Source organism: Electrona antarctica, assembly GCF_951216825.1.
Source record: "Electrona antarctica genome assembly, chromosome: 7".
In the NCBI taxonomy this organism is placed as follows: Eukaryota; Metazoa; Chordata; class Actinopteri; order Myctophiformes; family Myctophidae; genus Electrona; species Electrona antarctica.
In genome coordinates, this window is record NC_136812.1 from 27,352,795 (window position 1) to 27,424,883 (window position 72,089).

General features: G+C 41.8%; 3 protein-coding genes across 4 annotated transcripts in view; 1 reads left to right on the plus strand and 2 right to left on the minus strand.

Moving 5' to 3' along the window:
• Positions 1-2,316: 2,316 nt before the first annotated feature.
• On the minus strand, positions 2,317-45,149 carry dnajc6 (DnaJ (Hsp40) homolog, subfamily C, member 6; the record flags this gene model as incomplete). Its single annotated transcript, XM_079504941.1, has 18 exons — positions 2,317-4,686; positions 5,393-5,569; positions 6,768-6,916; positions 8,193-8,546; positions 8,794-8,940; positions 9,275-9,367; positions 10,533-10,673; positions 11,962-12,327; positions 13,417-13,610; positions 14,512-14,591; positions 17,316-17,433; positions 17,834-18,028; positions 20,354-20,487; positions 23,030-23,152; positions 25,506-25,654; positions 26,598-26,647; positions 38,208-38,343; positions 44,942-45,149. The coding sequence occupies 18 exons, from the start codon at positions 45,147-45,149 to the stop codon at positions 4,585-4,587; spliced, it is 2,916 nt and encodes a 971-aa protein (XP_079361067.1). The 3' UTR covers positions 2,317-4,584.
• Positions 45,150-55,793: 10,644 nt separating this feature from the next.
• On the minus strand, positions 55,794-63,931 carry ak4 (adenylate kinase 4). The gene is made up of 6 exons (XM_079505958.1): positions 63,692-63,931; positions 63,346-63,500; positions 60,776-60,895; positions 58,830-59,002; positions 58,388-58,506; positions 55,794-57,439 (listed from the first exon to the last, which is right to left on the minus strand). The coding sequence occupies exons 2-6, from the start codon at positions 63,485-63,487 to the stop codon at positions 57,313-57,315; spliced, it is 681 nt and encodes a 226-aa protein (XP_079362084.1). The 5' UTR covers positions 63,488-63,500; positions 63,692-63,931; the 3' UTR covers positions 55,794-57,312.
• A 7,696-nt stretch (positions 63,932-71,627) lies between these two features.
• Positions 71,628-72,089, plus strand: part of jak1 (Janus kinase 1) — a 42,428-nt gene continuing 41,966 nt past the window's right edge. For both annotated transcript variants that reach the window (XM_079504938.1, XM_079504939.1), the window contains exon 1: positions 71,628-71,925. The gene's annotated coding sequence lies outside the window, so the exon portion shown is untranslated. The remainder of the gene's footprint in view (positions 71,926-72,089) is intronic.

Sequence of the window (72,089 nt, forward strand, 5' to 3'; positions counted from 1 at the left end):
CAAGAGGAGAGCTTTAAGCTGGGACTCCGTCTCAGATCAAAGCCCTATGCTTATTCTTGTCCTGAAGTGTAGACCCCTTAAGTATGACCTCTTAAGTACCAGTGCTCTAGAGCAGTCAGAATGTCTTTAGTGTTCAAAGTCCACAGCTCAGTTAAACCCATTGCAGAAGGATGTCTGGGATAGAAAATACCAACGTAGGGAAAACAAAGGATGAATATGCTGATGAGTGTGATGATGATGATGATAATAGGACTGAAACTGGATTGGTCTCAATGAAAGAATATCCATCAACCCAAGGCTTAAACAGTTTCCAAAAAGCATTCTGATGAACTGATATGAGATCCCAGGCAGCAGTGTACAAAGGTCATGCAACAGGACTCCAGCATCCTACAAATGAATGATCACATGATCCCCAAAGGTCTAATTGTCAACAATTTAAAGCTTCTAAAACATTTAATGCCTACATAATTTTTTTCCTCCCACAAAGGTACTTTAGCCTGGTCCTGTGGTTGAGAACATGATAATTAATAAAATAAATAAAATAATAATACAAATTGGAACAAGGAATTTTGCAGGATAAAGATAATGGTATACAGTAGTGCAATGATCACTATCATAATTAATTAAATGATATGCAGACATGGGACTAAGACATGCAACCAAGCAGCGACGTCTAGCTGGTTTCTTAATATAACTGTTTTTTAAAAGGACTGAAACATAGCCAAATAGCTCCAACGTGTGTTATAGTTAATTTAATACAATAGAACATCAACAATATTAATGAGAAACAGGGCCAATGATAACTTGCATGAACTGCTCAATTAAACACAAGTAAATGTAAACAAGTAGATGCTGCCAGTCAAGTACTCAAACAACGTCAACCAAACATTGCATGCCACCATATCCTGCTGCTGCTAGGCCTTTGTTGACTGATAATAGCAGCTGTCGCAATGCATCAGGTCTGGGTGTAATTTATCCATTTAAATAAAATAAGCAGTAATACACATTCATACACTCACAGGCCTGTTTCCAGACAGTTTTAGTAGACCAAATTCTGTTTTCGACAATAAAATCAGTTCGTACATGATAGATAGTGCATACTGGAACAGATGATAGGCAGTACAAACTTACATTACTAAAGGATTTCTGAATCTTTTCAAGGGGTTTCACTTAAAGGGTAAGAGCACTTTTTTAGAGATTTGGGTTGTGTAGTTACCTTGCCATGATGTAACTCCAAATGTGGACAAGAAATTGCCAAGAAATTGCTCCAATGATTAGAAATTGATAATTCAAAATATGCTCCTCATTTACTTACATTGTACGCTGAAACAGCTCTCAAAGTCACTCTTTTAGTACGTAAACAAACACAAACAAAGTTGATTCGGGCAATATAGATCATCACCAAAACTCATGTGGTTTTATTTTTTTATAAAAATGTTAACTTCCTGTTGATTTTACTATTTGAAGATCTGGATCCGGATCCACGGATCCGGGGGTTTCTTCCTAATAAAAATGGATAAATCAACAGGAAGTTAACATTTTTATGAAAATGTGTTTGTTTGTTTGTTTACGTACTAAAAGAGTGACTTTGAGAGCCGTTTCAGCGTACAATGTAAGTCAATGAGGAGCATATTTAGAATTATCAATTTCTAATCACTGGAGAAATTTAAAAAAATGTCTTGTCCACATGGAGTTACATCATGGCAAGGTAACTACACAACCCAAACCTCAAAAAAAAAAGTGGTCTTACCCTTTAACAAGGGACACTGTGGTAAAACTCTGATCTGTGACAGCTAGTATTGGTGTTCTTGCTGCTAGCAAAACAACACTGTCAAATATAGAAAGCCTCAGAGCGGTCTGTTTGGGTAATATGACATGATCAGTTGATGTAATGAGTTGATGATGAGCAACACGCCATTTACAGATCTGAATTAGTATGTTAATAACAGATGATATTATCTGTGTACTTAACCCCCAAAATTGCATCCTTGAAAATGCATTTTATTATTGAATTATTTTTTCAAATAGGGCTTAAGTGGTTAAGAGCTTTACTTCAAGCATAGGTCAAAGTAGTCATTTTGTGCTTTCGCTTTCAAATGCCTTAATTAAAGAAATTATCAAAATAATCTAGTCCATGATACAGGTATGGGTGAGTATTCATGAGGCTTCCAGGTGTTTCATGTATTGCATACTGTACTGTATGTGCCATTAAAATAATAAGGATACAGTACAATCCCCAGTTAAGAATGTAACATGGAAGAACACAAAATTACTTGCAACCTTCGTCGTGTCACTTTGTGAATACTGACTACCTTATATCCTTACTGTCTGAGCCTTCGTCTAATGGAGATCTATGCCAAGTACTCTTGCTTGCCTGCCTATTGCTCAAATATTCTGTAGTGCCACCACACATAGTAACATAGTAGCACTTGACACTTTGGTGGCATCATCAAGATTAGACATTACTGACTGTACATCATTATTCACTAATTTCTACTGTTATGGAAAATAGGGTTGGATTTCAATCAATCCCAAATGCAAAATCATCCTGCCTTTAATTACCTAGTCTACAATAGCATCCAGTCTCTCATGTCATTATAGATTAGATACCGTAGTCACCGTTTATGGATAATTACTATACATTGCAGAATGCTAGCGTAACCCCATCCCATAGAGAATCACTGTCACCATTATGCAAAATGTCACCCTGAACTACTGTCACACCATAGTCCACCCTGAGGTATGCCTCAACCTTGAGATTTAATAAATAAATAAAAAAAGACAGTTTAGGAACTAAATTAGACAATCCAGTGGATGAGTTCTGTACCCAGGACCAGTCTGATGTACCTCTAATACACTGCAGTCACCACAGTTTGCCCTGCTCTGGCATGTCCTCAATTTGGAACAGTCTAGTTAATGCATGGGTGTCAAACCCATTTTATAGGTCATATGGGCCGGATTGATCAAAAATACGATTTTGATTGCTTTTTGCGAACACGAAATGCTGCCATAGAATTCGGTCACAGCACACAATACATAATGGGTATAATATTCTTAGCCTGCTGACGGAACATTTGCGTGTCGTTCTTTGTCAAATGTGTACAGGAGTTTTCTACCTGCAGTGTCTAAGCATCCAGCGGCCTCACATCACGCATATTGAGTTCTGTCCACATTGTGCTGTTAATATGCAGATGTCAGTGTGGCAGGGTACTAGGCCATGCCAACTAAAATATAAATACACTGGCATTGTCAGTTTTCAGGCTTTTGCTACATAATGTTGTGGTACCGGCTCCAGAAACTCCTCGGTGACGATCACAAATAAATGTTCCCAATTGAGCAATTGAACATTCCCAATGTTGGCGCTTATTGTGAAAGCAATAGATGACTTCACGTTGTCTTATCAGTTAAATATAAAAATGTCCTGCAAGGTTCCCGAATCACTTCTTTGGTGCAGTGGTGCACAGAGGTGAGGTGGCATAAGGCTCTCGCAGTAGATGTTTACCTGCTGCTGCCTCCATTGTTACTGATGTTCACACATCATTTTTGCTGGCATGGCAGTGGCAAGGAAGGTTAGAATGGCTGCCAGTCTGCCACACACAGATGGATACTAAATGGATGTGAATATTTGTATTATTGTCCCCCAAATTATCCTGCGGTCCAGCAGTTTACGGACCAGCAGCAGACCAGCAGTTTGCAGATCCCTGGTTAAATGTGTTCCCGTAAAAGCCCCATAAACGCAAATGTCTCATTCACGGACTGACTGAGTCACTAAGTGACAGATGAGGTTACACCATAGGCCTCATGGCCTAAAAACGAACTAGCCAATCGCAGAGTAATCGTCCCTTCAAGGCTATGGGATGTACAGTAGTCCCTCCGGACAATGGGATGTAGTCTAGCCTAATTACATTTGACACTGGGGCTACATGCTGTTGAATACATATCTCTGACCCCATCTTGGATGATTTATTAAACTGGCACGACCAAATCCTAGTTTCCCTACGAGGATAACACGAGCACCTGAACATCACTGACTGATGAAGTTACACTGGCCATGTATCTGTCCGTTTCAAATTAAAAGCCCTGAAGCAGTTCCATCCATACTAGGTTTTGACATAGTCTTGTTTGTATTTTTCTTAATCCTCTTCCATGTGTTAGGCTCTCTAGTGATCTATGACAGAATCAAATGTTTCTCTGTTCTGTGTTTTACATCTAAATGAGGATATCTCTGCTTGCTTTTACACTAGGCCTATCAGTTTTGTTTTTTTGTATTGGTTTAGGGCTAAGAACACTCAACGTGGAAGGACAGCGTTGCACCAGGTACATACAGTACTAGAAAGGTAACGTATAGCTACTGGTAATCAGTTATGTCACTGTAGGTCAGGATACTGTAATCCTTGAGTCTTCAGTAAGAGTGGAGAGAAGAGAGACGCATGGTTACAGCTGTGAATGCAGCTGATGGGGTGCAGGTGGGATAGATGGAGATGCGTTCAAACAGAAGTGGCTGGGAGTCTGGGTTAGGAGGAGATGGCGGAATTCTTGGGAATGTTTGCTCCTCTTTCACTTTTTTTTGTTTTTGTTTTTTGCCTAGTAGAGTGCCTTTTGTCCTTGGCTGTCAAATTCTGACCAGGCATCATTCAGTTCCATGAAAATCATCTTGGCATATTGTTCATAGGGTTTCCCTGTTGCCTGGAAGGAATACGGAAATATACATCAGTTAGTATACTCTAGACACAGGGCCCCCCCCCATTTAATGTTTGTGTTAGCACAAAATAGCCGATTTGCTCAGACACATATGACGTAAATTCTCCATTCATGGTCAATGGCATTTAATGTTTGTGTTAGGACAAAAATCTACACTATAGCTGAATATAGGAGAAAACAACCATTCAGACCGCTGGACAAAAGCTGCCGAGTGGCACATCGTAATTCAATGTAGCAATGGCCGTGGCTAGGCTGCATATAAAAGGTCCAGTGTGTAACCTGTTAAGTACTGTAGTATTTGGCTACCTTTAAACCACAACTAGACCAGACAGGTTTTCTCATGTTAAACATCATTTGGAGAAGGTATCCATCGCTATTGTAAAATCTAGACCAAAACATAAAGGCTGCCACGACCTACATATTATTATTATTATTTCAGGTTATTTCAAGAGATTATTCAACTTTTTCCAACTGTCTTTCAATGTGTGTGTGTGTGTGTGTGTGTGTGTGTGTGTGTGTGTGTGTGTGTGTGTGTGTGTGTGTGTGTGTCAGAGTACAGTAGGTACAGGCATCCATATCGTTTTGTTTTGTGCGCGTCAATGTGTGTGCATGCGGTGTACCCACATACAGTACATAATACATTCTAACTAAAAGTATATGAATGTGTGTCTCAGTGTGCAACTTTTCTCACCTTATCTGGGTGGACCACCAGTACAGCTTTGCGATAGACCTTCTTGACTTGTTCTGGAGTGACCAGGTCGGCCATGCCCACGGGCTTCCAACGTGTCTCTCCCTCCCACAGTACCGTATGCATGGTGGACAGCAGGGCACGGATGTTACGCTCCTTCCCATCGATCCATTCAAGTATCTGGGATACACAAACCGAACAGGTTCAGGTTCAGGTTTATTTGGCATATGTACTATAAATACAGAGTATAAATACAATGAAATTATTTAGCTTCAAGCACTCTCAGTCTTGGTCTTGGTTTACACCAGTGTAAACAGGACAAAAACAACAAACAGCTATAGTGCAAAAGAAAGAACACAAAAAAACTAAAAAAAAGTGCAGAGTAAAGTGCAATACAGTTCAAGGTCAGCTGTTCAGCAGCCTGACTGCCTGGGGAAAGAAACTGTTACTGAGACGGGTGGTACGAGATTTGATGCTCTGGTAGCATTTTTTTGGAAGGGAGTAGTTGGAACAGGGTATTTGCGGGATGGCTGGTGTCTTTAATGATGTTATGGAACAGGGGGGATCACAGGGGGTCTGGTACTACATTTAGCAACATTAACTGAAGTCCTTAAGCCACTGGTTCTTAATGTGGGGTCCAGGCACTCCCAGGGGTCTTTGAGAGAGTTCCAGGAGTTCCCCAGCTAAATGATTGATATTTCAGTCAGATAGCTCACGAATAGAAAGAACCAATATTTTATTATAGAATGTGAATTGTGGATATAATATTTTATCTTGGCGTTCAGGCTCAGCACCCCAGCCCACTGGTGGTGCTGGGGTGGTGGTGGGAGCACACAGTGCATAACAACAAACTAGGATACATACGCAGCAGGAATGTAGAATGAACACAGACTTAGGTGACCATAACCCACCCAATTGGTCAGCTGATTGCCACGTCAGTGTATAAAGTATGGCTCTTGCATGCACTTATACACCCACCCACAAAGTAATGCACATGTGTGTAACCTCTCGAGTGTATACTGCCTGAACTAGCTAGCAAGCTACGCATTATTTATGAATGCAAATGGACAATGAATGACAAGTCTGTAACGCCAAGAGTGTATAAACGGAAGAGTGAAATTATCCCTGACTTGGGGTCCTTGAAATGAGAATCATTTTTGAGTATTAAATTATCTCTCAATTAATTTAGTTGTAACCGGTTCCATTTACAGTATCCATGTTGTTTCCATCCATTTTTCTGTATAAAGTAAGTAAAATGAACACTTTTCCAGTGTATTGTTTAAAAAAACAGACAGACAGTGACCAATTTCGCTTCTAAAGCATCTAAATGCTTTGGATGGCTTTCACTGGTACTGAGGCACTTCTTTCAACCACCTACTTTGAGTCTCTCGGGATCCATCTCTTTGGCCATCTCCTCTTTCCTCAACTCTCCAATAGTCCTGGGTCCTTTTTTCTCCTTGGATCCAGCAAAGCCCTGAGCAGACACTAGGTCATCAAAGTTGGCTTCAGATGCCCTAGGCTTGGGACCTGGGGAGAGAGAGAGAGAGAGAGAGAGAGAGAGAGAGAGAGAGAGAGAGAGAGAGAGAGAGAGAGAGAGAGAGAGTGAGAGAGAGATACATACTGTACATACATACAGTATTTGTCACACAATATTAATGCTCCCAAAAGTGTATTTGCTGTTTTGTTTTCATGTAGCCTAATGAAGACTTACTGTGGACATGGACACTACAATAATTATTGTCTCCACCAGGCCGAAGGCATGGGGAGAGAGTATGTTTTGCACTCCGTCCGTGTGTGTGTGTGTGTGTCCGTCCGTCCGTCCGTCCGTCTGTGAACAGCTAATCTCCGGCACCGTTAACCCGGTCGATGCCAAACTTTGCACACACTCCCTGGATGCCAACAATGAACCTCTGCCCCACATTTTCCAGAACGGCCTGTTATAGCGCCACCATGAGGCAGCTTTTCACATTTTTTACCTAAAACTGCACCGATCTGCGTGAAACGTTGCATGCACACTCCCTAGAGGCCAAGGACAAACCTTTGACCTGCATTTTCCGCATCTGCCTTTTATAGCGCCACCAGGAGGCCGACTCCCACCAGGAGGCCGACTTTTGTAAAACACATTTTTTGATATTACTCCTCCAGATTCTGTCCAAAAATCTCACAAATCGTTACACAGTATCTCTATGGTCATGTGCTCAAGTCGGATCTGTCCGATATTTCATATTCCATCCTAATTGGCTTTCACAGTTTGCAAGATTGCCCCGTTTTGAACAAAAGCCTCAAATCATGAACGCAGCATGCAATTTAAGTGAAATCTTTCACACATTTTCTTACTAGGCTGAGGAATATATCCCACCCTTTTCACATTGGCCTGTTATAGCGCCACCAACAGGTTGATTTTTGCAAAACACATTTTTGGAACAAAATGCCTCAAATCATCCAATTGCCATCAAAGGCAAACATGTTTAGATTACTCTAAACATTTTGCCAAACATCTCACACAGTCCTATCCTCCTGGTGGAGACCTGTGCCCAGAAGGGCACTTTTTCTAGTTTAATTATGTTTCTTTATTGTTATTTTTTTGTTTCCAGAGAAGCTCCATATCCTCTGTCACCTCCCTCCCTGTCTCTCCCTTTCCCTCTATCCTTCTCTGCTATCTTTCACCCCACTCTCCCTCCAAATTAATGTCTCTCTCTCTCTCTCTCTCTCTCTCTCTCTCTCTCTCTCTCTCTCTCTCTCTCTCTCTCTCTCTCTCTCTCGCTCTCTCTCGCTCTCTCTCTCTCTCTCTCACTTTACTCACCTGTGCTGGCCTGTGGTTTCATGCCACCGGGGGAACCGCCTCCCATTGCAGAGAAGCTGACATTGTAGTTAGGTCTGTGCTGGGGCGAGGTGTGGGGCATTGAGTGGCTGGGACTGGGCTTGGGCTGTGGGGTAGGGCTCTGTGACTGGGCCTGCCATCCACCGGCACCACCAGTACCGGCACCAGCAGCAGCGCTCCCAGGTTGCCAAGAAGGGAAGCCAGTTCCTGTGTGGGACGTCTGCCAACCACCTGCGTGCTGTGGAGAGGGAGGAGGCCGCATCGGTGAGCCCATAGGAGGGAAGGCAGGGGTACTACCAGTAGGGGTGGTGGGCTTGCTGGAGAATCCAGAACCTCCTACGGGAGGAAAACATGAAGGAAGAGGGTTTTTTACAAAGGCAGTGAGAGAATAAGAAAGATAAATCAAATGTTTTGACAATCCTAGACTACCAATTACCGATAAATTGACCAATATTTTGTTAAAATAAACAAATATATATAATTTGGGGGAAAACATTTGAAAATGTCCTCCCATAAATGACATTGAAACTTAAAATTGGTTAAAATCTGGCACACATTGGCTGCATATTTCCATATGACTGACCGGTAAGGCTGCCCCCCAGGTTGCCTAAGTCCGCGAAAGGATCCAGAGTGTTGGGCTTGGTCTGGTGGGTGGGGGTGCTGTTGACCGAACTGGTGGGACTGGTGGTCGCTGACCGACTAATACCACAACCTCCTCCTGAAACAGGTGCTATAATATACAGAGAAATGTCAAGTGGAGTCGCTCACTGCCCAAATGAAAGCCTCACACTGTGTTACAAAATACGTTTTAATTAGGGTGTTTTAGTCTGACACCTAGTAGAATGAGATAAACATGAAGTCTATACAATTACAAACCACTAGAGGGCATTGTTTGACTTGTAAACAATGCACGAGTGCATTGTTTACAAGTGTGTGTGTGTGTGTGTGTGTGTGTGTGTGTGTGTGTGTGTGTGTGTGTGTGTGTGTGTGTGTGTGTGTGTGTGTGTGTGTGTGTGTGTGTGTGTGTGTGTGTGTGTGTGTGTGTGTGTGTGTGTGTGTTATACCAGCGCATGTGGTAACAGGTCTGTTCCAGTCCCAACCCCCCATGGCATTCTGCTGCTGGATGTTGACTGTGGGGGGACCGGGAGAGCTCCGACCTGTCAGAGCACAGAAAGGTTAGACCTCACAGCTGGGATGGGAGTCAGGTCATGCAACTCTTGATATAGGGGCCCTATATTTTGACAATAACATGGAGTTATGTCGTGTTCATGTGTTGTCAGCCTACAACTGACTTAGTAGCTTAGTCCTTGGTTTAGTCAAACATCACACCTGTGTGAAGTGAGGGGCGCTCTTATCATTGTACATCATCATGACGTAAAATAGCCTATATGCTCAGACACTATGACGTAAAATTCTCCATTCATTGTCAATGGGAATTTAATGTTTGTTTAAGACAATGTTTGTGGACGGTAACCAAAAGCTGGATGTAAGAGGGGCTGAATACAACACAAGTGTCACCCAAATCTGTGTTCAAGAAGGTATTATAAATTATATATAGCTACACTGTAATTGTACATTTCAATACAATTGCAATATGCTACTGATAATTAGCCCTTCACTAAGTCCCTCCCCAACCCATCCTTGTCCAATAGGCACGTTAGCAGCAAAGAAAGCTTGACCTGCATAGCAACCGTTGTTAAACTATTTGGATTGGCATTGGACAATCGCTTTTTGGGGTGGGATTTAGTGAAGGGCTCCCATGTAGCTCCCATGTATCATAATGCACCATGCATTGCCCACCATACAGAAACATTGCTAGAACATCAGTCATTCCGAAGCATGCAAGTGTCTGAGTGAGCAAAAGAATATTTTAAATGAATGCACCAATAAAAGCGTGCGCACACCATATCTGTGTGTGCATGCATGTGTGTTTGCACGTATAAATGAATGTGTGTTAGCCCAGGCGGTGGCGTAACCGTCTGGGCACCCGACTGGTGATCCAGTCGCAGTGTGCCGCGGGTTCGACTCCCGAGCCCGACACGGCCTTTACTGCATGTCTTCCCCCATCTCTCTCCCGTTTCCTGTCAGCCTACTGTCTGTCCCTTCAAAAACCAATAAAAGGCGTAAGCCGCAAAAAAAATATCTTAAAAAAAAAAATGAATGTGTTCGTGTGTGCATTGTATTGCGACTTTAAATGGTTTTTAACACGTACTCTATGTGACAATGCCTAAATACTGAAAAAACTAAACACCCAGAGGAGCCAGTCAGTGTAGTGAGAGCGGGTACAGGTGTGCAGAGCAGCTTTGCGGCAGCATGCCTTACCCATGCCTGTAGGCTGCAGAGTGGGAGATGGAGAGCGAGCATGCAGGAAGGGGTCTGGCTGCCCCACATTACCTGGTCCAAGGAATGAAGACCTCAGATCCTGAGGTTTAGGCATTGGACCTGCCCCGAAGGGATCCAATGCTGAGGGAAACAAATGTTCATTGTTACTTGATAAATTACCATTTGAAAGTTATTTCAAATGTGTGTGTTTTTTGCTATTAAGGTAAAGGCCTTTTTTAAGATTGTTTTCCTTTTTTTTTTAAGATTGTCACACAACCAGAGACAACCAAGGACATTGTAGTTATGTATGATCAACACAGTGGAATTTGGCTTATTAGATTACAGTACAGTAAACTACTGTACTTGTGTGAAAAGTTGATAGTTGGTGTGGTGCTTATGGGGTCACTAGTAGTTATGGATCATCTTCCAGGAAGCATTAAAGTGCTCGATAGATTAATTGGCATCTATCTGACTATTAGACTTGAGATAACTTGTGTGCAAATGCTAACTCTATGGCCCTCATTTATCAATTGAGTGCAAAATCTGCCCCAAATTCGAGCATCGGTTTTGTAGTACACTCACGTCACCACAGCATTTATAAAGTGGTCGCAAACAGCTGATCCTTCCTTAATTTCATTCCTAGCAGTGATAAATGTGAATGCTGAAATCAATCTGGCACGCCCTATGAAATCAAGCCTCGTCCTCGTTTTTGCAACATGAACAACTGCGATACGACCAAACAGCGTGTGGAAACCATGGTTACATGATGGCAAAAGCCAATAAAAAAGTTTCCCCTGCTTGCCTTGCTGCCCGCCTCACCCCCCCCCCCCCCCCCCCCCCCCCCTCTCATACACACACACACACACACACACACACACACGCACGCACGCACGCACGCACGCACGCACGCACGCACGCACGCACGCACGCACGCACGCACGCACGCACGCACGCGCAACTTGCAAGCCCAACTGGTGTGTTGGATCTTAAATAAATAAAGAACGAACACCTGCATGAATTAAATAAACTATAGGCCTACCCTGTCTGTTTCTCCTCTCGCCTCGCTTGCCTTGCTGCCCGCCTCACGCACGCACGCACATAACCCAACTGCTGTAGATTAGGCTACAGTAGGCTACCCATGTTGGGAGCTCTTGACTCTCCGCAGCTACAGTTCACTCTGGACAGGCAGAAACAGGTGCGGACAAAGCCTTCGACAGCTCCCGACCTGACATGATTTTTGTCCTGGCGCACGTTCAAGTTCAAGGTTTTGCGGAAATGTTAAATGCCGAAAATTGCGGTAATTCCGGCGTGCACCCATATTTTGGCGTACGCCGCGTTGATAAATGACGGCCTATGTTCTTGGACAGGTCGTTTAAAGAATACTGCACTTGGCCAGTGTAGTACTGGAACTTTAACACAGGAACCTCACCTGGCGGGGCAGGGGAGGGGCAGGGTGAGGCAGTGTTAGGGACAACTTTGTGTGGTGTTGACTGGGCAGAGGAGGCTCCACTGGATTGCTGAGGGGGAGCCCCAAACAAGTCGCCCAGGAGGTCTGTGGTCATGGGTGCAGTAGAGGGGGGCTGGGGGGGGTTCATCCCATCCCCACCGAGGCCCAGGAGGTCCACTTCCTCTGCAGGCGGGGGTGCAGCGGACACATGGGCAGGGGGCTGGTCTGGTCTCGGGGGGGCTGTGCTGGTGTTGCTCTGCTGACTGGAGAGAGAGAGCATCTCATCGTCGGAGGGCTCACTCTCCTCACCATGGCCTCTCCCTTCCAGTCCGCCAGCCTTACTGGGCTCTGTAGGGCACAGACACAGAATGAGAACGAGAGGGACGGCAGATGGAAGCAGAAAGGCAGAAGAGAACAGGAGGAAGAGAGCGGACAGAGCCTCAAAAGATGAGTGCAGGAGAGAGAGAGAGAGAGAGAGAGAGAGAGAGAGAGAGAGAGAGAGAGAGAGAGAGAGAGAGAAATTAGTTGGGGAGGCATAGAGAAATATAAGATAGATGGATAAGGAGAAATAGGAGGGATGCAGAAAAGCGGCTATATTTAGCTACAAACAACATCAACAACATTTGTCTCCTGATGCTCTGTTCCGTACTGTAACTGCATTCTACAGAAGCGCTAACCACTAGACTACAGGTACATGACAGCTGGCGTAGGGTTTAGCATCTGTGCTAATAGCTAAAGGGCAAAAATGAGGAACCTGATTAAACGGATTGCAACAATTCAACCAGTAAAAAATTTAGACATCCTAGTAAATACTACACAAAAAGGGAGCTACTCAGTAATTCAGGTAATTGGCAAATATTAACCTGCTGATATATTTCACAGGGCCAAGGCTGACTCAGTTACAATTCAATTAGTTTAAAATGCTAAGGGTAACCATAATCTTGAGTTCTTTTAAAGGCATTACATTTGCTCTTGAGCAACCATTTCATCTTTAATTTCTTGAAGGCATGGCACTATACACTTGCACAACAAACGTCTTTTCAGTATTTCAGTGTTTAATATGACTGACTGAATTGAAAATGATTCAAACCCAGCCCTGGTGCTGCCAACTACAGTTCTCTAGTCTCCTCTACTGTCTTACCCTCAAGGTCCAACCCCTCCATCTCATCTTGCAGAGAAAGAAATGAAAGTCCATTAGGTGTTGTTTGTGTACATTTCAGTGTGTGAGTTTGACTGTCTTCTTGTGTGTACACAGTAAAATCCTCTGTGTTCATTCAAACTACTTAAGCTCTATACGTTGTGTGGCGATTAGCTAAAATAGCCAATCTACAAGCTCACAACGCATCGCATTGCCATGCGTTGTGAGCTTGTAGATTGGCTATTTTGAGCTTGTAGGTCAGTGCATGTACAGTAGGTGCGTGCATGTGTCTTCAGTACCAGCAACGGCCAGTGCGTCCTGGTGCTCCTGGTGGCAGGAGAAGAGGACAGTGGGGTTGAGGTCTTTGCAGGGGAACTGCTCCCACGGCGGGGTCAAGTCTTTCTGCTTGTCCACCGCTTCCACCTCTATGTCCAGAAGTACATGGAACAGCTGGGGATACTTCTCTGGAGAGTCACACGCATCCAGCTCTGGCCTGGAGACAGAGTTGACCCATTAGGTTAGGAACTGAGGCCGATTCGACAAATGCCTTCTAAATCAGTAGTTCTCACACTCTCAAGATTTATCAACAATGTTCAAAAATAGCAGATGTACAAGATGAGTGAGTGAGTGAGTGAGTGAGTGAGTGAGTGAGTGAGTGAGTGAGTGAGTGAGTGAGTGAGTGAGTGAGTGACGTATAATATTGTTACAATCGGGCATAAACATTCTTCATATTTATGTGAACATTCTGCATATTTACTTAAAGAAGAGTGCCACAATTTTTGTATTTTTCCATTTTTTCATGTGTCTATGAGGTGACAGTACTTCATTAGACACCCTAGAGTCGTTTTTATGTGCAATTGTGTATTAACTTTGTATTTAGGGTTTCTTCCTGGAGGCTGAACCCTTGACAGTCAAACGGGCCAATGAAATAAACAGTAATATAGTGACATCACACTATCAGCCCCTCCCCTAACCCCTCCCCCTTTACCATACAACTACAGCTGTGGGTGCAGCTTCAGTTCAGGTGGATCACCACCCATCACCACCCACCAGGCAAACCAGGCATACTTAATGAACGTGTGGGCGTGTCCACATAAAAGCATGATTTTAACAAATACTGTACACTTTTTGGAAAAGAGTTCTTCGTCCTTATATTATAATAATACCTGATGATCAAGTGTAAATTAAAGTGGTGTGAAAGTGTCTCCTGATGTGAAAGAGAAATGTGGAAACGTCTGACGAATGTATCAATATAATAATAACCCACGTGCGAAACAGTGCATTGTTAAATAATGAGTTTCAATAGGACAATTTAATCAGCTGCAATGAAACAAGGTGACATGACAGATCACATTTTGGGAATCAAGCTCGTATATAAAAATAGAGGTGCTTACTTGTTAAATTTTAAGACGGTGGTCCCTGGAGCAATGAAGCCTGTGTGGAACTGGATCTGGAGCATCTGGGTGTTGGACACCTGGCATGACAAGGACAACACCAGGTTAACTTGGGGGTCGGCAAAAAACAAGACACGGTCACGCTGTGAGTGCAAAGGACTCAGTGGACTGATGTGTCACCACTGCAATGCTAATGTGACCCGCCTGTGCCATTCACCCTAGATTCTAGGTAAAAAGTTGGGTTTATGTTCTAGGGCCTATAACACTAAACCCAACTTTTTACACACCATCACTGAACCCGGGTTTTACCTGATACAAATCATGGGGGGGGGGGGGGGGGGGGGGGGGGGGGGGTGTATGAATTATTTTCATATTCCTTAAGAAAAAGGAGCTGGGAACTTCTTCTTTGGTCCACCCATTCCTGGGACATGAGAGAATGGTCCAGTGATAAAAGACCATTGTGGGAGTATGGGATTTTTCTCTATCACTAAACATGGGTGATGTAGGCAGGGAAATAAACCTACCTTATATGACGTCACTGATCATAATGCTTTAACTTGTGGATTTTTGATTGCCTCTTCTGCTTCCTTATTATACACACAGTTCCATTCATTGTAGTGTAACACCCAGACACATTTTTGAGTGGTGTAAACCACTCCAACAACTGGCTTTGTACCCGTGTCTGTTCGTACCAAAAAAAGCACACCCGTGTGAACTGAGTGGTGTAAGGTATTATATAGCCTGATCAGCTCTGACGTAATGAAATCAGCTCTGACGTAATGAAATCACACCCGGGTGAACTGGGTGACCGTAGCAACCATGCTCATTTTTTGAGCACAGACAGACTAAATAATGAAATCACACCCGGATGAACAGGGTGAACATAGCAACCATGCTCATTTTTTCTGCACTAACAAAGCCAGTTGTAGGAGTGGTTTACACCACTCAAAAAGCTATGTACCCGTGTCTGTCCGTACCACTCAAAAATGAGCACGGTTGCTATGATTTCATTACGTCAGACATTACGTCAGACCACTGCTGATCAGTCTATATAAGACCTTACACCACTCAGTTCACACAGGTGTGATTTTTTACATGAACCCTAGCATTCATATTCTGACATCTGCGCATGTCATCATATATACAAACGGTAATATGCATACATTTGACAGAAATAGGTGAACATTGGGTGAAAATAGCAGATCTACAAGCTCAAATGTGTGACACTGTGAGCCTGTAGATAGGCTAGTTTTGCTATTTCACATACAGTACTTATACTTGGGTTTGACAATAAGGATTGCAAAGACTGGCTGAAATGAATGAGTATATCTGTAGTCATAATGTAGCAGCGCTGTCGCTACGTATACGTGCAATACTCACTACGAGTAGGGCAACACGCTGAGGGTGTCACATTATGTCTGTTGTATACTTTTACTGTGTAGTGATGTCCTAGTGTTTCCTGTTTTCCCTAGTTACTGTTTCCTGTGTTGTCTCACCTCCCTGTGATTACTAGTCTTCTCCACCTGTGTCCTGTTTAGTCTCAGCCAATGATATGTTGATTGTAGTTATGTTGCACCTGTGTCTAGTTAGTCTTTATGTATTTAAACCACCCTGTGTCATGTCTTCCCTTGCCAGATTATAGTCAATGTTACTGTGTTTCCTGATGTCTGCATATTATATGACCTGCTACAGCTACACTGTACACTTTGTGTTAATAAATAGTCATTGGACTTCATCTGTTTGCCTGCCTGGTTCTGCTTCTGGGTCCTCACCTGACACACTATGACAGTATAATCTGGCCAACATGGACCCAGCAGAAATCCACGAGATCGATGAGGACTTGCAAGTTATCGACAGCTATGTCAATGTAAAAGAGACGACTTGTGTTCAGCAGCAAGGGATGGCTCTCAGGTTGGCCTTGAAAGAGACTTTTTGCTTTATGAAAAGGTATCCACAATTGGCACATCTGGTGGATGGAACAGCCAGGAAAATAAGAACTTTGTTGGCATCTTTGCTATCCAACAAGCCTGACAAATAATATGCGAGTAGGGCAACCAAATCGTCAGATGTCCCTGTAATGTAGCCATTTTGGGGAAAAGATTATATTTTTCTGTATTTTAATATGAAAATTCGCTAAGTCCAATCTTAATGTCTTTCTGTCAAATAAAAACATAATTCATGATTACACACTGGCATACTAAACAATTTTATCCAATGTGGTGACGGGCAACTGTCAACTGCTTAACACTAGATGGCAGTGTTACATTCTAGAATGTCAAACAAAGACGTTGGGCACAGCATTGCAAATTGATGCAAAAATACAAACGTTTGTTTACAAACATAAACAAACGTTTATTTGACAAACTTGTTGCGTCTATTTAAACGTATTTCAGTCAGTGATCCGCCCCATCGCTGCGTTTGGCTGAGGAAGCACCCAGATCCTGTTTCACTAGGAAATACTTTTCTTGTGACCACCGCACTGACTTCTGGTGCGATATCCACTCAAAATAACATCATGAAAAACAAAGGTACTGGATTGCAAGAGTAAATTTTAATTATTTGATTATATTTATATGTTTTACATGATAACTGAGAGACAGACTATGCCTTCATCAGTTTCAAAATAATTGAAATTTACTCTTGCCATTGTGTGCAATCCAGTACCTTTGTTTTCCACTAGGAAATACGTCACGATAACGGTCACAAAAAGCCGCTCCAGCTGGTCTTTAAAAACAAAATGAAACAATGTCATAGTGTAGCAGCACACACAGAGGCAGTACAACTCTGTGTGGGGTTTTCAGTACCTTGGCCTGTAGACGTCCCCCGATGGTGGACCTCATATGAGAGACGGACACCACCACGTCCCCATGGACACTCACACCCAGGGGGAACACCACCTTCCCCTCCTGGACCCTGTGCTCCCTGGGGAGGCCATTAGAGACAGACGATGACAACATGGCACAAGAGAAGAGAACAGTAAATAAGAGAAGAGGAGTACAGTAAATGAGTACATGGCACAAGAGAAGAGAACAGTAAATGAGTACATGGACTATTATTATGGGATGAGAGACAAAGGAGAGCATGGGGGATATAACCCATTAAGATATGAGGCTTTGTCGGTTTTCTGAAAAACGTAGGTTGTGATATTAGAGGTTCTCAAACTTTTTCATGTCAAGGACCCCCAAAAGTATATGTATTTGGCCGCAGATCCCCATCTCAAAATATTTTGTTCCATGCAGGGACGCCCCAGAAAAAAAATCAACTATTCAAAGATTTGCACACATTTTCACGATTCAAAAATAGCAGATCTACAAGCTCCTACCGCATCCTCTCGTAATCCTGCGCGGTGGTGAAGATCTTGGTCTCGCCGATGAGGACGTCACAGAAGGGACGACAGCCGCTGCGCTGTTTGTTGAAGCAGGGGACGGGGGTTATGGTCAGGGTCTTTATCACCAAGGGCTTGGAGTGGGGCAGACTGGGCTTCTCTGACACCATGCTACACACATATCCTATGTACCTGCATGGGAACACAGAAAGGGATGCTTGATAGGGGGCCTTGACTTGTTTGCATTGTCCTGTGTACTGCTTGAAAGTTGAAACACGTCATCGTGTTCTCAAGTAACACATATGCCATGACCCATTGTGACCCATTGTGGGCTTCAGGCATGACTACTCTGTACATTCATTCCCCCTTTGATTGTTTTGCTGAGGCTGGACTGAAGTGCAGGCATACTGATTGACTACTACGCATGCTTGACACATTTTCAATATCATCGCTATTGGCAAATCGGGCAAAATTATGACCACTAATAAATCTTGATGCACACTGCACACATGTTTGATGACAGACAAACAGGCTCATATAAGGCTGCTAAAGAAGGGCCAAAGGAGGCTGGTAATTGACCACAGAGGGGGTTGAAAGAAGGACATTATCTGATTTTCCGATCTCAGTGCTTCACTCACAAAATGTTTTTTTGGCACGGCGATACTAAACAGCGAAACTCTCTAATGACGTCAATACAAATGAGTAGCTCCCCAAGGGCAGCCCACCCAACCGTCACATATAGACAGGGTTTGATTTGTGAAGCAGAGGGTGAGGCATTTTACTTTCATATGAAAAATAGAAAAAATAGCAGGTATTTAATTAATATAAAATATAAATACATTTTAAATTACATTTTTAAATTGTGATATTATCAAACTTAAAAATTAAACACAAAAGCATTTTCCAAAAGGAAATGGATGTATTAAATTCACTCTGACCAGAAGCAGGGATCAAACATCTTCAATGGCAATAGAAACTAGAAAGATGTGTGGTTGCTGTAATTGCTAATATAGGCCCCTCCCACTATTATTGCTAGCCAATTACAATGTCACACCACCCCTGTGATCATGTGTAAGTAATTTGGAGGAGATTTATCCCCCCCAAAAAAGTTTTTTTTCTGCAACAAACAAACAAACACATTTTTTTGCATTTGCGGTGCTCCCTATAGATGAAAATGTAATTGCTTTTGGCTCTGTGTTGATTCAACCGCCCTCGACATGTGATTCAAATTTGGGATGGATTGGACATTCCGTTCGTGATTCTGTCAAATAGGCCCCTCCCACTAACTTCGGACAATGATTATGGCCGAACGATACGGACTATCAAAATTCAGCCTTTGGAGTTTTAATCACATAGGTCCGATCATGTGTACCGATTTCTGTGAGAGTTGGACAAAATCTGTAGGAGGAGGAGCAAAAAGTGTGTTTTGAAGAACATTTAAAATGGCGGAAAATCTATCCTAACGGAAATGGACGTGGCATACACTGTATGAGGAGATGCCTCATGACTCATGACCCAAAGAATCCAGGGTAAAGGAAATTTTGATTTTACGACCTACAGTTCAAGAGAGCTAAAAAGTGGGCTGTTATAGTGCCACCATGAGGCCGAACGAGCGTCAAAGTTTAGGGTTACTCTAGATCTAGAAGAATACCAGTAAGACGCCCTGAGGGCGAGAAGCGTGCACGCATCCACCTGGGTGACGGCAGATGGCAGACTGCTGTGCGAGCGCTGGCTCTTTGGCATGGGGGGTCAGATCAACATATGGAATTAATTCTGTACTGGCCATATATGGAGCTTGTCTTGAGTGTACAGGGTTTGATGAGGTCAGATCAACAAGAGTTGCTGGCCGGCTCCATATATGCAGATCTGGGTGATCTTCTTCATGTAGGTTATCCAGTGTTAGATGAGGTCAGTGTCGTGATCTTCATAAATGGAGATGGCCATATATGGTGGCGTGATGTGTCACGACGAGGTGTGATGTCATGAGGCGTGACCATATATGGAGGCGTTAAGGGTCTCCATGATGTCACGTGATGTCATGAGGTCAGATCCATATATGGAGATCTAAGTGTCTCCATGATGTCACGTGATGTCACAAGGCATGATGGATTTGCAACCATATATGGTGGTGTGACGGACGGACGCACCATATATGGTGGTGTGACGGACGGACACGAGACGCAGGATAGTAAATGCGACCTTCGATCGCAAATAAAGTGACAATTACTATAGTCTGGTTGCCACACTAATTACTTATATCAAAAGCAGAGGCATGGATTTCCCTCTACTCCCCAGACCCCCCCACCCAACCCCAAGAAAATTAACCCTGCATATAAAACATAGTACAACACACACACACACACGCACGCAAGCACACATGCGCACGCACGCACGCACGCACGCACGCACGCACGCACGCACGCACGCACGCACGCACGCACGCACACACACACACACACATACACACACACACACACACACACACACACACACCCTCGCACTTTGAGGGATACCGACCTGCGGTGTGAGGGCCAGAGACCGGAGCCTGGTCTCTTGGCGCTGAGAAGCTGCATTGCGGGCACTGGGTTGGTGAAGAGGTGGCAGAAGCAGAACATGGCACACACCAACACACCCGAGGGAGCACGGCCGTCCTGTTGAAACAACGCAGAGGACATTTCACCTTTCACAATCTTGGAAACTAACCAAGTAATCCCCCATACTGTTTAACCCTGTAGTCAGGGCACTAGGTACTTTAAGCAACGACTGTTTTCAGGACGGCTCCACTAGGCGGAAGTACGGGAGCTGTGACGCAATCGCTGTAGCTGTCAAAATCGTCAAGCAAACAGCCGTCGGCGACATTGGTTCCCATGGTGACGCGTCTATGCAGCATGTGTCAAACATTTTTTTTAAACACCCCGTCGCGCATCAGCTAACTTGCCGATACTGCTTAATTCTTACATGCGCTGGACATGATCAGCAGTGGAAAGAGGAAGGTGCTGGAGCAATCTGTGTTATTCTAAAGCTGTTTTAATAAACATGGTTAATATGACATATGGTATTAGTGTTATTTCTTCATTCAGAGCATGCCAACACATTACACAGCATAAGAGAGGTGATGGAGCAATTTGTGTAAATGTATGACAGCTATAATTTCAATAAACATGGTTATGACATGGCATTGTAGACACTACGTGGAAGTGTAGGTTCTGCCGTAGTAGAAAGGGATGCGACGGAGAGCAGGTTTACAGTATGTATCGAGCACTGATTCATTTCCGGTTGCCGGAGCCGACTGCCGTAGCCGTCGTTGCTTAAAGTCGCTATTGTTTCTCATACATACTGTAGAGCCGTTCTGATTCATATTTTTAGCTTTCCTACAAATTGTCTTTTCTTTTCTTAAAAAAAACATTTTCTTTTCTTGGTCAAAAGATTTAAAAGAAAAAAGAAAAAAAAAAAACGTTCCAGAAATTAAAAACCACACTTGTGTGAAGTGGTGCACTCATCATCATGCATCATTCATGTTTGTGCATAGGAGTGGCTACTGGCTAGTGCCCCTAAAATATCCTGTCTGCTAAATAGTGGAAATAGCTAATCTAAAAGCTCATAACCTGTTGCGATGCGTTATGTTGTTAACGTGTAGATCTGACTGTCCAGTGGGCAGTGCTACATGACAGTGGTCATGATAGAATTATTGGGAAATATGTCAAATAACTTGTACCACTGCAAGCTTTCATTGGACAGCAAACAGACATTTAACTTCATGAACCCTAGTATTCCTGTTGTGGGCATGTCATAACAGCCAAACATTCTGCAAAAATATGAAAATTCTGTATAGCAGATCTACAAGCTTACAACATTGCAAGCTTGTAAATATGGTTTTGAGTTAGCATCAGATATATCCTGGTTTCATAGCAGATCAATATAACTCCTGAATAGCCTTAGAGTAACCTGTTCCTTCCTAGTAAGCTTGGGAAATAAAGGGAGTATAAAGAGCTGAGCTGTCACTGCTCATACTAAAACTATACTGTCAATGCTTTGTTTGGTAAATATAGGTATCCACATTGTTATAAATAGATCAAGTCTTAGGTTTGTTTGAGGTTCAAGTCAGGAAGAAGAAGGGGAAAAAAACGTATAAAAATCAAATATCTCTTTGTACAGAGATATTTTTTATAAATCCTGTTTTAGTAACTGAATTGTTACATGCCAGAGATCATGCCAGTTAGATTGGATTGCATTTCCAAAGCACAAAGAAACCACAGAACAAGCCCACTCGACTGTACAGTGTTATTGTCACAGAATTAGAATCGGACGACAGGGTCATTTCAGTGAAAGGCCTTCATTTGTTATTTTCCTGTCCATTCTAAAATCTGTCTATTTATCTATCCATCAAATCCAAAGTCTTTGACCGTGCTGTGACACCATGAATCACATGCTAGTTTTCAGCATGGTTTAATAGGAAGGGATCACTAAGGACAGTGGACACATTAGTCCGACAACGTGGCTTTGCGTGCGGTTAGGGTTAGGGTAGAAAGACATCCAAAGCCAACATACAGCACTGTATAAATTACATTGTTTTAGTTTGTCATGGGTGTTTCATTCTCCTTTGAATAAAGAGAGCATCTATGTCTGTCTGACTGACTGGCTAAGTCCCAGCAGAACGCAGGGTGACAGCAGGCAGAATGGAAACTAAAGCTCAGCAAAACGTAACTGCTCCAGGCTGTGTTTTACTTGGAATCAAGGCAGGCCAAAAATCCAAATCCAAGGAGTGACCACAGAAAGAACTATGGTTTACCCCTTCCTTGTACTGTATATGCACCGTTACTACTCCACACACACGGTAAAATCACTAGTTATGCTCGTCATTTTTGTGGTGTAATACAAGGTTTCTCAAATTCATTACCAATTCAAGAAACTGCTTTTACACAATCTCCAAAGAGTCCAAACAGCTATACACTTGGGCTGAGGATAATGGAAGCTGAGGATAATTTAAAGTTAAACCATTGCTTCACTAGAAAGGTTTTGAAATACAGCCAATGTAGAATACAGCATAATGCTGTATGGCTGAGAGTGAAGGCTTGGCATTATCATCACGCTACCGTGAGGCCTAAAATTCACTTTATTTTACAACCATGTCTTTGAATCTGTGGTACAGTGAAGTGAGTGTGTAAATCAGTATACAAATATCTCTCCTCTTACCGAGCAGGTGATTACACACACATTCTTGGGATTCTGCTTGAGCCAGTTGTGCATGTTCTTGCACACAGCAAACAGATTGTGGAGTCCGGGAGCCTGGCGGGATGGCCAGTTACACTCTGACACCTGGGAAGGGGGAGAGACAAGGAAGGAGAGTAAAGATGAGATGGGCATTATCTAAGCAGTTTTGTACTTAGAGGGGAAACGAAGGGTACAACAACACTCACACATGGGGTTGGGGGGATCGAAATCCATGCCTCTGTTTTTATCGCTGTTTCTGGTCAGACCAAATGAAATGCATGCATTTCCTTTTGGTAAATGTAGACTGTCTGATATGTTTGATATTTATTTTTGATACTATCATAATATATTACATTTAATAATTAAAATGTGTATCTTAACCGCATCACCACATCACGCATCATACCTGGTGACATCCATATTATGGGACAACTTGAACAAAAACAGCAGATCTATGATCTATAGGCTACATCACCTAATTTCTTTGCCCTTTTTTACAAATGGGAACACCACATACAGTACAGTAGCACCAGTACAGTATAGCACTGCTGTACATAATTATAGAAGAAGATGGCTATGCAGTGACGAATATAATAGTATACGAATCGATTTGTTTGAATTGCATCCTGACGAATGAGTATCCGGATATTCGGATATTTGAGGCAGGCCGCATCTTCATATCAAACAAACACGTCACAGAGGCCTCTATTCGGGTGATACATTCGTTGCTGTCCGGAGGAAACCTCATAACTCAATTTTTGAGATTTTATTTTTTTGTCCATAAATCAGTGGTATTGAACACCCTTTACATCTGTGTGTTGTTTTGAAAATATTGAACCAATGGAAAGTAGTAAAAAACGCATTGGACAAAACCTCTTAACTCCATTGGACCCTCAAACTGTCTGCTAAAGCAGCTAACTCCACCACCTCTCTCCTTCTCATGCAAGCAAGTAATTGACAATATCTAATGTCACAACACCAACTTTGATGAGGCAGTATTGCATCGTTTAAAAAGGTTTTTCATTTCCTGAAAAATGAACATTTTGGAATTATGAGGTTTCCTCCGGACAGCAGAGATATGCTAAAGTGCCTGCATGCGCACCACCACAGAGGCTGTGGGTTCGAATCCACCGTGGTGCATCTGGCTTTGTCTACACGTCTACAGCGTCTACACACGAACACAATTTGCCTGTGTCCGGGGAGGGAAGACAGGCAGGGAGGGAGGGAGATAATTGTCCTGAGGAGATACCAGTAAGACACCTGGGGGCGAGAAGCGAGGTCGCGTGCACACATCCACCTCGTTGAGGGCAGACTGCTGGGCGAGCGCTGGCGCTTTGGCATGGGGGGTATCAGCTATAGATATAGGTTGTCTCCATATATGGAGCTCAAGGAGAAAGCCTTCGTTATTTCACCTAGAGCTCCATATATGGAGACAACCTATAGCTCAGCAACAGCGATATCCAGCGCTGACATCAGACTAGTGTAGAAACCTCATATATGGATATACACGCCTGGCATCGTCATGGTGATACGTACTCAGTTGGCTGACATCGTGTCATCATGACACGCATCTAGTGAACCATATATAAGAAGAATCCGAAGAGGTTTAGGGAGCTAGCAGAATTTGCTATGCTCCTCACGAGAGACTCCATTGCCTTCCGGACGAGACAGGATATTTGGCCTTACAAGTGAACCCAAATGTCCTCAGTGATATCTGGCTTTACAAACCGGATATCATTGGGTTAGAAATGTCTGCATCCTGGTTAAGTTCGGATCGGACACCACTGCAGCGGGATCTAACGAGACAACCAGCACTGGTTCGAGCTATCTTATATGGTCCTGATGTCATGATGATGTCACGATGACCTGGAGGCTTGCCTGGGGTGAGCGATGGGGATTTGAGTTAGGTGGCATGACAGAGTGACGGGAATTTTTGTGAGTGACGTGACAAAAACGAAAGGTTTCATAGTTATCTGCGACCTTCGGTCGCAACCACAGCAGTGACAACACAGAAATGTGTGTGGGGAGGAATCAATTGGCATAATGACTAAATTGGGGCGAAAAGGGGGTAAAAAGAAAAAAAGAAAAAAAAGAGAAGAGGCCTCTATTGAAGAATGGAAATGTCCGTTCTATGTTTAATATATGAGTCATTGACTCATCAGTCATCATTGATGAGTCATACACTGCAGTAACTCACTACTTTAGCAGTGACGTAAAGTAAAGTAATTACAGTAAGTGACGTAGTAAATTCACGTTAAAATGAATACATATCCGGTCCCTACAACCTTTTAATAGTGTTTAGGGAAGTTGTCATGGTCATTGTTGTGAAAAATATAACAGTGAATGATTGTATAAAAAAACTAAAAAACTAAAAAAACAAAAGTTACACAGTTTGACTTTCAACAATGATGCATATCTGTATGAGTTCAACGTAAATATTGGGAGACCTAAGCCTCACCCGGTTAGAGAATTTGGCGCCGCGGTAGTTGCGCTGTGATAGGTTGAACACGGTGTAGTGGTCAGCATGGCGACTGTCCAGGAAGGAGCGAATGTCCTCCACGTGGTTCTGGTAGCCCATCTGCACCGACTCTGCTGGATAGGTCATCACTGGAAGAGACAAAACCAAATGTCACCAAATGCATTATATATACCTGTATGGACTGACAGGAGTTCTTGGCCCTATCCTATTTTTTGAGGGGTGCTAGCCCCTCCTACCGTACTGTATGTCCAGCTTTGATGGTTTGTGTAAACACAAACATTGAATGCCATTGACATTGAATGGCCATTTTTGAGTGTTTGTGTTTGAACGCCATTGACAATGAATGGCCATCTTTAAGTGTTTGTGTAAACACAAACATTGAAGACAAAAGTGAGGACGCAAATTGTGATTGGCTGGAATGAGATTATGTATGATGATGTATAAGAACGCCCCTCACTTCACACAGGTGTGATTTTTGAGGGGTGCTAGACCCAATGTCTCGTTTCATTTCTATGTTGATGATGTACAGCTTTATCTGCCTTTAAACACCAATAGTCTGCTGTGCTCACTGACCCTTTCAGCCACTCCTCAATTGTCTCTCTGACATTAAAAGTTGGATGGACATCAACTTCCTCACCCTGAACGAATGTAAGACTGAGCTAATCGTTTTTGGCCAACAGTCAGTCCCTACCCTTGCCACCTTGGGCCCCATCAGCACTAACATCCACTCTTAATTCAGTATAAATCCTGGGTGTGACGTTTGACAATAATTTCAAATTAGACAAACAGATCAGCTCCGTGGTCAAAACTAGCTTTTATCAATTTAGGCTCCTGGCCAGGATTAAGGGCACAAAAACAAAAACGAAAAAAATAAAAAATACATTTTACTTCTGTAAAGCTGTGATGTGACAATAAAGCTGTGTGCTCTTTTTTGACTAGAATCTCTATATCTTTTTGCTTATCTGCACAGGACGCACGCACGCACGCACGCACGCACGCACGCACGCACACACACACACACACACACAGGGAATTACATCTCATGGAAGATTTAATGGCATTTGTATTTACCTATGATTCGTGACGTGATGTAAGCAATGTCCAGCTCCCCTTTTGTGTACCTGCAACAAAGACATAGAACTTAAAACATTATGTTGTACGTAAAATAACAATATACCAGCTCACAACACGACACATGTTTGTTTATTATGACATGTCCAGAATAGGAATAATATATCTAAAATGGTTTTATATAATTTTAATGTGCATATTGCTGAAAGGTGAACTTGTGAGAGCCATGACAATCTTTTTCTATTTATAGCAATGACCTTGATCTTAACCTGAAGCACAGCATACAGAAACATGAACACATCTATTGTAATCCTGAAAGATACTTGCTGTAAAACCCTAAACATTGCTATTATTACACAGGTCTCAAACAATGAGAAGTTGATACTGAACCCCTGTATGTACAGTTGCATTCAATTCAAATCATACTCAAGGTGGCATTGAGCCGATTGACAAGAAGTTGACGGGCTGTTGTTAACGGGCTGATGGACGGACGAAATCAGTGTAAAGCATTTGCAGTAGATAAGATTGTATTAGCCACATTCAGACAAAATACATTATTCAACTGATGTGTATCAAGTTGAGTTAACAAGCTGGCTGTGGGGACCTGGAAAGGTGCCCACAGGATTGAGGCAATCCTAACCCTGGTCGTCTCCACCAGGCCGAAAGTATGTTTTGCACTCAGTATCTGACACTGTTGGCCCGATGCCAAACTGTGACGAACCTCTGCCCCACATTTTCCTCAACGGCCTGTTAAAGCGCCATTATGAGGCTGATTTTTGCCAAACACATTTCTTTATATTACTCGTACACATTTTATCCATATATCACACAAATCGGTACACACTATCTCAATAGTCATGTGATCGACATGGATCTGTCCGATTTCCCATATTCCATCCCGATTGGCTAAGATTGCCTTTCAAAGTTTGCAGGATTGGTCCGTTTTGAACAAAATGCCTCAAATCATGAACACAGCGTGCACTTTATGTGAAATTTTGCACACACATTGCCACTAGGCCGAGGACGAAATGCCACTTGAATTATTTCATATCAGCCTCATGGTGGCGCTATAACAGGCCGTTATTTACCATAACTGCTGCACATAACTGCAGTTATGGTAAATATGTATGCACTATGCAGTTAAACTGCACAAATCTGTGTGAAACTGTACATGCACACAAAGGAAAAACCTTTGACCTGCATTCTTCACATCTGCCTTTTATAGCACCACTAGGTGCTATAAAAGGCAAATCGGTACACAGTATCTCTATTATCATGTGATCAAGATGGATCTGTCCGGTATTTCATATTCCATCCTAATTGGCTAATTGGCTAACTTTGGCTTCCAAAGTTTGCAGGATTGGCCCATTTTGAACAAAATGCCTCAAATCATGAACGCAGAGTGCAATTTGAGGGACTTTTTGCACGCACATTACTACTAAGCCGAGGAATAAACCCCACCCTTTTCACATTGGCCTGTTATAGCGCCACCAGCAGGTGGACCTTTGCAAAACAATTTATTGGAACAAAATGCTTCAAATCATGAATTTGAATGTTGAATTGCCATCAAAGGCATCAGAAGAAATGGCACCCTTTTCGCATTGGCCTATTATAGCGCCACCAGGAAGCCACAATAACCTACCTGGCCTGATGGAGACCTGTGCGCACTTTTTCTAGTTATGTAGTGAAGTCAATCTAAAACATGTGGGACTTTTTTCACATAAATAAAGTCAATGTAGCCTAAATGTAAAAACAAAACAAAAAAAACACTCTGCTCCAGAGCGACTTACAAGTGCAAGATCAGAGTAAGATGAGTAAGCATGAACTCTAGTCCAGACTTCTCAAAGGACCCCCAAATTGACTGTTGAATTGAATTGTATTAGCCCGTGGACCCCATTTAGTCTAGTAGCCAGAATGTGAACCCGGACATGTTGAGTACACCAACGTGTTATGTTATAAATGTTGAGTATGGGTCCCCAGCATGTAGAAACTGCCGGATGCTAACTTGCATATGTTGAGCAATTTTCATAATTGGCATAATACAGTATGTGACCATTAACAACCTATAGAAGGCAAAATATTCAAAATTTCATCATGCTTTATGTAGCATGTGACATGTCAAACTAGGGGGTTTTCATGATGCTGAATCCATTCCAAGCATTAGTTTTGCAAAAAATCACTCATTGGGCTAAAAACGGCCATTGCCGTCATCACAAATGTGATGATGTCAGCAAGTATGGGCAAGTAGCTATGGGCCCATGGGCCGTGGCTCAGAGGTCCAGGCACCTTGGCTGCCGCAGGTTTGACTCCCGATCCCGACGGCCTTTCGTCCACATCTCTCTCCCCATTTCATCAGAAATCACACCCGTGTGAAGTGAGGGACGCTAATATATTAAAGTCTAACTCATGTTGCTATGATTAGGTGATGTAATGGTGATGTAAAACAAACAGTGACAAAACAAACATTAAATTCTCTTTATTGTTAATGGCTTTAATGTTTGTGTTAGGGACAAGATGACTTAATTTTCCCTTCATTGTCAATGGCGTTTTTAAAACAAACATTGGACTAAAAACAAACATTAATTTCTCTTCATTGTCAATGGCGTTTTTAAAACAAACATTGAACTAAAAACATTAAACCTGTATATAGGAGGGGCTAGCGCCCCTCAAAAAATAATATATATATATATTATAATAATCACACCCATGTGATGTGAGGGGCGCTAATATATTAAAGTGATGTAATGGTGATGAAAAACAAACGGTGCCAACACAAACATTTCGCCATTAACAATAAAGAGACAATATAGATGTAATGAGTTACATTATGACGTACATTTTCCCTTCATTGTCAATGGCGTTTACAAAACAAACATTGAACTAAAGACAAACATTAAACCTATGTATAGGAGGGTTTAATGTTTGGCGAAAGGGCCTTTCTGTGTGGAGTTTGCATGTTCTCCCCGTGTCCCCTAGGGTAGGTACCCTCACAAAAACATGCAGTAATCCTGGTCTCTAAACTACCTCTCCCTGGCCAGCCGGGGTGCCTGATGGAGGGGCAAGGAACTGGTCGGAATAACGTGTTCCTTCCACGCGCTACGTCCGGCCGGGGTAACTCCCCCTGTCAGGTGAAAAGAAGCAGCTTGGACTCCTCATGCATAGAAGGTAGCATGAGGTCAGTCCGCTGCCCCCCAGGTTGGCAGAGGAAATGTAGCGCCCAGGATTACAATATATAATTGGCACTATAGGTGAACAAATGGGTTGCAAAATAGTGGGATAAAATTTTAGAAAAAATGAATGAATAAATATTTGATTATGGAATATAATATGCCTTTTGTATTCTTTTTGTATATCAGCAAAATGTAGATTTTTAGACATTGAGGGAAATTAAGTTTTTCAGATAAAAAAAGAAAAACAAATCACATACAGTAAGTTCACATACAGTAAGTCCCCCTTACTACTACCCCTTACTGTTACTATGCTGTTTGTGTTCTGTGTGTGTGTGTGTGTGTGTGCGTGCGTGCGTGCGTGCGTGCGTGCGTGCGTGCGTGCGTGCGTGCGTGCGTGCGTGCGTGCGTCCGTGCGTGCGTGCGTGCGTGCGTGCGTGCGTGCGTGTACATGCACACACATGCATGTGTATGTCAGATGATTCTCATTTAGAAAATACATCCAATGTTGCTCATGTAGCCTTAAATGGCTTCGTGACCCTAATATTTATTTGGAAAAATGCACCTGGGCTGCTGTGTTTGTGCATGGATGCACGCACACATGAGCTTGTGTGTATGTGTGTGTGCATGCATAAGTATAGGTGCATGTGTTCATTTTAGGTTACCAGGGTGACGGTAAAGAGCTGCATCAGAATCATTCAGATGCATTTAACACCAATGCTCATTGCTCATTTAATCACAATCATGCTGATTCATCTGGAATCATTTCCTTTAAAGGTCACTGTTTTTATTGCTTTTTTTCTGTTTTTTAAGATAAAAAAAAAGATGGTCTATGGGACCACAAGACACTAACTTCTGTTTTGCAAGCCATACAATACTGCACTGCATGTATTACACCAACATGGTGACCTATTGATGTGACTGACTCAAGCGGTCGCTGTTTTAATTTGCATGAAGTGCCCATAACATTGAAAACAACATGTTCAACAGACAAACCATCTGGATGGGAATTGCCAAAAAGCGAGTCCTGTGGATTCAAATACTTAAAGTAGGTCACTACTTTTGGTGTAATTAGCGACCTAGCCCTGGTCCAGTGCATCAGCGAGAGAGACTCGCTGACGCACTGGACCAGGAATATTAGCAACCAGAAATCCTCAGTGATTGCGACTGTATAGAGCGTCGCAGTCCCGCCCCCTTTCATGACGACGCCAGGCACAGGAAATAATTCCCAATGCATTTTTCCCATAGACATTTTAAAAAGTATTTATTTAAAGACCTTTTAAGCGTCGTACAAAGCCAACTCGAGTTGTAACAAATCATGACAACAAACACAATATTTTGTGGAAACAAAAGTGCAGTTTTCTTTCTTTTTTCTAATTATTTGTTCGTCCCAAAAAAATGTGTTTGTTGTCATGATTTGTCACAACCCGAGTTGGCTTTGTACGAGGCTTAAAAGGTCTTTAAATAAACACTTTTTGAAATGTCTATGAGGACGCTCTATAGGCTACAGATGTAACCAAATGGACCTGTATTGGGGTACCTTAGATTGCAAAACGCAGACATACTCTAGGCTACACATACGGTAGTTTGCAAACTGAGACAGATGAAATATTATATTTCCAGCTACATTTCATTGACATTGTCTTAGACGTTTTTGTACTCCTCCACTGTGATTGGAGATCTGGGTAGAAACTGTCAGTGATGAGCGTGTTCGGTTCTACTCTAAGTGGAACATTTCTCAATTCTCCACCACTAGATATAAATGCCAAATGTGCACGGCTCAGCTCCTTATCACGTTGCTGGAGTTTGTAGCATTCTATAAATATGTGGCACTTGAAAACAATTTAAATCATGAACTCATGGGCTCAGGAAGAAAACAGGATGAGAAAAAACCCTTTGGTGGACACACTCTCAAGGTACAGTCAATTTACAATTTAGGCATTTAGCAGACACTTTGCATATTGCATATTTTCTGAAATATCCAACCCACTAAAAATTACTAGGTTATCAAATTCCTGAATTTGAAAGGAGGAAAGAGAGAAAGAGGAAGCAAAATGTGAGATTGAGGGAGCGAGAGAACAAAGAGAGAGATAAGAAAGAAGAAAGAGATGGGGACACTGGCTGAATGAGCTTTCATCATACTGTACTCCTGAAAAGATACTGTACAATGTAAGGAGAAAGCCTGCTACTTTTGAAAAAATATGGGGTAGGTTCTTTGAGGTTCTTCCGTCAATATCTCCTCTGGGTTGATTTTGTTTTATTTATATTGTTATTTTTTTTTATTTATCCGAGTTGTTGTCAAGTGGTGTTGTGTACAATACAGAGTAATGAGAGCTGTGTAGTTTACCTTTCTGGGGCTGGGGTGGGGGGTGGGTGGGGGGGTTTGTTTTTGCTGGTTTTTGTCTTTTTCTTTTGAGTTTGTCTTGTCTTGTTAAAAAAAAAAGGAAATCATGATTCTGTAATTCATTGTTTTGAATAATGATGATGTCTGCATTATCAATAAATAAACCTTTAAAAAAAAAAAAAAGAGATGGGGCGAAGAAGGCTACACCTCAGTTTCAAATTATCCATTTGTAACTCTGAGAGTGTACTGTATGAGTGAATGTAACCAAAGGGACCAGTTCAAGGGTCTCTTACTTAGGACATTTTTACACTATCAGAGTTAATCGAACACAGAGGATTTAGTTTACGGCAGGGGTTCTCAGTCCTTTCAGCTCAATACTGAGAATATACATTTGGTGTCTCCCCGGGACCTAAACTTCAAAAGAATATCTGATGAATTAACCACTTAAGGCCTATTTAAAAAATAGTGAAAATAGCCGACCTACAACTAAGCTCACAACATGTCGTGATGCATTGCGTTGTGAGCTTATATTTTTATTTATATATATTTTTACAGATACTTTTTAGTGAGACTTTTTTTTCATAATTATATTCATTTCTGAGATTCTTTTGAAAATGGTTTGACTTTTTGTTTTTGTATGAAACATAAAAAAGGGATATTACTCACGACCCATAAAAATGGGTCCCGACGAGTCCCATTGTTTGGGGTCCTTAAGCACTGTGTTAAGGACACAGCGTTCCAGGTCCTGTCACAGGCCTGTGCTTGTTGAACACAGAGGCACACATTGTTGCACACTGTGACCACATTGGCTCAACTGCAACATTCTCTTCAGTCAGGTAAACAAACAGGCACACACTGTTTTAAATCATTCAGTGCCAGTTCTGCCTCCAATACTGACCAAAGCATCAGAGGAAATGAACACGAGTTCGGTTTGAGAGTGAATTACAAACGCACGCACCCACACACACACAGACCCTATTCTAGACTGTGCCGATAGAAGATAGCGTCTACATAATGGGGAGGGATATGGTACACGGGGTGGTTCTGAAACATGTGAGAACCGTGATTTCATCAATACGAATGGGATGATAATATGATAGGCCTCCAAGTAGCCTACTATGATTAGTATGATAATGGTTACTTGTAACCTGACTCCGCCAGATGGCGGCAGCAGTGAGTTCCTCCTGCTCCCATCTGGTCCCTCTCGGGCAGAGACGATGTACTCCGATCAAATGCTGATCGGAGCGATATGCGGTCGTATGCGGCCGCTAGAGGCGGGATAAACGCGAGACTGATGACGCATTGAAGCGCTGCCACAGCGCAAATGTAAACACAACCTAACAAGACGACAACTCAAAATTATCATGGAGATATCAGATTCATTGTTTCTGCTTGAGAGAGACCAGATGCAGGCAGGAGGAGGAAACTTGTGAACTCAATACTGCCGTAATCTGGCGGAGTTAGGTTACTTGACCATGCATATCCAGAGGGGCATGTCGAAGCAGCATGCCCCGACGGGCATCATATTGTAACGTTTAGCAGGCCTGAGCTGGAGTCGAACCCCGATCTCCAACTCAGTAGACAAGGCAAGCAACAAGTCACGCCAAGAGAGCTAGCTCCCTTGGAGGAGCACGTTACGGCCGGGTCTTTTGCAGGGTCGTTACACTAATTACAATAACAAACATTGTAATATAACAACGGGTCGAGACATGGCTTGCGTGTAGTGTGATTTGCGTGTTGGCATCATGTGTCACACACCGGAAAGAGCTGATCTACAAGTTCACAACATATCACGCTGTTAGCTTGTATATGAGCTATTTTTAGTGAGCAACAGCAGCATGCAAATAAATAGGCACCCTGGAAACTCCTAAAAAGCTTTCATTTAGCGGTCCAAATGTCGCCAGTTTAGGAGACAGTCCATCTAATGCTTTATTCAGTTCAACCTCAATCAAACATATTCCTTGTCTATTCAGTGGTTCTGAAACTTTTTCATGTCAAGGACCTCCAAATTGATATACTTGGCCACGGACCACCATCTGAAAAGGTTTGTGCCAGGGACCCCCAGAAGAGAAGAATATGTCTAAAAAAAGGGGGGGGGAAAAAGAAAGTTTCCGAAACGTCCGAAAAGATTTCTGGAAAATAGCAGATGTTCAAGCTTCCAGCCTGACACTAAATGATGCACTGTGAGCTTGTAGATCTGCTCTTTTTGAATAGCCAACATAAGGGTGTAACCAGTAGTGGGTAGAGTGGCTGGTTAATAACAGCTGTATACACACACAAGGGCTTTGTCTTTTATCCTGTGCACGTGGGAGAACCTTTACTGACATTTTCCCACAGCAGCTGCATTCAATAAAAGTTGCAGAATTCACATATTGTTAGTGTCCAGTCGAGTGTTGGGCAGATTAGGCAACTCAGGAAGTTACTCACTAGTTACTTACTAGTATAATATCAATAGTAATTACAGTAGCTATGTTACTTTCTCTACCTCCCACCCCTTCCAAAAAGTATGCACATTGCAACATGTTTAGCCAGCTCCTGTCAAGGCACTGAATTTTAGGACTGTACAAATAGAATTTATTATTGAAGTTTTAGTTTAATTGTTGTTGTTGTTATCCCACTACCAGAATCAGAGAGGCAACGTCGCTGTGTGCGTCAGCTCATCACAGGCTGACCAGCACTCCACCCGCCTCCAAATTTGCCACAGACTCTTCATCAAATCTCTGTCTATGATCTAGGCTTATTATCCCACCCTAAATGTCTTCACATATTGTACTGTTAATATAAAACGTATTATTCAGGCACATTTCAGCCACATCTTTTGACCATTAGGCCCACTATATGCAACGTCATCAAACAGCGACGAACACCTATGGTAACATCATTCTACAGGCCACAGGTTTCTGCGTTACACCCTTTTTTGTCAGGTGAAACCTGACTAAAGATCGCTCATGAAATGTAGACGACATCGTCATCACCTAGTCATATACTGACGGCCTAGCCTGATAAACCAATGGGTGTTTAGTATGATTGCCTGCCTCCTAAGATATGCCCAGAGTGGAATAGTAAGAGAGCGACACGCTTTGATCTCGCCGCAAAGCGGGTGCCTATGGACTATAGTTCCAATCATTTATTGGAACTATCCCATTGAGATAGAATGGGCACTTCCGCATTCCATGGTTACAATGGGAGTCAACGTGTCACGTCACTCTCATACTATTCCACTCGGGCTATGCCACACGCACCGCGAAAGGGCTGATTTCCGCACCATAGCGAGCAAGCTTTACCACCGCAGCCTTGAAGCGACAACAGCTGCACAACAAAACACAGTAATTGAACCACGCACAGAACCAATGCAAACAACGGCCGCGAGGCACAAGGTTGTGACACACAAACATACACGTTACTAAAATAATAATCATACAAATATGGGGGGGGGGGAACACAACGGAGACAAGAACACAACGGAGACAGAGCTTCTTTCACCTGACAAATATCACTATGTGATTTCTTTCTTTGATCGTTCTCAGTGAAGATGTCACATACCGTCCTGATAGGACTGAGTTCTGCAACACTAAAGGTCACACACCGGGCACGAATCGGATGCGAATTCGGATTTTTAACAGCGTTTCTCCATCGGTTTTCCGAAAAACGCAACCGGTGTGCAACCACCTTAAGTGTGGCATGTTCCTTGTTACTCTATATGCTATGTGCATACAGCGTAACGTGGCACCCTAGTTTGCTGAGCAGCTCAGCTAGCTACAGTATCACTGTAGCTGTAGTGAGTTACACTCACAGACATTAACACACACACACACACACACACACACACACACACACACACACACACACACACACATGCACAAAATACACATTCATATCACCACATGCATGCGCATGCACTTGCATGCATGCACGCACACTCACACACACCCACACATATACACAGGCCCTAGTGAAATGAATCCTTCAGTATCAGCAGTACACTGGCTATTTGGCACAATGGGCTGCCATGAATAATTCAGCCAGGGGAGGAGAGAAGGACAGAAAACAACATGAGGGTGAGAAGGGAGAGGAGTGGAGAGGGAGGAAGAAGAAGAGAGTAAATGAGGAGACTGGAGAGGAGGGTTTTTGACAAATAGCATGTGATCAAACATGCTGAGTCAATGTAGCAGCATAGGCATGCATATGTGTGTTTGTGACTTTGTATTTGTGTGTGTGTGTGTGTGTGTGTGTGTGTGTGTGTGTGTGTGTGTGTGTGTGTGTGTGTGTGTGTGTGTGTGTGTGTGTGTGTGTGTGTGTGTGTGTGTGTGTGTGAGAGACTTTGCGCGCGCGCGCGCGTGTGTGTGTGTCTGAGAATGAGTAAATGCTTCGGTGCATGCCTAATGTATGCCAAGCCGAATGTATACTTTAGTTCATTGTGTGCCGGTGCATCGAAAACAGACGATCTACAAGCTCAAAACGCACTACAGCGTGACGTGTTGTGAGCTTACAGATCGACTATCTTCCGTGTGCGACACCGCACACAGCAAAGCATATCAAGTCCATCAGCATCTCTCTGACACAGTACAGAAGCCTCTTTGTATTGCCGGTGTTTTGTGTCCAGACAGACGTCCTGTCAAGAGACCCAGCCGTACCACCCGGGCGGGTGGTACTTTCCTTCCTCCCCCTTTTCATGTTATGGATTACAGCACATTGTTTTATGAATCTTCCAGCGGTTTTTCGGGTTGTCCGTCCATCGATCCGTCCGTACATGTGTACGACTGTGCGTTCATAAGTACGTAGGTGTACGGTATGTCCAAACCTTGTGAATGTGATATTTCAGGAATGCCTGGTATTTGCCACACTGACTAGAAGTAGGTGGTCAAAGGTCAAAGGTGAAGATCACAAAACACATTAAATTCCTTCCCAGTCTTCATTTACTACATATACTGTGTCTAATGCATGAGTATTTCTATTTTCTTCTAAAACTACTGAGCAAGCACAATGATGAATTATGTCCTCATTATATTAATAAATGCTAGTGTTTGATCTGAATTCAATGAATATAAAAAAGTGAATAAGCTCTAAGGATGATAAATATAGATGATGGAATATCAAACATGGGTATGATGATAGATTATCATACATCACACACCATACTGTACATTTATCACATGACTCATGATCATGTGTAGCGAGTTCTGCACGAAACCTGTAGAAGTAGCAAGAAGTCTGTTTTGAAATGTGTGTGTGTGTGTGTGTGTGTGTGTGTGTGTGTGTGTGTGTGTGTGTGTGTGTGTGTGTGTGTGTGTGTGTGTGTGTGTGTGTGTGTGTGTGTGTGTGTTTGCGTGCGTGCGTGCGTGCGTGCGTGCGTGCGTGCGTGCGTGCGTGCGTGCGTGCGTGCGTCTGCGTGTGTTTTATTATCTACATTTTCATGATACTAAAGTCTAGATACGACTTTTTAGACAGCCAGTAGAACAAAGAATACACTGAGGCACATTCTAACTGCACGATAAGGTTTATCTTTTCTTGGTGAAAACAGAAAGAGAGTTTTTATTTAAGTGTGGGGTTATTCATTGTCTTCGCCGACCGGCACTGTGTGCTAATCTCAGACACCGTTGGACCGGTGTGAAACTTTACTGTACATGCACACTTCCAGTAGACAAAACACCCTTTTTGCTACTACTCCTACAAAATCTTTTCAATAATTCACACAAAACGGTACACATACTTTCTGGAGTGATGTGATGAACATCACTCCAGATATTTACATTCCATTCCAATTGGCTCTGATTGCCTTCCAAAGATTGCGGAGGGACAAATTCCGTTGACTATTTTCAGGAATGCATTAAAACTTGCCAGTCACTAAGTGTTAGAACATCGACATATTGTACCAAAGTACACCAAGAAGTACAGGGAGAAACTTGCAGGCCTCATTAGATTAGATACAGGTATAGGCCCTACCTCTGACGCCCCTGGTTTCTGAGAGATTTATTTTTTGGAGCACAAACAGTCAACAATATTCGTATCCACTGATTCTATCTAGACTGGATCATACAAACGAAATAACAAGTTGATCCCAGTCAAGTGCTAGCAATGAGAAGAGGTTAGTTAACTTACGTGGAGACCTGACTCATGACCTTGGTGGACGTGTCCTTCAGCGTGTCCTTCAGGTTGTCTTTGAAGTTACTGAAGAACTTCCCTGCTCCTCCCTTCACCATGTCCAACAGCCCTCCGCCATAGTTGCCGTCCATATCTGGAGACGGAGGACCTTTAGCGAATCAAGTTTCAGTGGAGGGGAAAAAAACATGCAGAGAGACACACATTGAGGATGCAGACAGAGACAGATGGCAGCGTGCATATGCACAGACACGATGTTACAGCAGTATATATACTACTGTATATGTATTGTGTGTATATATATATATATATATATATATATATATATATATATATTGTCACGATCCGTGACGTGCTGGTTTTCATGTTTTCCTGTAATGGTTGGTGTTTTACTTTTCTGTTTTCACGCACACTGATTTTTGAAGTATTCTTGGTTTCCTAGATGAGATCCTGTTTGAGTTTTGCTTTACCCTTGTGTGCTTTTATTTTGTAGAATTGTTCCTAGTGTTTCCTGTCTGCCTTGTTACTGTTTGCCTGCCTTGTCAACCTGTACTGTGATTAGCCTAGTGTTTCCACCTTGTCCTGTTAGTTCCCCAGCCTATCCCAGTGTTGATTTTCAGTTGTGTTCACCTGTGTCCTTGTGTATTTATACCCCCCCTGATCCCAGTGTTTCCTTGCTAGTTCATTGTGGTATGTTGCGTGTGTCTTGTTTTGACACCTTTGTGCTTCCAGTCTTTTCGTTTGTATTCTAATTTTTTAGTTATTAAACCTTTTGAAATTACCTGCTCTGCCTCGGCCTCCTCCTGCATTTGGGTCCTACAAGCTCTCCTGACTTGAACCGTGACATATATATATATATATATATATATATATATATATATATACATACACACACAATACATATACTACTGTATATTTTATATATAAACCTATAACCTTGTTGTTAACCAGTTGATTGTCACCTGACAGCTCCCCAAAGAACGATGACTTGTGTATTAGCTTGTCTGACACCTTGATGAGACAGAGAGCAACTGCACATAGACTAGACTACAGCCAGAATGGTCATTGCTGCGAGAGGCAAGCATGCATGCATCTCCGGTTGGGAAAAATAAATAGACCAGTCATCACCCAATAGTGTGGAGACATTCAGACCCTTCTGACACCCCCTCCGGTGCCTATGGTGTATGTTTGGATCAGACAGTTACTTTTCAGTGATCCATGTCATCATCATTGGATAAAATACACTACAAAAAGGTGAATACAATCAGGATAACGGGTCAGGAATGGGCATAATTACGGTTCACTGCAGGTCATACCGAGGTAACATAGCAGTCGTTGTGATGCACTGATAGACAGGGATACTGAGACAACACAAGCATGCAATAATAAACACAATTTGCACTGAGCTGTGGGCCAGTCTGTTTAGAATGGCTCTCGAGTATTAGAGCAGGTCCAAGTGTCATATCTGAGTCAGCAACCTTCTGATGACCTAAGAAATCTCTCTCTCTCTCTCTCTCTCTCTCTCTCTCTCTCTCTCTCTCTCTCTCTCTCTCTCTCTCTCTCTCTCTCTCTCTCTCTCTCTCTCTGTCCACCCTCCACCTGTATATACTGCAGCACCTGCTTACTATCCTGCACAAATGACAAACCTAGCATGTTGCAACCACTTTTGGACTATGGTTTTTCAGGCAGAAATCTAATATAGGCTCATTAAAACACACTAGTCCTACTGTGAACAGTATGAAGAACAAGAAGGGATTCATCCCACCTACCATGCATTCTCAGTCTTCATCCCTATTTTAAGAAACCAACATGCTCTCTAAAGTGCAGACTTTCAGTTTAGGTCTTGGGAACCAAGAATACTTGCTAGGTTTTATATTGTAACATGACTAGAATGAAAATATCATGGTGTCATGGGTGTCTGGGGCCAAACTTACCGTAACCACTTAAATTACAGTATACAGTATTTCACTGACCAGAGTCCCCCAGAGGTCTACACTTGGTCCCCTCCTTTTTCCCCTCTACACAAAGTCTCTTTGCTGAAACTAGACAATCGACATGCTCACAATACGTCTGGTTGCAATGTGTGAGATTGTAGATCTATTTATTATGACAAGAACAGGAACTCTACGGTTCATGTGGTTCAGAGCCACTGATATAAAGACTAATCTCTAAATAACAGTTAATCAATTAAGCTATTGATCTTATTACTGTACATCCCATAGACTGAGAGAATAAATAAACAAGCAGACTGTCAAGCCTACATAAACTTGGTACAAAACAAAGTGGACATACAGTTTATACTAACGTCTGTCATAGTCTGAACATAGTATTTGTATATAACACAGTATTTATATTTCTCTCACTCTCTCTCTCTGGTGGAATCTATGTCAACAAGCAAAAATATGTCAAATAAGCATCTCTTGAAGATTTTGACATGGTGGCTTCTAGCTTCAGAAATCATTGACAGTGTGTCTTTAGCAATCATACAAAGAGAAAACACACCGGGGCTGCTGATATCAGCAAGACTGGCTCACTCTTTCTCCTGCCTTCTCTGCCACACACTCATCCCCCTTCCCCACTTCTGTCTTTCCCACAGAACAGATCATTTAAGACGACCACCGTTTAAAGGATTTCCTAGACTCCTATCTCCTTAGTACGTTCATTTCCAGATGCACAGGTCCAGTATCCGTGACAGACAGGAATTCTTCCAGATATCAAAGCTTGCTTTCAGTTATGACCATGTGAAATCGTTCTACAAATGATCCAAAGAAATGTACAAAAATCTAATACATTTTCCAATTAAACCCAGCTTACAAAGAATGTCTCTAGTTTCCAATTCAAGGTAAACATTTTAACATGCAGCAGTAGGCCTATCAGTAGAAGCTACTATATGCACAAGTGAGTTGATGAAATCCCTCTGAGGTTTTCATAACATCCATTTATGCTGATGCTTTGTGTTCGTCTGGTCTGTTTGGGGACATTTGTTCATGTGTTTATGGACATCTGCTACACTTAAAAAGGTATTGCAAATACAGTGTAGCATATTATAGGCATTAGGTGGACAGCTTGGACAGCGGTAGATAAGATGACCTTGACTTTGTTGACGACCTGGCCCTTCTTTCCCACACCAACAACAAATGCAAGAGAAAACCAACCTAGTCTCAGTGAACTCAATACGCCTTGGCCTCAACATACACAGAACACTGAATCCGAACACTGAATGTTCGGATTGGCAAGGCAAGAGCAGCTTTCTATCAGCTGAAAAATGGCTGGGGATCCTCATATCTGCCTCATAAACACCAAGATCAGGATCTTTAATTCCATGGTGAAGCCTCTATAGTCTATACCCTATGGAGCAGAAACCTGGAGAACAAGATGCATGAAAGAATAGAAAAAGAAGAAAAGAATCCAGGCATTCAACAACACCTGCAGAGGAAGAAATCCTCCAAAGACGCCTGGGATGTATTGGCCACACTCTTCAGAAACCTGCATCTAATATCACAAGATATGCCCTGTTCTGGAACCAACAAGGGAGAAGGAAGAGTGGCAGACCAAGGAACACATGCTAGTGTGACCTGGATGCAGATCTGGCCGATGAAGAGATCTGGCCAGACAGGGACAGCGGAGAAATGGGATGCCTGGAGACCACTTGTTAGTGGCCTATGCCCAAAGTTGGGCTATAGGCATAAGTAATGAACATAGTCTGTAAAAAAGGGATATGGTCGGCAATTTCTTCTGTCAACTCCTCTGTGCTTGTGCAGGTGTAGAGGAAGTTGAAGAGGTTCAGTCTGATGAAGGAACTCATGGCTTCCCTTCTTCCTACTCCGCCCACCCCTCTATCCGGCTCACATGTCTGCCTCCCACCCTTTTCACCACTCAAGCATTTAGTACCAGAGAGAGAGACAGAGAGAGAGAGAGAGAGAGAGAGCCCTGGCTTTTGTAGGAGAGATCAATGGTGTGTCTAACTGTGTCGCTCTTCTTATGGAGCCCTAATCTTGCACCTTCCATATCCGGATTTGTGTGTGAATGGTACGGATGCACACACAGATACAAAATGATGCAGGACATTACACATAATACTGTAAATAGAAGGCCAGACAGAATGATTGGAAATAGAACAGAGGCACACAAACAAAACTCCTTGACCATCTCCTATAACTGTGGTGGGCTTTGTTGTGTCCTGCACAGGAATATTACTGTGCTGCCAATCCAGACTCTAAGATGCTTTATTACAGATATTGCTTATGGGACAATGGATCTATGATTCATCATCCGCAGTCAGAGGAGCTCCCTTGGTCTAGAGTAGGACGTTTCGGACAGTACAGTTCACAATTCGTGAGACTTGGGAGCAATGAGGTCAGCGTTTCCGATATTGAAACACTGCAGTATAATGATTAGATAGTTTTATTCACTTCTATTCAATTACATTTTGTTTTTGAGGGGCGCTATAGCTCTTCCTATAAACAGCTAGTGTTTAATGTTTGTGTTGTCTGACTCTGAACAAACATTAAAAATGCCTTTGACAATGAATGGAGAATTTACGTCATATGTGTCTCAGCAAATCGGCTGGGTATGTCGGTGGGAACCCTTGGTCTAAAAGGGCCCACCATTCTTGATGATGATGTACGATGATTAGAGCGCACCCTCACTTCACACAGGTGTGATTTTTTAAACCAAAATCTTATGGAGGGGCCATAGTTGGTAGGAGCTCTCATGTTACAAATACTGAATCATTTCAAATACACCCTGAAATGACGAATACATACTCTGATTCATAATAAGACAACCGTGCTTGCTAATGAAAGTATGTCCAAAATTTCTATCCAATTACATCTAAACTTACGTATATTGTCACTGTCGGGCAGTGTCCATATTTAACCTTATGTCGTATGAGTATCAAACAGTGAAAATATATACGTTCACACATATTGTGAGCTTGCAGATCTACTATGTTTGTAATTTCTTTTGTATGACAAGCCCAAAATAGAGTAGACACCAGGTTGAAAGTGGTAAAGTCTATCTGTGAGTTGTACCAATAATAATCAAAAGAAAAGTATTAACAAGAGCTTGACTAAATAATAACTACATGGGATCCATTGGAACACAGGTTTTGTATTCCATTTCCTGAAAAGTAATGGTTTTAATTTGCTGTGGTGAATATTTATTTTATATTAGACTCTATCAGCTCAAAACGATGTTTTTCACCTTTCTCTTTGCAAATATTATTGAGGTTACAAAAATAATGTGTCAAAAATTACAACTCAAGTCAGTTGCGTTATAAAAAGTTCCAAAAGCTTGAGGGCGGTGATGTTGTCATAAGCCAGTGTCCATGAGACATCCTGCACGATTTATCTATTTGTCTCTCTGTCTATCTCCCTGCATGGTTTTACTAATCTATTTGCCTTTCTGTTGACTCCCTGCTCATGTCTGCTTGTCAGCCTGTTAGCGATGCCTCTGTGCCTGCCTGGCTGCTGAGTGCATATCTGTGGCTGTGCCCAGATGGATGTGGGAGTAAGCATGCTCGAGTACAAGCCTGTTAACAACAACAGGGTGGGCTCTGACACAGCTTCTGTCACATATAAGTAGCAACATACACCAGGCACTCAAAGAAATAGAAAAACTAAATGTCTAAATGTCTCTCTTTTTGAACTTCAAACACAGAGACACACAGGGACAGAAACTAGATATACACATAAGCTACTGCAAAGACTAGCCAGAGGGGTCCACTAACCAGACAGACAATCTGACACTGTGTATATGTCCTCCCTCTCTCTCTCTCTCTCCCTCATGACATCCGGAGCTGACATTGCTTCTTGCTTTGTGTCCATCCCCAGAGGCAAGCTGACTTTTCAGATCACTGCAGTGAACAGGGGGAGGAGGATCCATACTCTACAAATAAGTGTGAAAAAACCTGGAGACCAGCCTCCCTGTTTTCTCAGGCTGTACAATAGGCTACATAACTGTTCTACTCTCAATACCATGCATTTACTTGTCATCATGATCACATAAAAGCACTGCATGGTGTATAATGTAGGCTAATGTAATGTACCGTTATGTCAGAACTGTCTGTTAGGCAGATCAGGAAAATAACATTAGGGCTAACAGTGTTAGCCCTAATATTATTTTCTTGATCTATTCTCAATTGAATTTGTTGGAAGAAACTTGTTGTTTCTTATAACTGGGCTCAGTAAAGCATCTTGGTGTTTCACTGTTTGCTAGATAGATTTAAATTAAGCAGCTACAACTGTTCATTCATCATTTCGTGTCGTTGAAAGAGAAACATGTAGGGCAAAGCTTATAGGCTACTAGAAATAGAATTGATGTAAACCTGCTTTGATTGTAAGACAAAGTATATGGTTAGGGGTAACCGTATCAAATTACGGCATACATCGCCTAGCCTATATCGATTCACCATATGGTAGGTAGCCTATTCTCCCTAATGATGCTTAAATGTCACGGTTTAACGTATAGGAAGGAGAAGGACGGTATTCACGTATGCACAGCATTGCATGGGCGACAGCAGGCCCCGATGTATGATGAAACACACAAGAAACAAACACCCACAAAGCACAAACAAATGATCCTACTTTTTACACATATATTAAGGAATATGAATTGGTGCACGCATTTCATATAGCCCGTAGCCCACACACAGCCTTTATACCAGACCACGCCATGGCATAGCACGGCGCGGCGCGACACGGCACGCTTCTAGTGAGGAGCAGCACGTTTACCTGAGCTGTCCATGGTGCTGCAGTGTTCCTCTCGCAGAGGGCTCGCCTTCGGTCCGAGGGTCGCTGCTATAGAGCCTCCGAGAGAACCGCTCCCTCCTCTCCCTCCTCCGCCGATACTGAAGCTGCTGTCTCCACTGCTATCGACCAACTGCAAAGATTCATAGCCATCGTAACTTGTCTTTTTCTTATAGCCTCCCAATAAGCTCATTACCAAAAGGAACAAATTAAAGACAAAGGAATAAATACGGGGGTGCGCAGCAGCTACTGGGTAATAATCCACATGTCCTATTATACGACGTCGAATGGCCCGTTTTCAATGTGGGAAATGTGCCACCGGGTGGCCTAGCGTGGTTGTTCTGCCGTCTCTCTCTCTTTCTCTCTCTCTCTCTCTCTCTCGCCTCGTCTGGAGGGACGAGGAGGAGGAGGCGCTATTGTCATCATCTGATCAGCACCGCATTTTACTACGACGCAGCTTGTGTCATCCACCAGTCCCGTTTATCTATATTTTGAAATAGAAAATAATCACGTCTTTCTCCGACCCGGAAACAACTCCATCTATGCACGACTGCTGTCATCAGGAGGATGACATTTGTCAGCTTTGTGGGCAGTGGGACAGGGGGGATTTTCCTGAGCCCTCCCAAGCTCTATCTGCTTCGGTAATCCTATATGGTTGGTGTTATTGTAGCCTATAATACACGATAGAATCGCCCTCTTCATTCAGGTCGGTGAAATTGAGAAGTGTATTTATTTAAAATGTAAAACATGAAAATGTAGGCAAAAGGGTTTATTATAATAACATGTATGCCTATTTTATAATAATGTAAGGTGGCTTCCTAACCTTGTAGGCTAACAGACTAAAGGCCCATCTTGCTTGTTTTATTATAACGAAAAAAGACACATTGCATAACACCAGACTTTCTAGTCAGAGAAAGCACAGGACATGACCCCTCCTCCCAAAACCTGAAATCACCAACACATCACCAGAGTCCTGCCTAATATGATTTCTTCATTGTTGCTGTAAGCTGTATTGACAGCAGACATTGTCCCTCAGACCAAGCCAAACCTTTGATAAAACAATTCAAAATTTCAAGATAGATGAATATGGAGTCTTCTATTAAGTTAATGTTCTCTCTCTCTCTCTCTCTCTCTCTCTCTCTCTCTCACACTCTCTCTCTCTCTCTTTTCGTAATGTGTGGCCTCAGTAGAAAAGTGAAGGCGTGCTTCCTTCCTTGGCCTTAGCCCCTGGCAACTGAAACGCTGCATGGTTTGTTAACTGAGGACATGAGTCTGGGAAACCCTTTCAGCAGAGCAGAGTCAAAAGCACAGTGGGACAGGATTCCCAAAAGGGATTTGTGATATCCCTGCAATAACCGGATGCAAAGGGCTGCCATTCCAGGGTTCAGCTTCCTGTGCTGTTAGCCTGTTACTAGTGCAATGGTGCATCCAATATATTTGCCCTTATAGGCCTATATACTCTTTTTGGGATCTGGATGTATATAAGGGAATTGGTTAGACTATTCATTCATGCCCTGATGTCTGATGAGTTCAGTCAAGCCCTTAAAAAAAGCAAAATCAAGCATTCCAAAACAGAAATGGATGTCTTGCATGTTGAAAACATATAGTTTGTGTTGCATGGTTTTATATAGGAATTCATGTCAAGCCTTATAAAGCCCTCTTTTGTTAAACTACAGGCTTATTCCCTGTCAAACTGCACACAAAAACCTTTTGACACAAAGAAAACTGTATACCTATAGCCTATAATTACAATGATATTGGCTATTTCTGATGACTTTGACCTCTCTGTTTCTAGCAGAGTTGTTTCCCTGGTAAAGAAAACAAATACCGTAATCAAATAAGCTTTTATAGTTTTACTCACTGAATTCACCATAATCTTCAAGGGTGGTTGGATTAATGATTAGCTACCCTTGTGAAGGTGAGGCTGGAATTTGCTACAAACCAATTGACAACGCAATGCAAAAGCAGCTGTTGATTGCCTGAAAATTGATTTTTATCATTTTGGTTAATGAATACTGGCTTTTTGGTTTACTGCAGTTCCTTAGTCTGGCATGCTCTAGAACCATTATTATTTCAAAGCAGCATCCTATGGTATCTCGTATAGGCTACGGTATGCTACAATATCTTAACATTGTCGTATAGAGTTGGTTATATCATCATTAATTGAATTTATTTTACACCCAAAGTGAACCCCACCGTATTGCAAAGAAACGGGCTGAAAATGAAATGAATATATCCAAGTAAGCCAACTGTAGGCTACTGCATAACAGGGTGACAATGTTCGCAATATGGAACCAAGTCGGGCAGCAAGCCGCTCATGTGACGTGACGTCGGTGGTGATGCGCCAGTGGCAGTGCGGTATTGGACGGCGGAGAGGACACCGCCGTCAGCTGATGCCACAGAGCCTGCTCTCACGATGATGATAGAAGGGAGTTCCCATTCCCATCCCGATTAAATAAATAGGCATAGGTCAATATTATTTTTACACCAGTCTACTACTGCTGCCTGTGAGCCATTGAAACGAGCAGCACCTTAAACCGTTTTCAGGACTGTAACATAATGCGAAATTAAATCAACCGTGCTATTGGGTTTATCCTGCCTGCCTTTCGCCGGTGACACGAAAAAAGCGAACTCAGCAAATAGAATTTATAGCCATCTGCTACCGCTGTCTTCCTCACGACCTTTAGAGTATAGAGTAATCTCGTAGCTGTATAGCTTGCATGGGTAGGCTATAGCCTAAATAATAACAAGACACACACCAGTCGAAATCCAACAAATCAGAGTGGTTAGGCGATATCTTATCCTACATTTCTCTCGGCATGTTCCAGCCTTTAGGTTTCAGCTGCCTGTCAGCTGTCACCTTAGCATGTTGATTACCTATACGTATTCGGTAAGATCATATATAATCAATCAGACATGACTGACTGACTCGATATAGCCAAATATACAGAAAGGAGAAAACCTCCGAAATAAGATGATGTCTGTCATACGATGCATGCGTTTTCCCTCCATCATGCACGCACCTTGCCCTAAATAGCGCCATGAGAACAGTTGTCAGTTCAGTGTGAGGCCTAATAATAGGAATAATTAACGATAAATAACAGTTGCCGCCCCAATTAATATTAGTAATAATAATGCCTAATAATTATTTCAGTTAATCGTATTTATGACTCAATTACAATTTAACCCATAAGAAGACAGCTGCGGATTCATCATGATTCATGAAGACCGTTTCTGAGATGATGATGAGCGGGATTATGTAACATCCTCCATCTAGACGCACACCACCACGATGCTCTGAGAAAACCAGTGAGTCTCAGTAACCAAATGTGTCACATAGAGCCTATACAACAATTCAGCAGATCATACCTTTTAGAACGCTTTCTACCATTCTCCCTGGAGCTGCCGTGCAGAGTAGACCACTGAGAGAGACCAGTGCTCTGGTAGAGATGCGATTTGGATCCCAGTTGCGCTCAGAAGCACCGACCTTTGATTTGTCATTCGCCGCCACAACCAGTCAAAGGTCAACGTGATATATATGATTATGTGTCCTGTCATTTATAAACACTGCTGCTTTGTTCGAACTTCGAGGTAATTGTCCACTCATCTGTTTGAAAAAAGTGGCAGGACTTGGCTACCACATCATCACATTTTGTCATATGAGTGAGTCTAAACAAGGTATAGCCTCTGCCTATAGGCTATACCGCTACCGCGCTTGGTAGATCTCTAGATGCCATGTATCAGTGTGACCAGACATGACGCGGTGGAGGCGGATATTGTGGATCTGTCCCGATCTGTAAACAGACCTGAAACAGACGAAACTGCGCCGCTCTGCGCTGGTGAGAGGATCCAACACCCATGGTTTAGCTGCACCAGCATCCACATGTGGTAAAACCTGGGATGGAATTAGCCTAATATAGATTTTCAATAATAAATTGACAGACATTATGATTAAATAGGCTAATTAAAAAATAGGCTATAATGGTTCATGAAAATGATTTAGCTAAATTAATTACCTTTTCTTCTGGTGACTATTCTTTACAGAACCATATCTCACATGATAACTAAGTTCTTGTTTAAATGCAATCATGAATAAAAATCTGTACAGTATGTCAGAAATAACTATATGCTATGAGACATAGTTACGTAGCTGTGTAATACTGTGAAAACTCACTTGATGCTCATCCCTGCATCTTTATCAGATTGTGTGTGTGTGTGTGTGTGTGTGTGTGTGTGTGTGTGTGTGTGTGTGTGTGTGTGTGTGTGTGTGTGTGTGTGTGTGTGTGTGTGTGTGTGTGTGCGTGTGTGTGTGTGTCAGTTTTATTAAGATTCTCCAACTTGAAGATAAGGAGTTAGGCTTTGTATCAAACCATGATAAAAGTGTTTTATTGGGTGATGTTTTTCAATGTTGTTTCAATGTTAACATCTTTCAAGATTCAAAATGTTTGTTTGTTTGTTTGTTTGATTGATTGAAGTATTTATGAACAGTTTGCAGGGGGTCATATGGTTATAGGTCTATGTTCTAGGTCTATTATATAGGTCTACCGGTATGTTCCCCAGGTTCTATGTTCCCCTGCAGGTTCTATGTTCCCCACTCACCCGGCCCCCCAAAAAAGGTTCTATGTTCCCCGCTCAACCAATAAGAGGTTCTATGTTCCCCACTCAAAATCTCTAGATGCCTGCATGTACACTAGAACACTAGACATAGTGTTGAAAACCACTGCTCTAGTCTAGTCTATACCACCAAGATGGCCACCAGGATGCCCTTAGGTCGCCCAAAGGGCAGGTTCTGATAGTCATTTCTCCCCATTATGTTCCGTTATGTGTGTAGAGATGATATTAATAATTTGAAATTCAAAATGAATATTTCTTGCATTTTTGGGTGAGCAGGGAACATAGAACCTTTTTAGAGTAAAATGGGGAACATAGAACCTTTATAGCTAAATTGAATTTGGTTGGAAACCCCCTAAACTATCATACTAAGTAGTACGTCATGGTTGTCTAGAAGAATATAGATATATTTATATACTCCCATATTTATATATTTATACCTTTGTAATTTATTGCATTGCATTCTTCTATTGAATATAACCTTGTAAAATGATGGTGAACTAGAAAAAGTGCCCTTCTGGGCACAGGTCTCCACCAGGAGGATAGGACTGTGTGAGATGTTTGGCAAAATGTTTAGGAGTAATATAAACATGTTTTTTTGTTTGTTATTTTTTTGCAACAATTTTCTTCATTTTGTTGAGGAAATGCAGAGCCAGATCACTCATAGCATGAGGATAGAATTCTGGATGAGCAGGACATGTGCAGCATTTCGTACAAAACGGGCCACTCCTGAAAACTTTGGAAGGCAATGTTAGCCAATCAGTGTAGAATCTGAGAAATCCAACAGACTCGTCTTGATCACATGACTACAGAGATCATGTGTACCGATTTGCGTGACATTTGGATGAAATCTGTGCGACTAACATAAGCAATGTGTTTTGCAGAAATCGGCCTCATGGTGGCGCTATAACCGGCAGATGTGGAGGGATGCAGGGACAATGTTTTTCCATGGCCTCTAGGGAGTGCGCATACATAAGTTGTATACAGATCGATGCAGTTATAGCTAAAAACAGGAATTGGCCTGTTATAGCGCCACCTTGAGGCTGATTTGGGGAAGAAATGAGTGGCATGTCGTCCTCGGCCTAGTGGAAATGTGCGTGTATAATTTCACGGAAATTGCACACTGTTTGTGATTTGTGGCATTTTGTTCGAAACGGACCAATCATGTGAGCTTTGGAAGGCAATCTTAGCCAATCAGGATGGAAGATGGGAAATGGTGCAGATCCGTGTTGATCACATGATACACTAGATAGTGTATACCGAATTGTGTGATGTATGGATAAAATGTGTACGAGTAATCTACAGAAATGTGTTTTGCCTAAATCGGCCTCATGGTGGCGCTATAACAGGCCGTTGAGGAATATTTGGGGCAGAGGTTCGTCGTTGGCATCCAGGGAGTGTGTGTGCAAAGTTTGGCATGGATCGGGCCAACGGTGGCAGAGATTATCTGGTAACAGACGGACGGAAGGACGGACGGACGCACACACACACACACACACACGGACGGAGTGCAAAACATACTCTCTCCCCATGCCTTCGGCCTGGTGGAGACAATAAACTACAGTTCACTTTCCAGCCTTGTTGCATCCTTTAATAACCCCTAGACCTAAGGGAATGTAACAGGGGAACATAGAACCTTTTTAGTTGAGTGGGGAACATAGAACCCTGGGAACATAGAACCTTTTTTGGGTAAGCGGGGAACATAGAACCTTTTTTGCGGGGGTAAGTGGGGAACATAGAACCTGGGGAACATTTCAATAAAAGGAGAGAACACACCAATATGGAATAAGCGAATGTTTATTGGAAAGATTTGGCAGCAGTTTAGCAAAATGGCAAAGGCAAAATAATGGCAGGGCATTATTTTGGCGATTAGACTCCAATTGCATTTATTGAATAAGATTAGCTTTTAATAGGGAGAACCCCCCCATTGGAGCATTGAAGTCTAGACGCTGGTGGTGGCAGCTGAGCAGATTAACCTCCTTCCTTCTCAACACTAGATGACAAGGTGGAGTTGGGGATGGAGGTGGGTTGCTTGTTGCAGACTGAAAAGAGAAGGCAAAGTGTCAGAGGCAGAGATATTTAAAGGCGGAGTCCAATCACCTGATTGGCTGCTGCAAAGTGCTAGGATTTGAGAACAGATAATGATGAGCCATGATAGTGCTGAAAGGCCGAATGAAAGCGTTGGTTAAGATCTTCCTTATTGAACCTATGCTAAAAGCTACATATGTACGCTCCCGTTTGCAGAATGGGTATAGCCTACATTTCACATGAGAGCACAACTCAATACAAAGACTTATATATACACTGATAAAGCATTACACTTGTTTACAACAGGGTCCACCATTTTCAATTCATCATAACATTTAGAGACTACAAATATATGTTGTACCCTGTAAAAGGGGAGATCTCAGTAAGAACGCTGGACACTAGTGTTTCCTCTCTGTCAGCAGTATGAGAATGAAACTAGAAAAGACTGTGTACCAATTTGCGTGATGTTTGGACAAAATCTGTATGTGTACTGTCCAAAAAAATGTTTTGCACAAAGCGGCTTCCTGGTGGCGCTATAAGAGGCCAATGTGAAAACCTTGGGGCAGAGGTTCAGCTGTGGCATTCAGCTGTGGCATTGTGGCTTATACATTTAATAAAATTTAATTTTGTCCCAATATATGCAGATGGTGTATGTTAATACAATATAACTTATACAATTGGAGTGTTTTTTGATTGATTGATTGAAGAATTTATTAACAGTTTGCAGAATTACAGTACATTTCAAGCACAAACTCAATACAAAGGCTGTTAACTGTGAGTGGACGACCCAATTAAGCATTACACTTGTTTCCAATAGGGTCCACCATGTTCATGTATGGTTGTATGTGTATGGTTGTATATGCCTACTTTGTCTCCCTGATCTTCTATTGAGACATTTAGATCGTGTCAAAGGTCATGTCTCACCTGCATGCAGAATCTGACACAGATTTTCAGCACTTGCACAGGCTTTAGGCAGGACACTGGTGATGTGTTGGTGATTTCAGGTTTTGGGAGGAGGGGTCATGTCCTTGTTCAAATCCTGTGTAGAAGAGGAAAGTTAATTATAGTGCGGCTTTAAAGGCCATGATTAATTGTCAAACATGAAGCTGTGCTAGTATCAAAAACTGATGATCAATTTTTCTGGGTTAGTTTAATATTTGTATTCCTTGGTCACTTCTACTCCACTACATCTCAGAGGCAAATATTGTACTTTTAGCCACTATAATTAGGCTATTTGAAAACTAGTTATAAGTTACTTTGTATAGATATTACAAAACATACACCAGTAAGATGCCCTGAGGGCGAGAAGTGACCTCGCCCTAAAGGGTCCAAAGGGTACTGAAACAACAGAGCTTCTTAATACAGCACAGTTGAGAAGCAGGAGTTAAACTATTAATCTGGTGTCCTTGAGGTCAGATGTAGAGTTGCTGGCCGGCTCCATATATGCAGATGTAGGTGATGATCCAGTGTTCTCCATGTATGGCTATCCAGGTTTGATGAGGTCAGTGTTGTGATCTTCATATAGGCCTATGGAGATCCAGGTGATGATAGTCAGCTCCACATATGGAGATCCATGTGTTATATCAACTGGTTCATTTGCAAATATGTGAAATGAAATGAAATGAAATGAAATGATTACTATATTTACCCAGGGTATCTGGGCTAAGCTCAAGAACTTGTTTCCAGCCAGGCCCTGCTCATAGAACACATTTCATCGTAGTGGTTCAATGCCTTGTTCAAGGGCACTTCAGCGGTGGTAATTTTAACGTGTCGGACCGCTTATTCGAACTGGCGACCTTCCGGTATCAAGACCGCTCCGCTATCCGTTCGGCCACCGCTGCCACACATCCCTTACAAGTAAACTCAAACAGGAAATTAAATTTGTATTGCTATGTTCTCGCCCATCGCGTCCAAAACTACAATATAACAGTAGCCACAACGTTCATAATGCTCAGTTGCGTTGCGCCGGCCCGTCATATTTACATTGCTCCCAAACTTCTCTGCCATATTTAATTTCATTCACCTCACGCAGAGGCTCACTCACACAACTAACTGCTCACCTTACACGATCTCCCCCTGGTGGCGTTACTCAGTAATTACTATCATTTCAATGGGCATTTGCCGGCCTCTCTCAGCAACCCAAACACACACACTAAAATAACAAAACCAATAATTGTGCAACAACTGCTACTGATACTAATCGATACTTTTACTATATTCAGTGATTTCACTTAATTCAAATATCACTTTATATCACCATATAAGGAGTTCCTCCCTGTCCCCAGTTAACCCCTGGGGTCAAAAAACCTTAGGTTTCGTTTTTGGCTAGAGGGCCCAGCCTTCCTCCAATCATGATCGAGTGGGGTTGGGCCTTGGTGCACGTGCTGTTGGCCTGTCCCCCTAGCCTGGTTAATAAACCAGACCGAATCAGCCGTTGGCAAAAAAAAATTTGCCTGCCGACAGTGTTGTGTGATATTAGTCTGGCTTATTAGCCAGGCTACTGTCCCCCCACTTTAGAGCGTGTGTGCATGTGCACATCTTGTTACCGGGGCGGACCAGTTTTTCCCCCAAATCACCACTGAATGCTCCTTTAAGTAGAGAATGTGAGTAGCTTGTTCACCACTGGGTGCAGCTACCCTCATGTTTATGTTTTGATAAGAATACTAGAATAGTGGTGAACAAGGACAATGATAGGCTGCAGGCATTAGGCAGCCATGAGCAGTGAGCACATTACGCTCCTAGAATTACTTTCTGCTGTCGGGGTAGTGTAAAACACACATAATAGTCTAGTAGCCAAAAAGTGAACCCGGACATGTTGAGTACACCAACGTTTTATGTTAGAAATGTTGAGTATGGGTCCCCAGCATGTAGAAACTGCCGGATGCTAACTTGCATATGTTGAGCAATTTTCATAATTGGCATAATATGTGCCAATTAAGCCCGATGAGTGTTTTCTTGCAAACCTAATGCTTGGAATGGATTCAGCATCATGCAAACCCCCTAGTTTGACATGTCACATGCTACATAAAGCATGATGAAATGTTGAATATTTTGGATATAGGTTGTAATTGGTATGGTCACATATTATGCCAATTATGAAAATTGCTCAACATATGCAAGTTAGCATCCGGCAGTTTCTACATGCTGGGGACCCATACTAAACATTTCTAACATAAAACCTTGGTGTACTCAACATGTCCGGGTTCACAATGGTGCTCTATGGGCTGGCTACTAGACTATAAAAACAGGAGTGAGAAAAACATTTTTTATTGTACTTCAGAGTGCTGTTGCACAACTGCAGGAGGGTGTTCTTATTTGTCTACTTTCAGGGCCATTCATTCCTCATTCTAGACTTGTCATACAGAAAATCTACTAGCTACTAAGTAGCCTACAGTTCGAGTATTATCGCCGCTACTTCATCATATTTTTGAGTATTTGCATTTGACTTATTACAGTATTTGTTATTTTGGTATTTGTCTTAACCAGCTCAGTGGCCTTTTTGTGTCCGCCCTGAGACTGGGAGGTCGGGGTTCGATCCCTGGACAGGTCATACCAAAGACTCAAAAGAAAGGGCACCCAATGCCTCCCTGCTTGGCACTCAGCAGATGCTGTCCCTGTGACTAGTGTCATGTCCAGGGGGTGGGGGTGTACTTGTACACGAAGCTGCATGCTTCACACAGTCACGCTACAGAAACAGGAGATTGGCTCCTGTCCTATATGGCTCAGCAAGGTTTATGTTTTTGACTACACTACAATACAGTATCTACGAAAGGACTCCTAGTTCAAAAATAATTAAAAAAAACTAAAATCTACACGCTCACAACGCAATTTGTTATATTTTCACTTTTTGGGAAAATGTCTAAATTTAATAGGCCTACAGCAATGCATTGACATTTAAAAAAAAATTACTTTGTAATTTGTACTATGTTTAAAAGCATGTACTTCTTTTGAATACTGTACGTAAGTACATTTTTGTTAAGCAGTAGACCTACTTTCCGGGTACAAATTTGACTGACCAACTTTCACTTGCAGTTGAATCATATTTGACGTAAGTATGTATACTTTTTACTGAAGTACTGGGGTGGAGTACTTTATTTGTTGTGAGGAGTAACACAGACACCTGGGCTTGACATTTATCTTCATGTGTGAAAACCAGGATGCATTTCCATTAAATGAAGATTCATCAACAACTACAACCAACAATCAATGTCACTTTTATTCCCTATGTTACATACCGATTACATTTTAGGCATTTAGCAAAAACTCTTATCCAGAGCAACTTACAAAATTATCCCTGTTGTGAATCCACATTTATCTTGAAGGCTAAATGCTCTGAAACATACTGTATATCGTCACTTAATACAACAAACAAAACAATCTGTCATTATATTTCACATAGGAAAGCCAGGTCAATTTTATTCCATAATCTTTGGTCACTTTTATTTATATTTGATACTATAATTCATCAATGACATAAAATCCCTGCTCATAGTACAAAACAAAAAACAGTATATTGCTTTATCTCTCCTACGAGATTAACAACAATCTGAAAATAAATGTTTAACAGCTGACTGTTGTTTTGTTTTTGAGTTCTTTCATGTTGAAAATACCTTAAATGCAAAACAAAAAGCAAAAACAAAAAAAACATCTTGATTATGCTGCTGTTGGTGGCTTCATAAACTCAACATTAAAACTAAAAAGAACATTGATTCGTGTTTAGCTGGTGAATTTGCCCAAGAGTATAATTGAAGTAAAGTGAGGAGAATTTGACTTGGAACATGCAAATGCTATAAAATGTCTTAACATGACTCCTTCATGTGTCAGAACCCTAAAGGTGAGCTATTTTCCCATAACATAACAATCAACATTTCAAATCAGATTAACAATGAACTGCAAATTACTGCAAAACTACTGCACAACATAAAAACATGAATCACTGTAAATAATTCCAAATAGAGAAAATGTAGAGACAGCATTAGAAGGAATGTAACAGTGTTTAAATTTCTACTTCATTAGTATCAAATCCAGCTTCTGAGTTTGCTGGATAGTAGTGACTCAAATGTATTCCTGGAGAACAAGAAGAATCTTGCCACTTTTCTATCCTACCATGTAGTTAACTGCAAGCATGTGGTATACTAGGTCCAAATGAGTCCCTGATTAGACAGCAGGAAGGAAACCCAACCATAGGAGTTGAGAACCACTGCCACAGTGCGTCTGTAGGCCAGGGGAGACCTTCAGCCTGAAGCAGTAAAATGGTGATTTATACTTTTGTTGCATGCTTATGTAGATTGGCTATTTTGGGTGTGTGACACAGTACGCAAGTATAAATCAGTCATTAGTGCAACAGAAGTATTTCAGCACAAAAGGTAAATAATATGTGTACTTTATGTACCTCTGGGAAGGTTTTGGTACTGAGCTGATAAAACAATTTATAAAATACCATGGATAGGAAGTTGTCAGAGACAGTTCTGGATTGCATTTTGCTGAAGCCTCATCCATCTGGTGCTTCAAGCAGACATAATCCCTGCTAATTCTGATTCTGAAAAACCACTGATCCCACACAGAACTATTGCTTTACCAACCATTTGTTTCTTTGTTACTTTGCTCTCCTTTGAGAGTGGCTATGGCTTCTCCATGCAGCTGCCAGTGTTAAAATGATAAAACCTTACATACACAAGGACACAGGAAGGTGTGAGGGGTTACTTGTTTTCATGCTCTCAGGGCATTGGGGAATGGCAGGCGTCTGGTGAATGCGTGTGCATTTTGGTATTGAGGAGAGAGTTGATGTAAGGCCAGATCCGATCTGTCTCTGTACCTGAGAATGAGTGCAGGATACCATGTGACCTGAGAGGAGAATAAAACAAAACAATTCAGGATGCTAGTTTCATTGACAGACAAATTTACCTTGAAGAAGGCAATTTTATTTTAAATAGGTAATTCACAAAGGCTAAAAAGGCACAACATATTTCCATTTTTTTAAATTTAAAAGTAGTCAGTTGGTTGAAGTCTCAGATCCTCTTTAAGTTTACCCCAGCAATATGACTATAAACATTTTTGTTTTGTTTTGCAGCTACCCTCAATGGCTGTGACCTTGTCTTTGTTGACTGTGCTTATGGCAAAATATCATCTTGACTTCAGAAAATATGAAGGTTGACATCAACATCAATGGGGCCATAAACCATGTGGGTGTGACAGGCCGATGATCGCACACAAAATACTCCATGGGAAGTGTAGAAACAGAGAAAGGCAGAAACAGAAAGGGGAATATTCCTTATCCTTGGTTAAATTATGAAATGCCCATCAAAAGCATGATAGTTTCCCTTTCATATAAAAATCACACCCGTGTGAAGTGAGGGGCACTCTTATCATCATACATCACATTTCGTGCTCAACCAATCAAATAATCACAAATGTCATTCCAGCCAATCACAATTTGTAAATGGTAAATGGTGCATTTATATAGCGCCTTTATCCAAGGCGCTTCACATTCACCCATTCACACACACATTCATACACTGATGGCAGCGGAAACCATGCAAGGTACCAACCAGCACATCAGGAGCAATTAGGGGTTCAGTGTCTTGCTCAAGGAAACTTCGACACTAACTCTGGGGGAGCCCGGGTTCGAACTGGCGACCTTGCGGTTACCATCCGGAAACTCTACCCCTGAGCCACCGCCGCCTCACTTTTCTGTCTTCTCTTTTGCGTTTACACAAACCCGGAAAGCTGAAGAGAGTGGACCGCACACTTTTGTTTGTTGTTTCGTAAAGAGGTAGAGAATTATGAACTGACTTGTATAGGTCTATTACAGGCTTGGCCACATCTTTGTAGTGTCTCAGCCTGGCCACCAGGGCCTCCGGTTTGTCATCATCATGCTGTATCAATGGCTCGCCAGTGACATCATCCCTGCCCTGGGGTGGGGACAGCCCAGTCCAACATAACACAACAAGGGACAAAAGATACATGACACTTTGCATTGGCAAGGTTCCTTAACATGATGAAACACAGCATAGTACATCACAAAGTACACACAAAAAAAAACTATCTTTCCTGTCACTCTCCAATCTCCTGGGAACCTCATAAAAGCTGAAATTCCTAGGAAGATGGGAATTAATATTTGGTACTCATTGGTTTCCCTGATAATGTTATGCTATCAAGTCATTTGTTGGATAAATAAGAGGCTATAATCCTACATAGCTAGCATTATTAAATCATGCTTTCAGAATGTCCAGACCGTGACTCTGGGAGGGTTGAATCCCATGTTATAGACCCTTCCACTAGCTGGGTGGACCCAGCGGTCACTCAGTCGATCCTTTAGGGTTTCAAAGGGGATATTGAGGCTGATGACCAGATCCAAATCACACACAGTGTTCAGGGCCCGGGCCTGGCTTAGGGTCCGAGGAAAACCTACGGACAGCAAAGGGAGGAGTAGGTACTAGGTAATTTAACTCTGAGATTGTACAAAATAAATGTAACTAAATTGACATTTACAGGTCAATTTGGTTACATTTGTAATTGTATACTTACACATCGAAATATCATAGGATTTTACTGTGTATGCTTGCTGTGTGTGAGAGAGACAGGAACAGAGGAGCAGCTAATCGACACGTCCATTTGGTTACATCTGTATACTCTGAGTTACAAAGTAAGTGCACGCACGCGGTGTGTGTGTCTGTCACACAGTCACACTCTCAAATGGAAATAAATATACGTTTTGAGTCGACGAAAGTGAAGAATTTTGTACACACTTCAATATATTTATTTACAGTGGTTGCACTTTGTGCACTTATACTACGGTCATGATGACACATCTAAATATCTAACAACAATTATGAACGGAATTGAACTCTACTCTACATGTGTGTTTGTGTGTAGTTAAACTCTGTTTATGTGTGTGCAAACTGTGCATGTCCTTGACTCTTGGGTTGGGGGGTGGGGATATGTTTCACTGACTATCAATATTTGGCATTTGTCAAATTTGAAAGGGTTCAACCTGATAATGTTTGTGTGGTCTTTCCTCCTATGAATATTTTAGTATGTCACTAAGTCAGCTACAAGAGTGACATACATTAATTTGGTCACCATGTCACTCTGGTTATGTGTAACTCAACACTGTAACCATATATTCACAGCAATTACATGTTTTTGTCTTACTGTACAGTATACCAGAATTGGGGAGGGATTTCTCACACCCCATGACTTACAGTAAGAGAAAAAATACCATTGTATGCATTGCATAGTGGACTGTCTGAACTCCCCCGTGGGCTGATCAAATATAACATTTTGTAAAATTAGAGCAGTGCGTTTGTGGTAATTGTTACTTAGAGCCCCTATGAAAGCCACAAACCAGCAGTATATCTCCTGGCCTTGCAAAATGATTAATAGCAGCACAAATTGATGACCGTTTTAATGCATCGTACAGTAGAAGTATACAGGTCTCAAAATATTAGCACTTTTCAGACTGGATCATCCATAGTTCATATGAATGATGGACGACATGCTGTTTAACATTTACTTTAAAGTATATACAGTTCTTTTGAACAATATCAAAGTAGTAGTGAGTTGTTTTTATTCTTATTACATCACCAGTCTATACTCTAAATAATTAATATGATGTAACGGTTGAAAGCATGCAGATGCCTATTGAAGAATCCCTTCCTGCACCAGGTAAGCAGATAGTTCATTATATGGGACGGCATTATGGAAGATATTGAGGTCAACCTATTCACTTTGCTCAGTAATTCAATGTGCATGTGGCACTGTGAAAGGGAGATAAAGACCATGCTGGAGTAGTTTTCTTTATGCACTTTGTGGCCATAAGTGGCCATTATACTCAACATAATCCAATGGTCTACTGTTCGACAGTAATGGTCCTGAAAATAACATTATTAATATGAAAAAAATGAAAGGAGATTAAAATAAGATGGTGATTCATCAAATGACTGAGTCATTCAAAGTGGCTTGACCAGCCTGGGTGTGTACTGTACTGTACAGTACATTACTTTAAAAAGAAAATCTATTAAAATCTTTCATTCCCACTATTGTCTGTACTGTTTGGCCCCTTTCACTTTCCTGTCAAGTAGTAAATACTACAATAAAAAATATACGGTATTACATTTTGTATTCATTTGTTTTCATTTGCAATAGTCCAGTGAGAATGAATGGAGGTTTGGTTCTTACCATCCAGAAGGAAACTCATGTTAGTCAGCTGTTCCAGTCTGGGCAGCATGAGTCTAGTCATGACATGGTCCGGCACCAACAGGCCTCGCTGCACATAATTTTTCACCGTTAGACCTGCCTCTGGTAGACAGATGAAGAAAGACAATAAATACTTGCCCCCAGGCACATGCACACATAGACACCAAAGGAAGCTTGAGCCCCTGCCTGTGCACAGACTGCACACAGACATCAAAGGGGGTTTGAGCCCCTGCCTTTTTACTCGCCTGTGACACGCCATGTTGTGAGCTTGTAGATCTATATTTGCCAAAAGTGCCCTTTTAGGGATTTTCAGCCCCTGCCTCTCTAACATTCTCTGCATGTCCCCGCTTGCCTCGGATAGACTACTACATCATTAACGTATTTGTTTGTAACACAGAGCGTACAAATGTCCATTCGGCCATTTGCTTTTGACACGAAGAATGCACATCAGCCAAAGAAATGCAATAAACAAAAGGAGAGACTGGTTAATGACCGGTGTCCCTCCCTAACGACTTGAAAAGCAAAAGAGAAGAAAACTTAACACCAATAACTATGACCGACTTTATTATTATAACTTACCGGCATCTTCCAAAACATTATTGTTTTTTTCTTCTCCTGCCAAAAATAGCTGTTCTGGCAGTCGGTTTTCGTGAAACGTGGCAACATGGTAGAGGGCCATGACAAACGGTGACTATGCAAAGCCCATGACCATTGGCCAAAGGGTGGCGCTATAGCACTGAATTGAAAATGCAAACTTTGAACGTGCATAGCTCATGAACCGTTGGCAATGACACTTTGATACACATATGTGTCTCCTCATGCCGAACAACTTTCTTGTTCTGACTTTTGACATCTGACCTTTAGATCACCCGCCATTTTGAATTATATGAAAAACAGTTCAAATGTATCTCCTCCCAGGATCTTTGATCAAAATGCACAAAAACGTCTACACGTGAACTTTGGACCTATACGGACAAAAAAAATCGTAGTACATTTTTCTTCTGCCTATAATACATACATGCAGCGTCATATGCTTATGTCACTTTACAGTATAGTAGTATACAAGTCGACAAGTAAGCTCCGCCCTCAGATTTACCGCCATTTTGAGCAGTTTGAAAAATGCTTATACCTGATTTCCTGCCTGGATATTTGAGAAATTTGCGTGAAACGTCCTACACACAATCTATGGACCATTATCTGAAATCCCGGTTGAAGAGAAGTTTGTACGTGAAAACATGAACATCGAACACACTGTAGTAAATGGACAATGATCCCATAAACAAGGACACACATAATTGTTATCAAAAACACTGCATGATTTTGCTGTTTACAATGCAGTAACTGATTGTCTCTGTGTAGCTCAGTCAGTAGAGCTCTTGCCCTTGGACCACAACGTGGAGTCTAATTTGTGCATATTGTTCTTATTGCGTATCGTCTTCTTTCTTGGTCCCTCCTTATCGCTGCTTGCAGCTATATTATTATAGTTATTATTATAGTTAATAATAAATAACAATAAGTACCCACTCTATGCCCAAACAGCACCAGTCGCAACTCCTTGCAATTAGTCACAACTCCTTGCAACAAAACAGTTTTAAGGTCAACCGCATGCACAACTCCTTGCAACTGCCATTGGGGATAAAGGTTGCAAGTAGTTGCATGGCGAATCATTGGTGCGGTTTGGGCTTTAGGCATAAACCAACATAAACTCACCAACTAAACAGTGTACAATATTCTGCTGTGCTATTTTGTGATATTCTAGTAATTAGCCTAAGATTTAGACTCTCGTAGATGTATTTCATTAACTCTGACATGTCAGAATCGATAAAATACATATGAGTCTAAATCTTATAGGCTAATATTCTAATCACAGAATGCAATTCCAGCCCAGGCACAGCAGTGGATTAGTGAATCTTGGCCATTGTTTTAGAAGCTGTAAACTGAAACTTTAGCTGCTGGATCTTGCAAGGAAACATTTAAATGGTTACTGTATAATTATAGTCCTGCACATGTGTTTTTTAAGCTCTCTTGTCATGAATGAACACAAACTTCATTACTGTTGGTGGTGTATATATCAAGTGAGATCTAGCTGGACATGTGGCCAGACAATAACATACCATTCCCATGAAAGCAAGAAAGTAGTATCAAGGTCATTATCAATTTGATCAATGTTCAAATAATCTATGTTGGGCATAGGCGTAGTGGAGTGCAAACAAGGATATCAGTATAATGAGGCCGTCCCCTCACCATAGGGTAGCCTACAGCAGGGTTTAAAAAAAACTTAAAAAGAAGCTAAAGTCTTGGCGTTATGCCAGGCAGAAGCTTCACCTCGCCTGAACTGCATTGCTGTCGGGAGTTTGAATATAAGCCAAATAATACAAATAAATGAGTAATAATTATAATTATTCAGCTTCTTCTTCATTATTTGTCGAATTTATTAGGGATATAGAGCCATTTGTATTATTTTTGTTTTTATACTTAAATTAGGCTAGGCTATTGCATTGCAAACAAACGTTCAGACACATGTATCTCAATATTATTGACCAAGGCCATACCTGTATTTGCAGCTATTGCCTCCCGCAGAAAATGACCACTGGACAAATATTGCAGACCAAAACTTTGTGCAATCCTTTTCGATATGGTCCCCTTTCCCGAACCTGGTGGACCCATGATAGCAGCTCGGAATAATTTGGCCATTCTCCAAAACAGCCTGCATATGTGACACAAATAGGAAACAAAACGATTGCTCTGCTGCATATCAGTTTATACACTGCATATCGTGGAAAAGCCCATTGTCCGAAAAGATAACAGTTAATCCAAACCTTCCCTAGTTTCATGCACGAATAAAAGATCTTACAATGAATGCACGACATTATGTGATTGACTTTAGTTTTATCTTACCAATTCAACTGGTTCTTATCTCTGGAATCTAGTGAGCTCTACCTCTACACAGAGATCGATCGCTCTCTGCAAACATTGGCTATATCCTCCCCACAGAGACTGCTTGAGCTTGACTCTGATGGAAGTTAAAAGACGTTTTTTCCCTTCTCAGCTCTCTGTCGAGGACACCAACTTGCCTACGTCTTTAAGGGGGAAAAAAGTTTTCTCTGCGAATGAATGAGGGAGCTTCCACAACGCCCTATTTTTCTGTGACCCCTCCACCCCCCCGACACATCATCCAGAAAAAATGCGGACGGTTCTGCGCAGGAACTTCGCAGAGTAGTGTGGTTATTGTAGTCCTTTAACAGTACTGCAGGCCAGTATGCCTACATGGGTTCCGCCAATAGCCTACCTAAGAAAACGGAGACTTTTAAAAGTAGCCTATCCGATTCTCCTGTGGCTGTTTGTAAATTAATGAGGTGATCTAAAGTCAATGGATATAGCCTAGGCCGCCTAATTAATTAATGTTAGAAAAATGGGAGAGGGAGGACTAGTATGGGGTCGGGTCATAGAGTTTCTTGAATGGCACCTGAACGTTCGTGAATCCACTTCAGCGAAACCTCCCTGGTATTTTCTGAGATGATGATGAGAGGTAGAATATTATCATACACGTAAGCAACTGGATACAAATACATGAATGTGTATACTATAGTCTATATTTATACCGTTTTGTTCAAAGAGATGCTGTTTAGGCAACATCTGAATAATAGGCTATTAATTGGTTAATGAGTGAGATTCGACATTCCAACACTTGTTGACAGCCTGGCTCTGTGATCAAAGCGAGAAGCACGTATTTTGATGAGCTAAACCTCCTACGCCAAGGCAAGTCTGTATCCACAGTCCACACACTGACTGGTCACTGCCACTTACTGGCGCAAAAACACGAGGCACGCAGTCTTTCCACGCAACATTTGCGGACAGATCGGAATATACTTGTTGCGAGCCATACGGCGGCGGCAGTGTCCAAAGCTGTCAAATGCAGCGCACACACTACACAGCCTGGTGTCTCCTCCTGGCAGTCAGCTGAAACCTGACGATTCCATCAGACGAATAACTTGGACGATTAACACTATTTTTTTTTACACAACTCGTTTTGCGCGAAGACCCGGAAGCCTTTTTTCCATCATTATAATTTTGTCACATGGCTTTGGGGATTTCAATAACAACAAAAAATGGCGACAATCACGTTGGTCTGTGTGGTCTTGCTGCGTCATTAAACATATTCATGTAAACACGGGAATTAAACTGAAGATTTAAAGGTAAGTTAAGCTAAAATGGTCTGATATTGAACAGTAAATTATAGTAAATAAGAATACATGGTGTTATTTTTGAATCGTTGCACAACATGCTGTTTGTTTTTTACCTAGAAAGGGGTGTGCGTAACGCTGGGCGTTAACGTTTGGCTGCTCAATAATACGATTCAATACAACGATAACATTGCACAGATATTTCGCCTTCTTATAACGCATGCATTGTTTAATACAAGCAGGCATATTTTATGTACAGCCATGAACAGCAGCCTGATTTTGGTTTGTATAAACTTTTGTTTATTTATAGAAAACAGCAACAAGCTTTGGCACCATGCAGAATTTAAATCATGTTGTTTTGCTTGCTGTCAGTCACTTAAACTGTGGGAGAGAGCATGCCCATTGATGCATGTATAGGCTCATACTGTTATTTACATTTGTAATTTATATAAAGGAGTTTGCAATAGTGGCGCTTTTATTAACCTATAGGATTATAGGCATTAAGGCGCTGTTAGACAATGAATAATAGTTCGTCTTACGTTTTACATTATTGCATAATGCAGATTTTTGATATACAACACATTTTTGGCAAGTACTGTTTTGGCTGTGTGTGTGTGTGTGTGTGTGTGTGTGTGTGTGTGTGTGTGTGTGCGCGCGCGCGCGCGCGCGTGCGTGTGTGAGACAGGGACAGAGGACTCGGAGCAGCTAATCGAGTTGTTTACATCAAGTGCAGAGGGCGGACTGATTCAGGGAGGAGTCTGCTTCACAGCGCGACGCGACTGGACTGCTGGAGAGGCTTCTCGCCCCGAGGAGGCGGAGTCCTGAAAGAACCATAACAAGTCTGACATCACTCAGTGCTGTGGTTGGTATGAATTATATGGAGCTTCTACAAGGGCGGAAAACACATCTTTGCATGACCATACATTGTTTTGTCAGCATTTTTTTTAAAATGCTGCTTGTTCTGTATAAAACTGTAACTGTGTGTGTGTGTGTGTGTGTGTGTGTGTGTGTGTGTGTGTGTGTGTGTGTGTGTGTGTGTGTGTGTGTGTGTGTGGGGGTCATCTATTTTCTATTTTCTCACGATTGCTGCCCATAAAGTAAGTGCACATTAGAGCAGAGGTTTGCCATTGAACTTTACATAATTAATTAATTATGCTTAGGCTTTTGTCATTTTCCTTACCGCAAGTCATATCCTTCTGATTTCCACCATTCCTTATGTTATTCACATTATTTCATCATATCGCTAGAATAAGAATAATGATGTCTATATTGCGGTACATCATTATTCTTATTCCTTGCTAATCTAACCTGCTGCTACAGGGTCAACGACACAGGTCCCCTCACTGCACTGACTGCACATATTAGCCTATAGAGTTTAAACAAAACCCTTTAATCCAGACTTTTGAGTTGGTGCTTCGGACTTTAAGTTCGGAGTCATCACATCCTTTCTTGAATTTACAGTTATTCCTTACTATTATTAATCACTTAGGGCAAGGTGTGTACCTTTTTGTTTATTCCGTTTTTTCTTTCTTCTTCAGGCTTTCCTTTGAAAATATGAAATATTTTGGATGTCCACATGTACTTTTCCTGTCTTAGGTAGCATTTGATTGGTCCACAGTGTTTTATCCATTCTTTGAGGTCTGAATCCCCTGTTCCAGGGCAAAGTCCACCTTGTTGGTAACCAATGTTAGGAAAGTTACTTAAACAAAAGTAATATATTACATATTAACTTTCATGTCAAATATTGTTAACCTTACATGATTATAGTGTGGAGATTAGTGTATTGTATTATTTGCTACACTACATTTGGATACTTACATAAACATACACATGCTGGTGAGAATAACAACAGAAAACATTCAGCAGAGGGATGGACAGAGAGAAAAGCAGACGGATGACTGGATGGATGCCACATGTCAACAACACAAGACAGAGAGGAGGAATGGGCTGCTAGATTTTAATGGCTCCCCTGGTTCAGTTATCACGGTGCTGATGCTGTCCCAATAGAAGGTACAGTACTGTGATAACTGAAGGATGGCTGCCACCTTGACACTAGAACAATGGATCATCAATTAAGTTGAATCACCCCGGCACTTTACAAATCAAACGTCAAGGTACGGTACTGTTACTAGAGGACACATTGAGCTAAGAAACGTTTGACTGCATATTACATTAAATTACATTGGAAATATTTAGCCCTAAACAGTGGAACATCCTGTGTATCAAAAAAGAGATAAAATAAAGAAAAACACTTCTGTCTTTGTTTATATTATTCCTAGAACACACACAATCATTGGTAAAATGGAAGTGAAAATTGACACTATAATAGATATATCTTTGATACTGCTTTATTGTGTATATATATTGTATATATAACACTACCATAACATAGGCCTAACATTTATGAAAAAACAGTTGTAGGAAGCTATTTATTCCTTGAAGCTTCTTTATCCACATTTTTAAGATGTTACTCAAATGGGTTAATTTTGATGCTCATGCATTTTATAAAATGGGTTTATTGATAGTTAATTGATTCAGTTTTACATAGACATGGTGATACGATATATCCATTGTGTGTACCATTGTATTTATTTCTGTCCATACTATATAGACAAACGTTTCTGGAAAACAAACCTTACTAGTCCTTACTGTTGTCAACAGAGGGAGCTTCCACACTGTGCCACAGTGTTGGAGATGCATGTTGTGGACTGCATGGATGTTGAATGCCTCTGTATAATTTTGTATAATACTTGCAGAAACCTCAATAATGAATAGGTTGATATTGTTATGGGTAAGATTCAAAATCTACTAATGTGCTGTGCTTTTGCTTTCCATTTAGTTTATGTAAAGACAAGTGTAAAAATGCAACATTTATTACATTCATTGCACTATTACTGTAGGCCTATAGGCTACTTGTAAAACATAATTTGGGAATTTGGAATTTGTTAGGTATGAAAAATAGCACAATATATGAATTGACCAGGACTAGGCTAGTTAAAAGTGTTGTTAAATTCCAATACACCATGGATCCTGGGTTTAAGTTATATTACGTTATGTAAGTTTCTTTAACCAAAATCAAATCATGGCTTGTGTGTGTGTGTACTGCATGTAGGCCTACTAGTAACTACAGTATACGAATATCATACATGTACACGGTATACAGAACCACCCTATTGGCGGGGCAGTTTGTTTAATGCCGCGATGGCTCAGGGGACAAAACTCCTGCTTTTTCCATGGCAAGGTATCTTTGTCCAGATGGCATGAGGTTAAAAAAGCGATACAGAGGATGATCAGTGTCATTTGATATTGAAAGTGCTAACCGTGTGATGGCCTTAATTGTTCACATCAGAAAGTGTGGGTGTAGGGAGTCCGATGATCTTGGAAGCAATATGGGAAATACTGAAAAGTTTGTTTCTGTTGGCATGGGCAGTATGGTCAGATCAACATATGGAATAGGTCAGCATATATGGAGATCTAAGGGTGGCAGCGGTGGCAGGGTGTACAGGGTTTGATGAGGGCCCAGGTAGGGCCGGGCCTTAATTTTCGTGGCCTGTTGAGAACTCTAGTTTTCGCCGGCTGCCGGGCGCGGCTGCACAAATAACTTTGGGGCAGGCCCGTCTAGAGTTTAAATGGACAGGTATCAGTCAAAGGGGAAGGATGGATGGGGAAGGATCAACATATGGAATGTCAGAACAGGTTCTGACATATATCCATATACTAATATTGATGACATCAGGGATCTCCATATATGGGCTTATTTGCGACAGCAGGTTGCATTTACTATATGATATGACCCCTGATTTATTATCATCCCTGATGATGTCATAGTGATGTCATGAGACCTATGTCATAGTGATGTCACGAGACGTGGCCACAATATATGGGGGCTTTCCCCATGTATAAACCGCAAGGTTTCCATAGTTAACTGCGACCAGTTAACTGCATCGCAATGATGCAGTTGATAATACCGTATGCATTTTGTTTTGTCTTCTGTTGTTGCCTCTATTGAGCTGTTCAATTCAAATGTCATGAGCATTTAACCGGTATCACTATTTGGTGGTGCAGCAGATGGTAACTGAATCCATGCATACATTTGTATGGAGACAGTTGGACAAACAGAAGGCAGAACATTTATATATAAACTAAACAAAATAGGTCCCAGTATTGATCCCTGAGGAACCCTAATGTTGCAGTTGAGATATGATGACTGAGTGTTACCAATACGAACGCTTTGGTTCCTGTTTGTTAAATATGAACTCCTCAATTTGACTGCTTCAATAGAAAAGTTAAATAAAGAGAGCTTTGACAAGAGTACCTGATGTTTCACCGTATCAAAGGCCTTTTTAAGGTCCAGAAATACGGCTTACAGCACCCACTATATGCCACCTGCATCTAACTTTGACTTTACACTTTCCAAAAAGTAACAGTAACAGTGAAAACCGAACTGCAGTGGGTGCAGAGGATTGTGGTCTGAGTTCAAATGAGCGGTTAGTTGTTGGGCCACCCATTACTCTGCCACTTTGGACACAACAGGTAGAATGCTAATTGGTCTATAGTTAGCCACATTTGTTTGGTCCCCAGCCTTAAAAATGGGTTACAATAGCTTTTTTCCAGGCACTTGAGTAAACAAAAACAACCATGCTATTTTCGTGCTCATACCCAGGCACCCAGCCACCCACCCACCCATACACATAGCTCCGTAAGGGAGTGGTTGCACCACTCAAAAAATCAGGCTGTGTGAACTATAGATTCATTGTTGTAGCTGTACTGTACTGTGGTCTGTATACTGTATTGTAGTGCATTGTGCTCTCTATACTGTACTGCCACTTTAGGTGGTGCAGCTTTCCGTGCTTGGACATACATACAGACACAGGGACAGACAGAGCGGAGGCACTGCTCAAAAATCACAACCCTATTATTAGTTTCAATACTGTTATTATATTATTCTATATACAATATTAATTTAATGCCTGAGATGGGACAAATTGGACAATGTTTTTTTGTCCCATTTCACATGTTTTCAAACATAGGCCACAATAGAAACACAGCTTTTGAAAATAGCAGATCTGCACATTCTGAATTCTTTCACCTGGTTCCCTTTCATCATAGTCAAGAGTAAGGCATTAGCATGTGAGCCATGTGGCTGAGTTGGTCTAAAGAGTTATCCAGTATTCCTGTGCATCTGGACCTATATGGGCACGTGACAACACCACTATTCAACCTCCCACCTTGTTATAGGCCTACATGTTTAATATCAAGATAATGTAGGCCTATATTCAAATTAGAGATTAATATCAATAGCCTAAGGTTATACAACCGGGCTAAAATGAAAGCAGATTAAGCTTTGAACAAAACAGAGAAGATGATGGTCCTAAATTATTAACAAACCCTCTAATTTAGTAATTTCCTATAGCTGACCTCTTCTTGGGAAATGCATGTCTGTCAATTGTCATACATCTTGGAATGGAAGGCATATAGGATAAGGATGGGAAGTCCCTTTATGTTAATTCGTTTTTTAACTTCCTCTTTTTAAAACGGACAATTTCCAATTTGTCCCGTCCTTCAATTTAATACAAGAACCCTATAGGCTACTTCTATCCTCGGAGTAGGCTAATCCCATTTGTTTTTATAACAACCTAATATAACCCTAATAGCCTACTGTGCCAAATTTGGCACATACCAAAATGTATATCTATTGTTTGTGCTAATACTCTAATTGAGTATCTCAACTTAATATAGCATTTGATTGAGAAACTGAGAAACACAAAGAAATATTTTTTTTTCATCATTAGAAATTAATTCAGTCCAAAAGGGGTTATGGTTTTAATCCAATAAGCAAAATTGACATGAACACACACAAAAAAAAGGTTTTTCCAGTAGAATATATACATAATTTCCGTCGGGTCACGGTGACGCACCGATGCCTCTATCATCTATGTGGCCTCTGTCTCAGATGCAGTCGGTCTCAAAAATGTTTTGTTTGCCTTGCCTGGCTTTAAATTGTGTGAGACTTCTTCTGGAACAGGTGGATTTTCCACGGTAATTATGTAAACAGATACAGACTGCCTTATGATTTGAGACAGCATTGCTCAACAACAACACCTGCAGGCTGACCCACAAATTCCACAACCATCATTGTGGCCCATGGCTATGTAACTGTCAAACAGGTATTTTTTGACAGGGGTTTCCCAAAGGAATTTGTAATTGCCGTTTCCTGTAAACACCTACACACAACTAACAGGAAATATCAAAATGAAATAGCCTACTTCACATGAATTATATAAGCCAAGTAGGATATTCCTGAACATTATTTCACTATACATCAGTATGACTACCCCCCACCCCCCACCCACAGAGAGAGAGAGAGAGAGACAGACAGAGAGACAGACAGACAGACAGACAGACAGACAGGCAGACAGACAGACAGACAGACAGACAGACAGACAGACAGACAGACAGACAGACAGACAGAGACATACAGACAGACAGACATACAGACAGACATACAGACAGAGAGAGAGAGAGAGAGAGAGTGCGCTGGTGTGTGTGTGTGCGTGTGACTGTGTGTGTGGGTGTGGGTGTGTGTGTGTGGGCGGGGGAACGTCAGCTTTACTGACGGACGTGAGCACCAATCAGAGCCTCCGTTGCAGAGCAGTCTGAGCACTGTTTTCGGGAATTGGGACGTTGCTTGTCAGGAAGGGTTAGAAGATTACTGCGTCCGCTATCAAAGTAGCACTGTATGCAACGACAAGAAATAGGTTGGAAATAGCTGTCGTTCATCTATTTTTTGGGGGGGTATAGTGATACTTGGACCATTTTTGATACTTGGACATTTTTGAGTATCACACGGCCAACACATAAGACTTTACGTGAAGCTCGAGAAGCTCTGTCTTCTAATGTACAAAACGAAACGGAAGTAACTCGCCAGCTGTCTGGCTAGCTTGCTAGGTAAGTGTGTAACCTTTTACAACTGTTACTTACAGTCTCATAACTGTGTTCTGTCCTTGCTTGGTTGTTTGATAAAGTACACACACAAGCCACAGTTATAATTCTATTATCAAGTACAGTACGTATTGCTTGGCTTGGCTTATTGCTGCTTCGGGCGACTAATA

Bases quoted from the DNA above. Each gene is read 5' to 3' on its own strand.
- ak4 (XM_079505958.1), bottom strand. From the start codon at position 63,487: ATGGCCAAATTATTCCGAGCTGCTATCATGGGTCCACCAGGTTCGGGA. The intron at 59,003-60,775 runs GTAAGAACCAAA...TGCTGTCCGTAG, and splicing joins CATGAGTTTCCTTCTGGATG to GTTTTCCTCGGACCCTAAGC. The intron at 58,507-58,829 runs GTCTGGACATTC...TCCCCACCCCAG, and splicing joins TCAACCCTCCCAGAGTCACG to GGCAGGGATGATGTCACTGG.